Raw genomic sequence first — 72089 nt, 5'->3', positions numbered from 1 at the left:
CTGACAAGCACTAGATCTATCGTATTATCGTTGCGATGCATGGGTTCATTTATTATTTGTGTAAGACCACAGCTATCAATTATAGTCTGGAGCGCCACGCATGGAGGGTCCGATGGGGTATTCATATGGATATTAAAGTCCCCCATTATGATTATATTGTCGGCGTGCGTCACTAGATCAGCAACAAACTGAGAATTCACTGATGAAGTCCGAATAGGGCCCAGGGGGGCGGTAGATAACAGCCAGGTGGAGAGGCAGCGGTGTGACAAACCTCAAAGTGAGCACCTCAAACGAGTTATATTTATTATTTAGGTTAGGTGTAAAATTATAGTTTTCATTGTATATTAGTGCGACACCCCCTCCCCTTTTAAGAGGACGGGCAACATGTGCATTGGTATAGTTAGGAGGAGATGACTCATTTAGCGCAAAAAAATCGTCTGGTTTGAGCCAGGTCTCGGCGAGACCAACAACGTCAAGTTTGTTGTCTCTAATGACCTCATTAACTAATAACGTTTTGGAAGATAATGATCTTATGTTTAAAAAGCCCATATTATAGGTAGTGGGCTGTTTTGAGGATTGTTTGTTGAAATTATCCGAAGTAGCAATATTAATAATGTTGATGTAGGAGTGTAGGCAGAGAAACGACGGAGATTTATTCCTCTTTGGAGAGCCAAGTAACACTCCGTTTATTTTCAGAGAGAACAACACAACAACCAAACTGTCGCACAGGTAATTACGTCAGCACCACAGAGGTGTGTCTCAACACTTCAAAGTAAAAGCACCTATGCACCTATGCAAGTAAACATGGGCTAGAACGCAGTGAATTATAACCGTAATAATTAATAAGTGTCCTGTGTGTGTATATCCACCACACACGTCCCCCCAGAATTCACAAGAACTGGCCCAGTGAAACGACCAGGGACCCGAATGACCCGCCCAAAGCGATTCCGAAGCTCCTGGGCAGGTGGAGGGGGGTGAAGCGGGAGGGTGACAGCCGGCTGCTGACGGCGAGCAGACGTCGGTTGGCAGTGTGGGGGTCGACCGCGACGTGGTGCCTGAGCCACCTCAACTGAACGGCCCAAATCCAGGTGGGCTGGCTTCAGCCGGTCCACTGAGACGCGATCCAGTCTGCCCCCAATGTCAATGACAAATGTCTTATCCCCAGCCTCCACAACCCGATAAGGACCGTCGTATGGTGGTTGCAAGGGCCCCCTATGGGCATCGTGGCGGATGAACACGTACCCCGCTGCTCGCAGGTCAGGGGGAATGTGCACCTGGGGCAAGCAGTGGTGCGAGGTCGGGACTGGTAGGAAGGTACGGGCAGTGTCCATGAGGCTACGCCGCTGGTCAGAAGCAGACCAGGGGACTGTAGTGCGGGGTATAAATTCACCTGGGACTCTGAGGGTCTGGCCATAAACTAACTCCGCTGAGGAAGACAGGAGGTCCTCTTTAGGCGCAGTTCTAATCCCCAGCATCACCCACGGGAGCTTGTCGACCCAGCCGTCGTCTGTGAGAGAAGCCTTAAGGGCGGCCTTCATGTCCCTGTGAAAACGTTCACACATGCCGTTTGCTTGAGGGTGGTATGCTGTAGTGCGGTGGAGTGAGACACCCAACTGACAGGCAACAGTATTCCAGAGCTCGGAAGTAAACTGGGGGCCACGATCAGACGAAAGGTCAGATGGGGCACCATACCGGGCGACCCAGGTACCAATGAAGGCCCGGGCCACATCAGCTGATGTCGTTGCCGACAGTGGGACAACCTCCGGCCAACGGGTGGTCCGGTCCACCATAGTCAGAAGGTGAGTAAATCCCCTGGAGGGAGGAAGGGGTCCTACCAGGTCAACGTTGACGTGGTCAAAACGTCTTTCGGGAACTGCAAACTGCTCCAACGGGGCCTTAACATGGCGATGGATCTTAGCGCGTTGGCATGCCACACAGGTCCTGACCCAGTCGCGAATGTCCTTCTTGAGGCCATGCCAGACAAACTTTGCTGCCACGAGACGCTGTGACGGCTTGCTGCCTGGGTGCGAGAGGCCATGTATGGCGTCGAAAACTTGCCGTCTCCAGACCTGCGGCACCACAGGACGGGGCAGGTCCAGAGATACGTCGCAGAGCAGCGTTGTGCCGGCATCGCCGAACGGGACGTCCGCCAACTGGAGGCCAGTGACCGCTGTTCTGTACGCCTGAATGTCGGGGTCCGAAACTTGGTCCACAGCCATTCGGGCATAGTCTATTCCAAGGTGGACAGCACCAATGACCACACGGGAGAGGCAGTCAGCCACGGGATTGTCTTTTCCTGACACATGTTTAATGTCCGTGGTAAATTCAGAAATAAAAGCTAGGTGGCGCTGTTGCCTGGCAGACCATGGTTCCGACACCTTGGCCATGGCGAAGGTCAAAGGCTTGTGATCCACAAAGGCAGTGAACGGACGGGCTTCCAGCAGGAAACGGAAATGACGGATGGCTAAATACAGGGCGAGGAGTTCACGGTCAAAAGTGCTATATTTCTGCTCACTGGACCTAAGTTGGCGGCTGAAAAAAGCGAGAGGTTGCCAAACACTATTGACCAACTGCTGGAGAACAGCACCAACAGCATAGTCTGAGGCGTCCGTGGTCAGAGCAACAGGGGCGTCAGGCACCGGGTGAGCCAGCATAGTTGCGTCCGCGAGTGCATCCTTTGTAGCAGAGAAAGCTGCCAACATGTCCGTGGACCAAGAAAGGGCATGCTTAGAAGTTTTTTTACCCTTGAGAGCGCTGTATAGGGGGCGCATAAGGTCGGCAGCCCGAGGCACAAAACGGTGGTAAAAATTGACCATGCCGCAGAACTCTTGTAGAGCCTTGACAGTGTGAGGCTGCGGAAGCCCCAACACTGCCTCCACCTTTGACGGCAGAGGAATCGCCCCTGCTGTAGTGATGTGGTGGCCCAGGAAATCCATGGAAGACAGTCCAAACTGGCATTTCGCTGGGTTGATGATCAAGCCGTGCTGCTGGAGACGACTGAAGAGAAGACGCAGGTGTGATAGGTGCTCTGCCTCAGACGTGCTGGCCACTAGGATATCGTCCAGGTAGACAAAAACGAATGACAAGTCACGCAGCACCGTGTCCATCAATCGCTGAAAGGTCTGGGCAGCATTTTTTAGTCCGAATGGCATCCGTAGAAACTCAAAAAGCCCGAATGGGGTAATCACTGCTGTTTTGGGAATGTCCTGAGGCTGAACTGGTACCTGGTGATAGCCCCGGACGAGGTCCACTTTAGAAAAAAATAGACGCACCCGCCAGGTGGGCAGAAAAGTCATGGATGTGTGGAATAGGGTACCGGTCCGGCGTAGTGACAGCATTAAGGCGTCGGTAGTCGCCGCACGGGCGCCAACCACCATTGGGCTTTGGCACCAGGTGAAGGGGGGAGGCCCAGGGACTGTTCGACCGGCGGACGATGCCAAGGCGTTCCATGGCGTCGAACTCAGCTCTTGCGATACTGAGCTTGTGTGGGTCAAGGCGTCGGGCTTTGGCGTGCACAGGCGGGCCATTGGTGGAGATGTAGTGCGACACACCATGTTTGGCGGAGGCGGAGGAGAAGGTAGGTGCGGTGATGTCTGAGAACTCCTTGAGGAGGTGAGAAAAGTCATCAGCGGGCGAGAGGGCACTGGACAGCTTCGTCGGGGCAGTGTCACTGTGTTCACAGGGAAATGAGCCGAATGTTTCAGCGTGGACGAGACGGCGGTTCCTCACATCCACTAGAAGCTTGTTGGCAAACAAGAAATCAGCACCCAACAGGGGAGTGGACACCTTTGCTGACACAAAATCCCAGGTAAAACGCTGACCAGCAAAACTCACTGTCACAGTGCGTGTGCCAAAGGTGTGGATTGTGCTGCCATTTGCGGCCAGAAGGGGGGGGCCACACGGCCCTGCGCGAATGTCTGTGGCTGATGCTGGCAGCGCACTCATATGGGCACCTGTGTCACAAAGAAAGCGACGACCGGAGAGGGAGTCAGTAATAAACAGCAAGCCGCTGGTACGGCCGTCACCCACGGCTGCTAATAGGTGGCGGCCAGTGCGTTTCCCGACGCACTGAATGTACAGGGGGGAAGGCATTTCTTGGCTTTGTTGCCAAACTTGGCGTGGTAGAAACACAATCCTCCTGACTGCTTTGCACGTCGGGGCACAGTAGTGGTGGCAGAGATGGAGTATGGCTGGTGCATATGGTCATCACTGGTGGCAGTAGACGTGGAAGGGGGCGTGGCTGCAAAACATTTCTTCCCAGCTGAGAAAAATTTGTCCGCCTCCCTGGCCAACTGGCGAAAATCCGTAATAGATGAATTCGCAAGTGCCAAACGCACCTGTTCTGGAAGCTGCTGCAGGAATAGTTCTTTGAAAAGAAAACACGGCTGATGGTCTCCCAGCAGAGCCACCATGTGATCCATCAGCTCAGAAGGCTTACTGTCGCCGAGACCGGGAAGTGAGAGGAGTTGGCGCGCACGTTCGGATTCAGAAAGTCCAAAAGTCTCCAATAGATGCGCCTTCAGAGCGGCGTATTTGTTGCGTGCAGGAGGACGTTCTAGCAGACTCACCACTCTCCCCGCAGTCGAGCTTGTAAGGGACGCCACCACATGATAAAACTTTGTTTCGTCCGCCGTAATGTCTTTGATGGCGAATTGAGCCTCCGCCTGTGCGAACCACGCAATTGCGTTCCCTTCCCAAAAGTCGGGCAACTTTAGTGTAGCAGACATGTTCAGTAAACTCTGGAAACGTCCAAGAGTAAAAAGGGGTCACCAATGTAGGAGTGTAGGCAGAGAAACGACGGAGATTTATTCCTCTTTGGAGAGCCAAGTAACACTCCGTTTATTTTCAGAGAGAACAACACAACAACCAAACTGTCGCACAGGTAATTACGTCAGCACCACAGAGGTGTGTCTCAACACTTCAAAGTAAAAGCACCTATGCACCTATGCAAGTAAACATGGGCTAGAACGCAGTGAATTATAACCGTAATAATTAATAAGTGTCCTGTGTGTGTATATCCACCACATTGCGTTTATTATGCGTAGTGCACTTTAAATAGTTTCGACCATATCTAGGAATTGATACGACGGGAATTGTCCGATTGTTTGCTAGATGTTGCGATAAACTGAACGCATCATAGTTAGCCACCTCAGTAGATTGCATGTCTGCCTCTGACACGGTCACAAAAGAAAAAACATTATGTGAGTTGTGTTTTATTCTAAGAGAATTGCTATGTGTGCAGGGATTATCCAGCCTGGCGCCGGCTAGTTCTAGTTTGAATGGCTTCTTACCCGGACACTCCACGCTTCTTTGGTTAGCTTTTCCCTTTGTTGTTAGCCCTGCTCGGCATCCCCGCTTCTGCTTCCGCTCACACCGCTTACGTCGTCTCCATTGGCGGTCACCGCTAGCACTTGACTCCGCTGCTACAAAGGCTGCTCGATGTAGCCCGCGAAGTATTCCCATGCTAGCGAGGAGGTCCACCGTACATGCATCTTTCAGTCTATAACGACCTGATCCATCCACATCCAGAATTGTCTGTCGGTCGTATGTGATCACAGAGTGTTCACGCTTTGAGCCAGCCATGAAATTGACAGAAATGACGGGTGTTTTTTGCCAAATCGCTCTACACTCCCAAGAGCGTCTTCAAGCTGCTGCATAGCAATGCGCCGCCATCTTGCAATACTAAATAGTATCTAAATAGTAAATAGCTCTGACCGTAACTTAGGTACAAGGGTTCATTGGATTCCACACTTTCTCCTTTATCTATTGGGGATCACGAATTTGTATTTTAAACCACCTCGGATACTATATCCTCTTGAAAATGAGAGTCGAGAACGCGAAATGGACATTCACAGTGACTTTTATCTCCACTACAATACATCGGCGAAGCTTTTTAGCTACTGAGCTAACGTGATAGCATCGGGCTCAAATGCAGATAGAAACAAAATAAATAAATCCCTGACTGGAAGGATAGACAGAAGATCAACAATACTATTAAACCATCTTGCAATACTAAATAGTAAAGCGATTTGACAAACCATTTCAATAGGCAGAAAGAAGAAAAAGAATAGTGCAGACTTATAAGGGATGACAGTTGATAGACAGATAAGCGAGAGAAAGCACTCATAACCATGTATTTTACAATTACCTCTTTTATGCAATGTGAAAGCTAACTAGTAAGATTACTGACTGCCTTACTTAAGATTGTTAAGCACCCATAACCATATACAATTTACCTTCTTTATGAAGTCTGAAAGTTCATATAGAAGAGTAGATTTAAATACAAACAATAAATACAAATTTAAACTACAAACAATAAATACAAATTGAAAATACAAACAATCACAATCACACAGTTACTGCCACGCGGATTTGTAAACAGACAGTAAGCTCTTCTGTGTGTGCTTTTTCCTTACCTTGGTCATGAGAAGAAATCGATTCTTGTTTGGAATCTGCCATATCAGCCCATCATGCACAAAACCTGCTGTAAAATACTTGTAGGCATCCAGACTCTTGTATGCCTTAAGGTCCTTTCCAGTGTACGGAGATGGTGAATCGACGAGGTAATTATAAATGTCTGGATATGAGAGTTCAGGCAGGTCGGCTGTTGCAAAATGCTCAGGTGATTTTAGCATGCTTCTCGGTAAAAGGTACGGATCCGTTGTGCCAACAAGGTTCAACTTCTCTCGGTAACGTTTCTTGGACTCTTCATCCAAATGCACAACTTCATTGGATAGCAAATCAGCCATAATTCTGATGAAATCGGTGAAAATGTAGCGCAGAAATCAAACTGAATGTACGAACACGTAGGAACGAGCTGACCGGTTGACCGGCAAGATGGCGGCGTAACACAAAGTCACGTGATAAAACCATGTGACTGCAAAGCCCCTATAGGCTAATGTATATTACTTTATATAGATTCTACAAGAAACACAAAACTTAAAGGCCTACTGAAATGATTTTTATTTATTTAAACGGGGTTAGCAGATCCATTCTATGTGTCATACTTGATCATTTCGCAATATTGCCATATTTTTGATGAAAGGATTTAGTAGAGAACAACGACGATAAAGGTCGCAACTTTTGGTCGCTGATAAAAAAAAAGCCTTGCCTATATCGGAAGTAGCGTGACGTCATGCCTATACCGGAAGTAGCGTGACGTCACCGGAGGAAGGACTCCTCACATTTCCCCATTGTTTACAATGCAGCGAGAGAGATTCGGACCAAGAAAGCGACGATTACCCCATTAATTTGAGCGAGGATGAAAGATTCGTGGATGAGGAAAGTGAGAGTGAAGGACTACAGAGGCAGTGCAGGACGTATGTTTTTTCGCTCTGACCGTAACTTAGGTACAAGGGTTCATTGGATTCCACACTTTCTCCTTTATCTATTGTGGATCACGGATTTGTATTTTAAACCACCTCGGATACTATATCCTCTTGAAAATGAGAGTCGAGAACGCGAAATGGACATTCACAGTGACTTTTATCTCCACTACAATACATCGGCGAAGCTTTTTAGCTACTGAGCTGACGTGATAGCATCGGGCTCAAATGCAGATAGAAACAAAATAAATAAATCCCTGACTGGAAGGATAGACAGAAGATCAACAATACTATTAAACCATGTACATGTAACTACACGGTTAATAATTCCCAGCCTGGCAAAGCTTAACAATGCTGTTGCTAACGACGCCATTGAACCTAACTTAGCAATGGGACCTCACAGAGCTATGATAAAAACATTAGCGCGCCACTTACGCCAGCCCTCATCTGCTCATCAACACCCGTGCTCACCTGCGTTCCAGCGATCGACGGAAGGACGAAGGACTTCACCCGATCATCCGTGCGGTCGGCGGCTAGTGCGTCTGCTATCCAAGTAAGTCCTCCTGGTTGTGTTGCTACAGCCAGCCGCTAATACACCGATCCCACCTACAACTTTCTTCTTTGCAGTCTTCATTGTTCATTAAACAAATTGTAAAAGATTCACCAACACAGATGTCCAGAATACTGTGGAATTTTGAGATGAAAACAGAGCTTTTTTGTATTGGATTCAATGCGGGTACCAATAATTCCGGTTCAACAATTGACGTTACGCGCATACGTCATCATATATAGACGTTTTCAACCGGAAGTTTAGCGGGAAATTTAAAATTGCACTTTATAAGTTTACCCGGCTGTATTGGCATGTGTTGCAATGTTAAGATTAGTGGGTTTCAGTAGGCCTTTAAAAACTAAATTATTTACAATTGTAGACACAAGGTTCTTGTTCTGCAGTGCTGTACGCTAATGTGTTTCGTACACCTGCAGGACCGCAAGCAAGGTCGCAGAGAAAATGCGGACTGGATTTTGAGTGATGTGGGCATTTTCTGTATGAATAAGTCCAAGGACCGCAAGCAAGGTCGCAGAGAAAATGCGGACTGGATTTTGAGTGATGTGGGCATTTTCTATATGAACAAGTCCAAGGACCGCAAGCAAGGTCGCAGAGAAAATGTGGACTGGATTTTGAGTAATGTGGGCATTTTCTATATGAACAAGTGGAATGGATTGGATACCGACGCACTAAAGAGGCTCTCTACCTTACGCTATGAAGTGAGGGGAAACTGAGTGAATAATGACAGGTTATATGATTATTTATTTAAACTCATATTCGGGCCACTTTATAATGAATATGTCAGCATGTATTTGTAAAAAAAAAAACAAAAAAAAAAAAACATTGATTTTTCTTTTTTTCTTAACACCAAATTTTTTAGGGGGGCTTAAGAACATTTTAGGGGGGCTTGAGCCCCCCTAAAATAGGCCTAACAACGCCAATGATATTACGGAGCGTAGATGGTGAAATCCCTAAATTCCTTGCAATAGCTGGTTGAGAAATGTTGTTCTTAAACAATTTGCTCAGGCATTTGTTGACAAAGTGGTGACCTTCGCCCCATCCTTGTTTGTGAATGACTGAGCATTTCATGGAAGCTGCTTTTATACCCAATCATGGCACCCACCTGTTCCCAATTAGCCTGTTCACCTGTGGGATGTTCCAATTAAGTGTTTGATGAGCATTCATCAACTTTCTCAGTCTTTTTTGCCACTTGTGCCAGCTTTTTTGAAACATGTTGCAGGCATCAAATTCCGAATGAGCTAATATTTTCAAAAAATAAAGTTCCTCAGTTCGAAAGTTAAATATCTTGTCTTTGCAGTCTATTCAATTGAATATAAGTTGAAAAGGATTTGCAAATCATTGTATTCTCTTTTTATTTACCATTTACACAACGTGACAACTTCACTGATTTTGGGGGTTGTAGAACAAGAGGAACACTAAATGATTCAATACTATCTGCATTTAACTATAACAGATCATGAGTCGGTTCATTTTTGTTCTGCACTCCTGTTTCGTTTAGTGTTGTATTGAGCAGAATAATTATTCGAAAAGAGCTTTGCAAAAGTGAGGTCTGCTTGATTGTAGCATTAAATCAAATCAAAATGTATTTGTTTGGCACTTTTCATACGGGCAAGTGGCAAACACAAATATTTTAATAGAAAACAACACACACACACACACACACACACGAGAGAATTTGAGGAAAAATGCCACCTTTGAGGCATCCAGACTGGAGAAGAACTAAAATGTATGTCATTTAAAACAAATATAGTATAAAACATATGAAAAAATATAAGTACAAATGTAAAATATAAAACATTGCATTAAGTTGATAAAAACATAAAATTGAAAGAATAATAGCAGACTTCTTACTGGGGCGGTATAGCTCAGTTGGTAGGGTGGCCGTGCCATCAACTTGAGGGTTCCAGGTTCGACCCCCGCTTCCGCCATCCTAATCACTGCCGTTGTGTCCTTGGGCAAGACACTTTACCCACCTGCTCCCAGTCCCACCCATACTTTCAATGTAACTTAGATATTGGGTTTCACTATGTAAAAGCGCTTTGAGTCACTAGAGAAAAGCGCTATATAAATATAATTCACTTCATTAAGATAGAAAACAACAATAACAGATTATCAGTAAAAAAAAAAGCCTGATTAAAAAGATGTTAGCCTTTTTAAATAAAAAAAAAAAGTCAACACTCTCTGCATTACCACTTATTTAGACAGCAAAGTGGGCAGCGCGGTGGAAGAGGGGTTTGTGCGTCTGCCTCACAATACGAAGGTCCTGAGTAGTCGTGAGTTCAATCCCGGCCTCGGGATCTTTCTGTGTGGAGTTTGCATGTCCTCCCCGTGACTGCGTGGGTTCCCTCTGGGTACTCCGGCTTCCTCCCACCTCCAAAGACATGCACCTGGGGATAGGTTGATTGGCAACACTAAATTGGCCCTACTGTGTGAATGTGAATGTTGTCTGTCTATCTGTGTTGGCCCTGCGATGAGGTGGCGACTTGTCCAGGGTGTACCCTGCCTTCCGCCAATTGTAGCTGAGATAGGCTCCAGCGCCACCGCGACCCCGAAGGGAATAAGCGGTAGAAAATGGATGGATGGATAGACAGCAAAGTAGTTGTGATTAAAACTCTGCTGGTTGAAGTAAGACAAAATTAATAAAAAATACACAAATGACATCATTCCACAATGCTCATTTATCCTCCAAAAAATGTACGATTATTTGAATGAAATTATTGTTCCGTTGACTTTAAAACCTGCTTTTCGTGGTCAACAAAAGGAAGGCAGCACATGTGTGACACTTATACACCAGCATGACGCTCAGCAGGGTCCTTACCAGCTGCCGTCCGGGGTCCTTGTTGCAGGGGGGGGGGGGGGGGGGGGGGGGGGGGGGGGCTTGCAGACCACACCATGAGAACGTCTACAAGGGACAATTCTTAGCCGCTGTGTCTGAAGATGCGACTTGTGACTTACATCCCAGGAAGTCAACACAATCACAAATGATCATTTTCTTGTCCACACATTATTTGGAGTTGCGTTCTTAAATGTACTTTTACTGTAATGATGGACACAATGTCCCAGGCTCAATTTCCCCAACTGGTAAATGACTTGTTGACTTTATATTTGTATGGACGAAAATGGGACGTGACGATTTTCGGGAGAGGCACTGAAATTTGGGAGTCTCCCAGGTTTGGCAAGTATGAGAATTAGCGGTGAATGCGGGGTACCGCGGCACCGCCGCTGTATATAATCGGCGGGCCAGCTCTAGTGTTAATTTGAAAACACCTCAAGGGCCAAGTGAAAATACACGGCGGGCCAAATTTGGCCCGTGGGCCAGAGTTTGACACCCATGCGGTAGAGGGTCCAGTGTGTCTGGGATAGTCTTCTTGATGTGTGACATGACTATCCTCTCAAAGCACTTCATCACTATTGGGGTGAGTGCAACAGGGCGATAGTCATTCAGACAGGCCACAGTGTTTTCCTTTGGCAGGGGCACAATGGTGGTGGTCTTGAAGCAGGTGGGCACAACAGCTTGTGCTAGTGAAAAGTTGTATATGTCAGCAGGTACGTCAGCCAGCTCTGATGAACACACCCTAAGGGGCCTGGCCAGGGATGTTGTCTGGGCCGGCTGCCTTCCGTGGGTTTGTTCTCCTCAGAACTGTACGAACCTCTGCTGTTGTCAAGGTGAGTGGTGGGTCCTGCGTGCGCTCCGTGGTCAGAACCCCTCTCTGCTGGTTGGTGTTGAGGACCTCGAAGCAGGCGTACAACTCATTCAGCTCATCTGGCAGTGAGCGTTGGCTGTGTTTGACCCCCCTGCTTGTAGTCTGTGATGTGTTGCAGGCCTTGCCACATGCGCAGAGAATCTGTGGTGGAGTAGAATCCCTCCAGCTTTAGTCTGTATTGTCCCTTGGCCTCGCTGATGGGATTTACGCAGGTCATATCTGGCCTTCTTGTAGTCCTCAGCGTTGCCTGAGACAAATGCAGTAGAGCGGGCATGTAGCTTGGACCGAACATCAGTTAATCCAGGGTCTTTGGTTTGGGTATATTTTGTATTGTTTTGTGGGAACAATGTTTTCCACACATGTGCTGATGTAGCCAGTTACACTGGAAGCATATTCCTTTATGTCCACAGTACCGTCATCCCTCTGAGCAGCAGTTTTGAATATGTCCCAGTCTGTACTCCCAAAGCAGTCCTGAAGCACTAGTTCAGTGTCTTCATTCCACACTTTAACAGTTTTTCTCACTTGGGGGGCTTGCTTGAGGCACTGTCTGTATGCTGGATATAGAAAAGCTGAGATATGATCAGATAGTCCAAAGTGTGGTCTGGGTACAGCCTTGTAGGCTCCCCTAACATTGCAATATACCTGGTCCACAGTGTTTTTCTCCCTCATAGGAAAGTTCACAAACTGATGGTATTTCGGGAGGACACTCTTTAGGTTGCGGTGGTTAAAAAGTAGGGGGCAGATATACGTTTTAAACTTCTTTCGGCTCCTTTTCATTCATAATATATTTTATTTTTCTTAGATTTTTGTATGAATTAAATAACTGAAATGTAATCTTTCAAAAATAGATGGTAAATGAGTGTTGCAGGTCTGTGTGGAGAAAAACATTTCAGTCTGACTTCTGCCAATATTTTACTATTCAAAAAGCTAATACTCTTGATGACAATAAAACAAACTGAAGCAATTAAATCCTTATCTCCCAAAATTCAAACAGAATCCATTAATTTGGTGCATTCCAAAAATCACCACTCATTCATCCATCTTCTTCCGCTTATCCGAGGTGGGGTCACGGGGGCAGCAGCCTAAGCAGGGAAGCCCAGACTTCCCTCTCCCCAGCCACTTGGTCCAGCTCCTCCCAGGGAATCCTGAGGCGTTCCCAGGCCAGCCGGGAGACAGTCTTCCCAACGTGTCCTGGATCTTCCCTTTGGCCTCCTACCGGTCGGACGTGCCCTAAACACCTCCCTAGGGAGGCGTTCGGGTGGCATCCTGATCAAATGCCCGAACCACCTCATCTGGCTCCTCTCGGTGTGGAGGAGCAGCAGCTTTACTTTGAGCTCCTCTCGGATGACAGAACTTCTCACCCTATCTCTAAGGGAGAGCCCCACCATAGTTGGAACACACCTTCCGGTTCCCCTTCTTAAAGAGAGGAACCACCGCCCCCGATGTCCACACAATGTTGCAGAGTCTTGTCAACCAAGACAGCCCCACAGCATCCAGAGCCTTAAGGAACTCCGGGCGGATCTTCTTAACTACCCGGAAATAGGAGAGGCCGCCACAGATTCCCCAGGCACTCGTTCCTCATAGGAAGACATGTTGGTTGAATTGAGGAGGTCTGCGAAGTATTCCCTCCACCGATCCCAAAAATCATGCTTCACATATTTCATAGAAATATTAATGTAAATCTAATATACATATTTTAATGTTTTTCATCAACAATTAAGAATAAAATCATATTTAATATAAATATTATGAACCTAATGTACATTACAGGCCAAAAGTTTGGACACCTTCTCCCCAGTCAATGGGTTTTCCTTATTTTCATGACTATTTACATTGTAGATTGTCACATCAAAACTATGAATGAACACATGTGGAGTTATGTACTTGACAAAAAAAGGTGAAATACCTGAAAACATGTTTTATAGCAGTAATCAGAGTAAAGGGTGGCTATTTTGAAGAAACTCGAATATAAAATGTTTTCAGTTATTTCACCTTCTTTTTTGTTAAGTACATAACTCCACATGTGTTCATTCATAATTTTGATGTGACAATCTACAATGTAAATAGTCATGAAAATAAAGAAAACATTGAATGAGAAGGTGTGTTCAAACTTTTGGCCTGTACAGTATATATTTTAACTACAGCAAAAAAAAAAGAAGCAGATAATTATGTATTATACCTTTCAAATAGATCATTATTTGACAAATTCTTCCCGTTTCTCAGCTATTGCAATACATTTAATTCCACACGTTCTTCCAATGAACTGATTTTGCACCGGTCTGGTGTCCTGTGCTTTTTCAGAGCTCTTGCATTGAAGGTGCGACCAAACTCTTATAAATGAAACGTGTTGGGGAAAGGGAAACGTGTCATTGAGCTGACTGATGCCAGCATTTATCACTAGCCAAACAAACGACGGCAGAGAAATGTGTGGTATATTTAAACGACGCCCCTTTTATTGCAAGCAGGAAGGCCATGTCATGAAAACGTCCACGGTCATCATGCGAAGAAGAGAGCATGATTTGCAGACAGCAGGGGAGGATGGGGGAAAAGAGCCAAAAAGGAGAGCAGATAAGACTTTAATTGAAGCGATTCTTTTAGAAAGAGAGCCAAGTCTGTACAATGACTGGGGGAGAGCAATAATGGCACTTGAGTCGTGTGGCGCTCTTAAGTCACTGAGTCCTTTCAAAACATTTTGTTGCGACGTTATACACATGGCTGGAAAATGTTCCATAAGTTAGTTCCAGAATTAATAGTGAAAGTTAGTACTGGAAGACAAGATTCGTGCTTTCAATTCATAAAGGGTTAAAAGGACTTTCATGACTAATAAAAATGGCCGCATGTATGCAAATCACCGAGTGAAAGTGTTTTGTCGCGCTACATCAGCTCAGATCAATCCTCCCATCCACAAATGTACAAATTCACTTTCCCGACTTCTTTATTTATTATTACAATTTTTTCCATCACTTTTCCATGAGCCAGGTACTCATTTTTTCCCCGTTAATAACAAGTCCAATAGGTGACTATTGTGTAGAACCTGAAAAAGTCCTCGAGGAGAGGAAGGAAGGAGTGAAGGAAGGAAGGAAGGAAAGGTTTGGAGGAGGGAAAAGGGAGGGATGATTGTCCTCCCTGGGACCTCTTCCATATGAGGAGAATATAAGCTATGTGAAATGACTTGTCTGTTCATTTGCTCCTCTTCTTGGCGTCTTGTCTTCTCTACTCCACATCCCCAGCGTCGTCTCCATCCATTAGCAAAGCAGCGTATTTACTGGCTGAGCTGAACTTCTGGAAGAAAAACAAGCAACCAGAGACACTCAGCAAAACACTCCTGAATTAAATGGTGCCCGTGTACGGGCTTTTGGTACACCAACTGAAACTTCAAGGTGGAGGAGGAGCCCAAGACCTTTGGAGAACCCTAAACCAACTATGAGAACTGCTGAACTTGGTGCTCTGTGACGGACTTACAGGGGTCTGGGTTTCTTCATATTTCTTTGGCTCGGGTGCTGGTCTGGAGTCTCGGTCTCTTCTGTTATCCTTTCTACAGTCAGAATGAACCCGAAGGTTAACATTCATGGACAGGACTCACCAGTGGACAGACAACACTTGCCAATAATGCTGCAAAACTACAAACTAGAGATGTCCCGATTGTGGCCTCAGATCGGGCCGGTTTTTGCTTTTTTTTTTTTTTTTATCGATTATGAGCCTTGCCTATCGTTACCGCAGTTAGTGCTCACATGGATTTAAGGGGAACTGCACTTTTTGGGGAATTTTGCCTCTCGTTCACGATCATTATGAGACATGACAGATTTTTTTAATGCATTCTAAATATTAAATACATTCAATGAAAAGTCCGCTTACAATGGAGCCTATAGAAGCCGTTCAATTCTCCCTAAAAAAAAACATCCAAACACCTCCATTAGGGATTTATATACATGACGTATGTATTTACAGTTATGTTCATAATAATAGCAGTGTGTTTAAAAAGGTGTGTAAACCTCAAAATTCTTCAAATAAATTGTATTTTAAAGAACACAAATGCATTGGAGAGACTGCACATTCAATTTCAAAGCCAGAAAATTGGAAAAAAGTAATTCAATTTGACAATATTTTACAGAAAGTCAAGAAATATCAAACAAAAAAATAGCAGTGTTGACATCTTTCTTTATAAAACTCAAATGTACTGTATAAACTAAGAAAGGCTTGCAGATTCAACTTTCCTTAGAATTATTAACTATAATTTAGTTGCATAACCACAGTTTCTGATAAACTGCTTCACATCTGTGGCACATGGAGTCGACAGGTATTGCAGCCCAGGACAATTGTACTACGTTCCACAATTCCTCTGCATTTTTTGGTTTTGCCTCATGAACAGCATTCTTTATGTCAGCCCACAAGTTTTCAATGGGATTAAGGTTCAGGGATTGTGCTGGCCACTCCATTACTTGAACTCTGTTAGTCTGGAACCATGATTTTACTCGCTTGCTGGTGTGTTTGGGGTCATTGTCTTGTTGAAACACCCATTTCAAGGGCATTTCCTCTTCAGAATACGGCAACATGACTTCTTCCAGTATTCTGATGTACTAAAACTGATCCATGACCCCTGGTATGCGATAAATAGGACCAACACCATAGTACGAGAAACATCCCCATATCATGATGCTTGCACCACCATGCTTCAATGTCTTCACTGTGTACTTGGGCTTGAATTCAGTGTTTGCAGGACGTCTGACAAACTGTCTGTAGCCCTTAGACCCAAAAAGAACAATCTTACTCTCATCAGTCCCCAAATTTTACGCCATTTCTTTTTAGGCCAGTCAATGTGTTTTTTGGCAAATTGTAACCGCTTTTCAGGTGAGAGGCATGATTTATGATCTACAATAAACTTACAGGGAGCAGGGAAACGAGGAAGCAGCAGACCAGTCCATGATGTAAACATAGGGACACAGGAAGTGATTAGGTCGCTGCTATAAATAGTTTGTCAGTTTTAGCACGTATAACATTAATATCACTAATACTCGGTTAATATTTAAGTCACGAAATGTAAATGGAGTATTGTTGGCTCTTTTTGAATGGTTATTTATTGGATTTTATGGGCAAAATAGAGGTGCTCTCATTGGCTCTGCTGTAAGCGGACTTTTATTTAATATTTAGAATTCATTAAAAAAAATCCATCTGTTGTCATGTCTTTCATAATGAGGCACATTTTTTAAAAAAAAGTGCAGTTACCCTTTAAAGATTGTACTCATGTAAAAGATTCCTTCTAAAAGGAATGCACAATTATATTTCAGGATTCTTTATTAATCGCATGCGCGCATGCAGGGGTTGCATGAATTCCAGGAAGGTGCATTTCTGGCCAGACCACCGGCTAGAAGTTGTGAGCTGCAACAGACGCGGCGGCTCAGCGTGGTTAATGTCCATCTACAGTGCGAAGCCGCTTCTCGTGACTAATCAACACTGGCAAATAAACTGGGTTTCTTACAAGTACTGTTATCACTGCAGGCTAGGACAAGGAACGGATAAGCATGCTACACACCAGAACAGAGGTGCTCACTCTAAATATCAATATTGGTAAGGTATCTCGGGCTGAAGCTAGCAAATTTTTTAGTCATCTATCGATTAATTTGTTCGATACATTATAAACATTTAGTAGCCACAATGCAATCTTTTAGGAAAAATAGTTGAACAATTTTTCTGATTACCATAATCTTCATTCTTTTTTCCAATAAAGGCACATTTAATTTGAAATTGCACTTAACATGTGCAATTAAGTGCATTAATTGGGAAAAAAAAGGATAACATAAATTATGCGTGTGCTCTATTGCAGCGGCCGTGTGGGGAAAAAAGGCTGTATATTTTGTGTCATTTTAGGGACAAGCGGTAGAAAATGGATGGATGGATGGATGATTAGTTACACTCAGGAAGTGATCATCAAAGCAGCAGTCTACCAATCAAAGCGTTTATCTACTTGAATTAATCGTTGCAGCCCTAATAGTGTATCAGTGTATGATCGATAATGTCAATCATTTCTCGCTCTTATCACAAAAACTTTTTGGGTTTGTTTTTGTTATTGTTTACAAACTAAGGGAATGAAATCCAGGAGGGCTTTAGGGGCAAAAAACTGAATGGACTTTAATGGACACCAATTAAAATGTTCTGAAAAATATTGTTTGTTGCTTATAATACCATACATTTAGTGTCATAAGATTTACCTTGCTTATAACACCATACATTTAGTGTCATAAGATTTACCGTACAACAATACTAGCAAGTTATACATTTAATGACATCAGCTTTATAAAACTGTTTAATTTAGTTACTTACTAAAAACATGTTCAGTTCCACAATCTAGAACACTGTCAACGCATTGGATTGGGGCTGCAAATCGGATCGGATCTGAGGCCAAAACGCTGATCGGGACATCCCTACTAGCACCTGAACACTGGAGTAGCACAAACGATTCATGTTGATTATTTTCATCCACACGCAGAGTCAGGTGCTCATCATGTGCCAAGAAAATTCAGTGATAGTTAGAAATCCCTTTCTAGCTAATGTTATGTGGTTAACTGGTCTAGTGCCGGACTACCAATTAGGCATTGTCAGCATTTTGCCCAAGATTTGCACAACATTAGAGACAAGAGATGTTGTGTAGCTCTACATGGGCCATTCTTTGCAGATGCCCTCATGCCCTCCCTGTCTGTCTTTTCACAACTCAAACAGTTGCAAAGCTTGGGGTGGCTGACCTGTCTGCCTCCTTTCTTCGGTCTCTGTTGGGCCCCTCTCCTCGCTCCCGCCCTGCTCCAGGCCTACCTCGTGCCCGTGGGGGCCCCCGGTCTCCATGGGCACCATCAGCCTTGTTCTCATCTTAAAGGAGAAGCCAGAGAGTTGAGAGAATGGTTGGACTATAGACTGTCGACTACACTGGCAACACACTGCAGCAGCTTCAGTCAATGAGTGGCTGAAAATGTACATTTAGGTTGGAAAGTGCAGTTTGATTACTATATAATTGGGTCACTTCCGTTTCCAGTTTCAGGAATCCCGCATTATTCTTTGCGAAGGCAAGGTTGTCATGTTTCCAATGAGCCTTTATTCAAACATCCTTCGCGGACCGTCAATTACATTCCTTTTTTTTTTTTTTTAGAGCCAAACACAATCAAGGACTAGCAGCAATGTTTTAACATGTCTTCAGGGGCTTTTTAGCCATTTGAAATGACTGAAGAAAGTTTCATAACAACCAATAAGTTATGCCTAACAAGTTTTCTTTTTTCTCTTCATACATTTTTAATCAATTCATTCCAACCGCAATCGTTAGTCTGAGTTGATTAGGTGGCTCATTGTTGCATTCCCTCTATGTTCTCTTGTGATCCTGATGATTACATATTTCAAATGTCAAGCAGGCACTTGAAATATCATTAATCATCAATGATCATTAATCAACGCTGAGGTTTGCTGAAACCGCCCTGTAACAGATTCCCGTGTTCATGACTAAGTCTTACCCTTTTCAGATCCTCTCTCATCGGCAGAACTTGAGGAGCTACAACAAGAGATAAGCGTAGATACAATAAATGTGTATGTACATCATACTGGGGCTGGGCAATATGGCAAAAAAATTGATCACGTTTAATTTGTTCATATCATCCAATCTCGATTAGTATCGCAATTATTATATTTGAAATTAAAGCCGGATTGTCCCGTGCAGAATTATACTAAGTACTGTTGCATACCTACTGTTTACTACTGCAGTATCTTGTAACCGACATCCCCGTGCAGAATTATACTAAGTACTGTTGCATACCTACTGTTTACTACTGCAGTATCTTGTAACCAACATCCCTGTGCAGAATTATACTAAGTACTGTTGCATACCTATTGTTTACTACTGCAGTATCCTGTAACCGACATTTCCGCCAAGTTTGATCGAGGTAAAATACGCTCACAGCTGACAACCCTCATTTAGTTCATATATATCATTGTGCTTACGAGAGGTGCACACCACTCAAATGTACTGAATACTGCAAGACTTTTACTTCAAGTTAACATTTACTAAACAACACTTTTAAATGGTAAATTATTTATATTCCTGAATTACCGTATTTTCCGCACCATAAGCCGCACCTAAAAACCACAATTTTTCTCAAAAGCAGACAGTGCGGCTAATAACCCGGTGCGCCTTATATATGGATTAATATTCATATTTATTTTCATAAAGTTTAGGTCTCGCAACTACGGTAAACAGCCGCCATCTTTTTTCCCCGTAAAAGAGGAAGTGCTTCTTCTTCTACGGTAAGCAACCGCCCCCATAGAAGAGGAAGCGCTTCTTCTTCTACTGTAAGCAACCGCCAAGGTGAGCACCCGCCCCCGTAGAAGAAGAAGCTCGCGGATATTTAATTTCATTTGTTTTTCTGTAAAGACAACAAAATGTCTCCTACTAAGAGACACGCGTACAAGGTTCCACTGACTTTTGATATTCATGTGAACCGCACTGTGGATACAACGGGAACACGTACGGTGAATATTCGCACCACAGGGAATGAGAAGTCGTCCTACTGTGGTTGTAGCTTGCCATGCTAACGGCCAGAAACTTCCACCCACGGTGATATTCAAAAGGAAGACCTTGCCAAAAGAGAACTTTCCAGCCGGCGTCATCATAAAAGCTAACTCGAAGGGATGGATGGCTGAAGAAAAGATGAGCGAGTGGTTGATAGACGTTTACGCGAAGACACCGGGTGACTTTTTTCACGCAGCGCCGTTCCTGTTGATCTACGACTGCATGCGCGTCCACATCACAGATGGTGTCAAAAAACAAGTGAAGCACACCGAAGAAGAAGAATTCGAGGGATTTGTAGATGAGTAATAACTTCAGAAAGTGAGCTTTAAATGTTTATTTTGTGTGTTGCGTGACACTAACGTATGAGCAACGTTGAGTTATTGATGTTGCTATTGCTCTGCACTATTTTGAGTGTTACTATTTTTGTGATTGCACATTTGTACATTACATTTTGGGAGTGAACAGAGTTGTTAGAACGCTGGTTTGTAATATATTATTAAAGTTTGACTGACCTATCTGACTGTTTTGTTGACATTCCCTTTAGCGTAGCGTAGGTGCGGCTAATGGCACGGGGCGGCTAATAGGTAAACAAAGTTTTGAAATATTCCGTTCATTAAACGTGCGGCTAATAACACGGGGCGCCTTATGGTGCGGAAAATACGGTACTTGTATACATCAGTGTTTATCACCAGTGCTTTGGCAAGCACTGGAGTTTTTGAAAACTCAAATACTGTAGCATATATTAAATACAATTACATTGAAGTGCTGTAAAATAATGTGTACCGACACATAAAACAAGTTTAAGGATTCTTTCAGGAACAAAATGCTTTTTATCCTTAAACTCAACATTTATTTAAACACAAAATGTCTGTCTGCAGGGTTTTCTAGTACTTCTTATATCAGAGGAGTTGAATCTTTGCAGACACAAACAACAAGTCTGATTAAATAATACTTAGATATAAAAATGCCTTTTCTGATTAAATTAGTGAGTGTGTTGATTCTCCCAGTCGGGACTGATAAAGACTCCTGTGAGTGCCTGCAAGTCCGCATTCAGGGCAGGATTACTGGTGCGCTGCAGCAGATAGTGAAAGTTAAGCCTGTCATTTAAAGCTGCTGCTCCTTCTAAATGTTGTTTCAACTTCTGTGCTAGTGGCACAATGCTGATTGAACATTTGTTATAATGCGCAGGAAGACGCACACATACACGGACGCAAACATAAAAACACACACAAACACACACTCATTCACAGACACACACGGGATCATGGTCAGTAAGGCGGTTTACTATTGCAGTAACTTCAGACAGACAGTTACGCCATGTTTGATCGAGCAAATACGCTAACCGCTGATCACTGTGATCGAACTCAAATTAATGGCGATCAACGATCACAATCACATAATCGCCCAGCCCTACTTGATTCGCATCTAAAGTACACTTACCTGAACTTGGGCGGCGCTGAATCAACAGGGGAGACTGCGGATAGCCCATCGGCCTCGCTGGAGCCCACACTGGCTGCACTTCTCTTGGCCCAGGCGTTCTCTTTAGGTGGAGGTGCGGGCATCACCTTCAGAGATTCCTTGGAGGGGGGAGGCTGTGAGGAGGACCCAGGAGACGAGGGCTCATCTTCCCTCCCACTGAAAACCTCATTCTCTCCGGAGCGCTCCTCGTCTCGACACCTTGAGCCTTGCAGAAGATACATTTGTCGTTTAGCAAAAGCGTGTGTATTTTTTTAGGGGAAATTCACTGCAGTAGTTAACTGGGGGTTCAGCAGTTGAGCTGAACAGGTGGGACATGGTAGTAAATTGTGAAACATGGTTGGAGGGATGGCTTTTTAGACCATGATACCTTGGGATGGGAATCGAAAAGCGCTTCTTGTTCGGAACCAGTTCCCAGATTATCAATTACTTGAAATCGCCTGCCAATTTTTCAAACGATTCCCTTAAAAACGCCAGTGATTTGGGAATGACCTCTTTAACAAATGCTCTAAAGTTTGGATACATTTGACAAGAAAACTACTACTACTTGTAATAATTTCTATTTCATCAAGAGGAGGGCATACAACCAAAAACATTTGAACATACAGCATGCAATAACTAGAAATTAAATTCATGTTTTTGAACTGCGCCGATCTCATCCCAGCAGCAGTGACCACGTCATCTGCCGTTAATACAACAGGTACTAACTCACTGCCTATAATGTTAGCATTAATACTTGTTCAATTGAAATGAATGCCTTCTCATTTAGACGAGCTAGATGGAGCCAGTCGGGCAGTAAGTATTCGCTCCATTTCATGTTTCCTTTCATCGCGGCAGGGAAGAGTGCAATGTCTCAGGCCAGGAATGTTGAATGTCACCTTGCAATGACTAAGTTTGTGGTCAAAAGCTTGCACTCACTTGCCACAGTGCTCCTGATTTTTTGTAGGCTGGACTATTATGGCAAAAATAATAGTCACAATTATTTTGTTTGATATTGTAAATCACAAATAAATACACTATTATTCATTTATTTGAAAACATGAGTATTTATTGTACCACCACTTTAAATATATATATTTTTAAAAACTCAATATAAATTAGTAACAAAAAAACACTAGAAAAAAAATAATAGCAATAACAATTTTAAATACAGCATTGTAAAAACAATACAATCCAGTTTTTTACCTTTTACACTTATTTTAAAAAAAGTGTATTTTAAATTATTATAAAAATAATTATTTTAAAATTCAGTAAAATGTTTAATAAAATGCAAAAATCCTCATATGTATTGGTGCAATACATCTTTGGACAATTTTAACCAGTAATTTAGGTCGAAGCATTATTTATGTGTAAATGTATCAATAAGTGCTTCAGGTACATTATTCTTTTGCAAGGTACTTTTTTGAAACCTTTATTTTGTAAGCGCAGTCGGATAGGGTTTGACACACCGCGCTACTATTGTGAAGAGGGGAAGTGTGATATGCTGTTCTCACCTAGACAAGTAAAGAGGCGGCTGAATTGAGGCTGTAAAAAAAATAAAAATTTAAACAAAAGAGCGCCTCTCAAGTTGCGAGTCCATCCATCCATCCATCTTCAACCGCTTATCCGGAATCGGGTCGCGGGGACAACAGCTCCAGCAGAGAACTCCAGACTTCCCTCTCCAGAGCAACATTTGCGACTTCCTCCTGGGGAATCCCGAAGCGTTCCCAGGCCAGAGAGGAGATGTCACCCCCACCCCCATCTGGTCCTTGGCCTGCCGCGGGGTCTCCTCCCAGTGGGACGTGCAACGAGGACCTCCCTAGAGAGACGCTCGTGAGGCATCCGCACGAGATGCCCGAACCACCTAAGCTGGCTCCTTTCCAAGCGAAGGAGCAGCGGCTCTACTCCTAGTCTCTCTCGGGTGACTGAACTTCTCACCCTATTTCTAAGGGAGATGCCAGCCACCCTTCTGAGGAAACTCATTTCGACCACATGTATCCGCGATCTTATTCTTTCGGTCAATACCCACACTTCATGACCATAGGTGAGAGTAGGAATGTAGATAGCTCGGTAGACCGAGAGCTTTGCCTTCTGGCTCAGCTCTCGTTTCGTCACAACAGTGCGGCAGAGAGACTGCAATACTGCCCCAGCTGCTCCGATTCTCCGGCTGATTTCCTTCTCCATCTTTCCCTCACTCGTGAACTAGACCCCGAGATACTTAAACTCCTCCACCTGGGACAGAGTCTCGTCCCCTACCCGGACTGTACAAACCATCGGTTTCCTGCTGAAAACCATGGCCTCAGATTTGGAAATGCTGATCCTCATTCCAGCCGCTGAACACTCGGCTGCGAACCGATCCAGTGAGAGCTGAAGGTCACGAACCGAAGGTGCCATCAGGACCACATCATCTGCAAACAGCAGTGACGCAACCTTTAGCCCCCCGAAACGTATACCCTCTCCGCCATGGCCACGACTCTGCCTAGAAATCTTGTCCATGAAAATCACAAACAGGATAGGTGACAGAGCGCAGCCATGGCGGAGACCAACCCCCACCGGAAATGGATCCGACTTACATCCAAGCACCCGGACACAACTCTCGCTTTGGTTGTACAGAGATTGGATGGCCCTCAGCAGGGTTCCCCTCACTCTGTACTCCCTCAGCACCTCCCACAAGATCTCCCGGGGGACCCGGTCATACGCCTTCTCCAAATCCACAAAGCACATGTAGACTGGATAGGCATACTCCCAGGCCTTCTCCAGGATTCCCGCAAGAGTAAAGAGTTGGTCAGTTGTTCCACGACCAGGACGGAATCCACATTGCTCCTCTTGAATCTGAGGTTCGACTATCGGCCGGACCCTTATTTCCAGTACCTTGGCGTAAACTTTCCCAGGGAGGCTGAGTAGTGTGATACCCCTGTAATTAGCACACACCCTCTGGTCCCCCTTTTTGAAAAGGGGAACCACCACCCCAGTCTGCCACTCCCTCTGCACTGTCCCAGACTTCCACGTAATGTTGAAAAGGCGTATCAACCAAGACAGCCCATCAACACCCAGAGCCTTCAGCATTTCTGGACGGATCTCGTCAACCCCCGGAGCTTTGCCACTGTGGAGTTGTCTAACTACCTCAGTGACTTCACTCCGAGAGATCGACGTCGATCCCCCATCATCCTCAGGCCCTGCTCCTATCAGGGAGGGTGTGTCTGATGTATTTGGGTTCAGGAGTTCCTCAAAGTGCTCTTTCCAACGCCCTACGACTTCCTCACTTGAAGTCAGCAAAGTCCCATCCTTGCCGTACACAGCTTGGATGGTTCCCTGCTTCCCCCTCCTGAGGTGCCGTATGGTCTTCCAGAACAGCTTTGGTGCCGCCCGATAGTCCTTCTCCATGGATTCCCCGAACTGCTCCCACACCCTCTGCTTAGCCTCGTCCACAGCCACGGCCGCTGCCCTTCGGGCCCGTCGGTACCTTGCAACTGCCTCCGGAGTCCCCTGGGATAACATACCCCGGTAGGACTCCTTCTTCAGTCGGACGGCTTCCCTGACCACCACTGTCCACCAGGGTGTTCGAGGGTTACCGCCCCTTGAGGCACCTAAGACCTTCTGGCCAAAGCTCGCAGCTGCAGCTCTAGCAATAGAGGCTTTGAACATTGCCCATTCCTGTTCAATGTCCCCAACCTCCACAGGGATGGCAGAGAAGTCCCGCCGGAGGTGGGAGTTGAAGTCCTTCCGGACAGAGGACTCCTCCAAACGTTCCCAGTTCACCCGCACTACACGCTTGGGTTTGCCAGGTCTGTCCAGAGGTTTCCCCCGCCATCCAACCCAACTCACCACCAGATGGTGATCAGTTGACAGTTCAGCCCCTCTCTTCACCAGAGTGTCCAAAACATACGGCCTCAGATCAGCTGATGCGATTACAAAATCGATCATTGATCTTTGGCCTAGGGTGCTCTGGTACCAGGTACACCTATGAGCATCCTTATGCTTGAACATGGTGTTTGTTACCGCAAGTCCGTGACTAGCACAGGAGTCCAATAACAATCCACCACTCAGGTTCGGATCAGGGAGACCATTCCTCCCAATCACGCCAGTCCAAGTATCACTGTCATTGCCCACGTGCGCGTTGAAGTCCCCCAGCAAGACTATGGAATCCCCTGCCGGCGCCCCATACAGGACCCCATGCAAGGTATCCAAGAAGGCCGAATACTCTGAACTCTTGTTTAGTCCGTACGCACAAACAACAGTCAGAGTTTTCCCCCCTCCAACCCTAAGGCGAAGGGAGGCGACCCTCTTGTCCACCGGGGTGAACGCCAACGTAAAGGCACTGAGCCGGGGACTCGTGAGTATCCCCACACCCGCCTGTGCCCTCACACCCTGAACAACTCCAGAAGTGAACAAGGTCCATCCCTTGTCCAGGAGTGTGGTTTCAGAGCCCTTGCCATGCATAGAGGTAAGCCCCACCAGATCCAACCGGTAGCGCTCCACCTCCCGCACCAGCTAAGGCTCCTTCCCTACCAGCGTAGAGATGTTCCACGTCCCGAAAGTCAGCCTCTGCTGCCCCGAATTGGTCCGTCTGGAGCTTCCACTTTCACTGCCATCCACTTGGCAGCGCACCCGACCCCACTGGTTCTGACCGCGGGTGGTGGGCCCACGTGGCGGAGAAGATGGTGTGTCCACGTAGCTTCTTCGGGCTGTGCCCGGCCGGGCTCCGTGGCTAGCCCGGCCACCAGGCGCTCGCTGACGAGCCCTACCTCCGGGCATAGCTCCGGAGGAGGGCCCCGGGCTTCCTCTGGGCCGGGTAACGCATCCTCTTTTAGTTTGGTTCATGGGGGGTATCGTAACCCTGATGGGGGGGGGGCATTCGGGTGCTACACCTTGCCCAAGGGTGAACCGGAACTATGTAAGGCAGGGGCGTTCAACCCAGAGGCTTAATACAAGCCCACATACCATACCAAGTTGCGAGTGCTGTACATTAATTTTACATCCATGATGTCGTTCACAACAACACGAGCAGATGAGCTGTGTTGTGGGTGTATGGATTGTTCTCGTTAGCTTTAGCTTGGTAGTTTAGTTCCTGTTTCAAGTGATTGTCTCTACATTGTTTAGTTCAGGACGGGGCGGTTGAGTGTGTCGGGGATAAATGAGCAGTATCGGACACATTATTTTCCCAAACGAATGTTTCTTCTCATAAAAATGACAACATTTCACTCACATTTGTGTCAATTTCCCTGATACTATTTTGCGTTTATCAGCGGATTCCTCTTTGTTTTGCTCAATTATGTGACTAGGTTTGCGGTTATGTTATGAAATCATATTAACCTATTTTTTTGTTTAGTGATTATTGATCAGGCTTACTAGCGCTGTGTGAAATAAGTAGCAACCATGGTGACATCCCAAACCTCTTGTAAGCTCCGGAATTTGCATGCTTGTTGCGCGGCCCATGAATCTTTTTTTTTTCCCGACTATCTTTTCATAGTCGTGAGAAGCCATAACAGAAATTAAAATGTGTTTTAATTCTCCAGGCCTAATGATAGGTTTATGCATAAAATGAAATAAAACAAACAACAAATCTAGAAACACACATTTTTACAAAGGAGTTCAGTGTGCACAACGTGCCATTAACCAACTGCGAGCGGTGCACGGAACTCTAACTACAAAGATGATGGCAAAGTTGACTTATGTATTTGCATCTTACCGTTTCGCTATTTAATTTGTTAAGTTGATCATTTACAATTAAATAAGGTATTGGTACCCCTGAATTGCTATTGCGACATCCAGTGGAAACATTTAGAGAACAGTAGTTTATTTCATTAAAAAATTGCAACTCATTTTTATACTTAGTAAACTCATCTTGCAGGCCGGGTTAAACCTGTTCGCTGGCTTGATACGGCCCACACGTTTGACAGCCCTGCTCTAAACTAAACAAAATTGATGCTAATCAACCCTTTTTATTTTATTTTTTCCAAAATAAGAATAGATAAGGGAACCGATAAAAAAACATACTGTTAAGCATAATCGAAAGTGGAATCTGAACAGTAAAAATCTTATCAATTCCTATCCCTAGCGATAACTTTCAAAGGACAAGAAGATGAGAACTCACCTCTTCCAGAACCACTTCCTTGCTGGGAGGACTCACTTCCTGTGCGAGATCTCTCAGTATGAGGTTCCTCATTGCGCCAGCTTGGGTCTCTAAATATAGTTCATCAAATATTTAATGAAACATGTTTATGAACAAATATGCAGATGTGGACATGTGAAAAAAGAACATACATTTTCAATGCTAGGATATTTTTAGGCATCATAGGGCAAACTGACCTGTCTCTTATCTTTCTGTCAGTACCGCGGCCCTCCTCCAGCTGTCTCTGCAGCCTTTCTTCCTCCTTTTTCAGCCTCTCTTCTACCTCTCTTTCCTTGGCTGCTGTGTCTACTGGTTTAGCACCACCAAAGATGGAAGCCCTGCTGGAGGGTGGGGCAGCCGCTGGGGAAGTACCGCCACTGCTACCTTCCTCTTCCTTGGGAACACTGCGGGGCTTCAGATTCAATTTAGGCCTCTGCACGGTTCCTGGGGGGGGGCAAGGTTCAGATTTGTGAGGTGCAATTAATAAACACAATCAACAAACAAATTGTCATTAAATGTCACACTCACCTCTCTCCTCACGTTTATCATCCCGTCTTTCATATTTATCATCACCATAGCGATCGCGGTCCCCATAGCGATCCCTATCCCCGTAACGATCGTTGCTACCTCGACTATCATCATAATCCCGGCGGTAGCCACTGCCAAAAGCACGACGACCTCCCCCACCACCACGGGAGTCATAACCTAGAAAGCAGAACAAAAGGTGGGTTGAGAGTACAGGACTAGCAGATGGATTGGCCAGTCAAACACATCCCAGTGAATACAGATACAGCTGAATTACCTCCTCTATCGTAATCTCTCCGGTCTCTGTCATCATATCGCTCCCGGTAGCGGTCCCTTCCACTGTCAAAACGGTCATTGTCCCGTCGCGGACCATCTCTGTAACGATCTGACTCATAGCGATCTCGTGATCCTGCAAGAAAGCAAAAATATTCAATGTAAAAAGTTGAATAGATCACCATTTTGCTTTTACAAGACATTAGGGTTGTCCCGATACCAATATTTTGGTATCCGTACCAAAATGTATTTCGATACTTTTCTAAATAAAGGGGACCACAAAAAATGGCGTTATTGGCTTTATTTTAACAAAAAATCTTACCGTACATTAAATATATGTATCTTATTGCAATCTAAGAACAATTTAGTCCTTAAATAAAATAGTAAACATACTAGACAACTTGTGTTTTAGTAGTAAGTAAACAAACAAAGACTCCTAATTAGTCTGCTGACATATGCAGTAACATATTGTGTCATTTATCTAGAGCTGCAGTTGTAGATCCACCCGTGGCATTTGTTTACATTCAGGTGCACTAGCTTTTGTTAGCGGTGAGCTATTGTATCCTCCTACGGTGTGTAGTGAAGCATGTTTAGCTATCGTCCTCCAGTGATAATGTTACATGTAAGAAACTTACTTTATTCGTCGCCATGGAGACGAGGATTAGTGATTTAGGAGTAGCTAAAACTCTGCTGACTGTGGATGGATGTTAGCTGCTAGCTAGTTAGCCATGTCTTAAGCACCTCTTCCTGAGGGTGTTTCAGTGTTATAACTTCACCTTTATCGTTACTTTTTAGACCAAAATTCATCCATTCTCCCTTTTCTGTCTACACACTGTGTCTGCTTGTAAGTACTACGTGTGTGTGCGCGCTGCCGAACATGCTTCTCTGCTCGTAAAACCATGACTTGACATTGCCGGGAACCGGTACTTTTCAAACAGAGTAAGTACCGTTTTTGATTCATTAGTACCGCGATACTATACGAGTACCGGTATACCGTACAACCCTCCAAGACAAGTAGTGGTAGGGCTGAACGACTATTGGTATTAATAATAACCCGCAGTAAAATTCCAGAGCATTAGTATTCTCACTTCAAACTAGCAATGCAGGGAATTTTTTTGTTCGAAAACTGCCCAAAGTTGCATTTAGGGCTTTTCTGGAGTGGAGGCAACATGTCTGCGGGCGTACATCAGAGAAAAACAGCGATCTGCAAAATGTGCAATGTGGAAGTATTAAGAGGGGGGATCTTCTGCGATGTCGGGTTTAATCACCTGAAATTCAACACTCCCATTATGTCAACAACATCACATAAAAAAGGAAAGTACCTCGAGCGTGTTGGCGCTATCAGGGTTTCCCCTTAATGTAACGGAATGTGGCACACAGTCACAGTAAATTCATAGCCGCCACACATTGAAAATATGTTTGAACTTTTATCACCAATCTTATGCTACCTGGCAAAATTCCAACAGGTTTTACCTCCCGTGTAAACTGCAAACACTTTCGTCTTCATGAGACACTGCCAATTCACTCAGGCACGGACGGGGTGTTTGTGATCATCGCAAAAATTAACATCAAATCAAAACCACACAAACATAAAACATTACCACCAGCAGACCATTACACGATGAATGGATAGATGGCCTATTATGTGTGCACTATTGACATACACTCAGCCACCAAAAAAAGGCTGACCACCAAAACAGCGCTGCCGAAACCAGATGTAAACAAGATGCACGCGGTTGTCTGGAGCGCAGTCAGCATGTCGGCGATGTGGACGTAACTTTAATGTATCCCAGACATACCTGCAGACAGTGATCTACAAAATGTGCAGATATTAAGGAGCTATAAAGTCCAACTGGAGCAGCAGCGCCAAGAAAGTGTGACATCATGCACGTTGCAGGTTGCTTTTAGTCAGAGACATCACGGTATAGAAATAGAGTCTCTGAAGACAAGTACATTATATAATATTAGAAAAGGATGCTAGATTTGTTGCGGGTGTTTTTAAGAAAAAAGTCACTAAAAGTCTCAAGACACTTGCAAAATAATCAACAAAGTACATTGTACATGAAGCAGCAACAATTGAAAATATGGCAAAACAGTATAAAAAATATGTTAACACTAATTATTAACAGGTTTGTTTTTTAAATGTGTGTAAACATATTTTGAGCATTTATAAAGAAAATAATTTGATGACATCATGGTGTCCACGCCCCCATCACTACAGTTATTTTGGCAATCTTGGGGAAATGCTGCGCCATGTAGTATTCGGTCTGTAGACTTGTATCTATTACTAATGTAATACCAGTGGTAAATCATATTTTCATAATTGTATGCTTTGTTCTTTGAAGGGTAAATATGAATTTGTGCAACTGATTTTATTGACGTTGGTTAAAGGGATGCAAAGATAAACGGCATCATCGTAACCACGTTAAAATTCCAGACGGTTAGTTTTACCGTTTTGAATTAAATGATTAAAAGATACGTGATCAATAACTGCACTTTGACGAACACACGGACTGACTGGTGCTGCTACCTTGCTAGCTTAAATGCTAACATGAATACAAAAGATGTCATTCCCCAGTAAGAAACGTCATTCCCAAATCTAAACTTATGTCAACACATTGCTGTCTGGGCAACAAATATATTCCATTGTGCACATTGAACTTAGAAGCTGTGCTCTCTTAAAACACAGTAATCCAGCGATACGGTGGTGTTTTTAAGGTGCCAGAACACCATCAGTGAAGCATAAAGACAAAACATGCAACATAGTGGGCTTTCTAACAGTGTCTATTTATTTTAGTTATAAAAAAAGTACTTTTTGAGCACATTTAACAATGCTGCGGTAATGATAACTGTGACATGAAATGTTCATATTGTTCCAGCCAGAGTTGGTACACAGGCATACCCATAAATGCAATGGTAGTAATAATTGCCATGATAATGTATTTGTGTTTCGAGTTTTGGCCAAGAATTTTGATTTTAGTGCATTATCGTAAAACCATGATTGATTACCGCACTTCGATAAACTCAATGATACTGCTCGTTTCCTGGAGGTGCAGCGAGCGCACTGACCGCTAGCTGGTAACAAGCGCGCTAGTCGCGATTTATCCTAAATACTAACATGAATACAATACACATTAACATCTTACCTCATATCCCAATCATCATACCCAACGCCAATACAATTTTTTGTTGTTACAGCCCTATAATGCAATGTATTACTACACCATACTGTAATGCACATTTTCGACTGCGCAGTAACGACTTGGCTCTATTCTCTTTTGTATGCAAGACTCTGTTTTCCACTTCAAAATAGTACATCTTCAGTAGTCACTGTAACCTACTAGCTACGGACAAGATTTGGAAATTAGCTATAAACTCTCTGTACAGCATATCAGTTGCATTCATTGTTTTGGAACTACGTTGAACTGTATCGTCCCTATTCAAATAAAATCATATTCTATTCTACTCATGTCTCGTGCACTGCTGCATTCACAATATTCATAAAAAACTAAAGGCATATGCCCTTTACAATGAAATTGGATGAGAGATATTACATCAATTAATAAGGCTTTAGCTGCATGCTTGAAACCTTGGTTTAACCAGTGATGGAAATGGTAATTGTGTTACTGGTTTTGCCAGGGAGAAGTGGCACGATTACACTTCCAATCTTAAATTAAATTTGAGGAACTAAAGTGTACAGTTACAATGTAAGGTACTGGCTGTACATTTTTTGTAGCAAGTGACAACTATTTCAACATGAAAGAAGAAAAAGAAAGACCTGACTTACTCTCTCCAAAGGCATCATCTCTCCTGGGAGGTTCATCATCAGCGTCTGCAGTGGGCCGAGCCCTCCAGTCACTGTCCGTCTTGTCGGGCCCCATGTCCGACATTCTCCCACCTCGATCGCGACCTCCCATAAGTCCACTGTCTCTCTCTAATAAACACCATGTTGGTACATTATAGAATAGGATTTGATGTGACAATTGAAAGATACTTTAACACCACAGTAAAAAACTAGTTTACAAAAAATCACTTTGTACCTTTGTCATTCGATGGGTCTGCTATATCCACACGTATCCTTCGGTTTCCCAGGTTCTGCATTTATTACAGATTGCCAGGATTATGGTTAAAAACTGTGATTATATGACATTTGGCCAAAATTCATTGCATTGCCTTACCTCCTCATGGAGACTTAAGGCCCTCAGGAGAGAATCAACATCGTCAAACTCAGCATACCCAAAACCCTTCAACCTCTCAGGGTTGCTTGGTTCCCGAGGCAAACGCACCGCACTGATCTAGAAACAAGTACCACACAAAAATTTGGATCACTATAACAAGCAACAACACCTTGGTCCAACTGTGTGAAAATAAACTCAAGTCAAGACCAGCAAAACCACAAAATCTCCTGGGATGAAACGGAAAGGCCAACTCTGCTAACGTTTATCGTATTTACTTACTGCCAATCCGCGGAAGAAGTCTTTAATGGATTCTTCAGAGACATCATAGGGCAGGTTGCCAAGGAAGGCGGTGTAGGGCGGGTTGCGGGGTAGTCGAGAGCGGTCAATATCGGGCTCACGAGCTGACCGGGGTGCCGTGGGCAGGATGGACCGGTCAATGGGTGGTGCCCGGAACGAATCATCTTCTGTGTGCCATGAAGTAGAAACTGGAAAGTTGGGAGAGGAAAATGGAACAATTGTAACATTTGAAGTTGCCTTCAGTCACAGAACAACCCATTCATATATTTGTATTCCAGAAAAGCAAATAACCCAACCTAACAGTTTCACATCAGGCTATTTGCTTTCTTTCAACTTGAAATGTAAAAGAGCAAACAAAGACTGAAATTCAGCAAGCATTCCATCTTGCTTGTTTAGCCCCTAACCAGAGTGGTTTGTACAGACAAATGACCTTTTATCTTCTTAACTTTTATCAGAACTGCATCAATTTTTCAGTAGTCCTTTTCGCCACTGGTGGATAACATCATTGGGATGGCCACAGTTATTCAAGCTATAAAAATAACATTATTGACAGGTGTGTACTTACTACTTATTTAACTTAAGTACAAGCACAGACATAAACAAAAACAGTTGGAGGCAGTTACTTTTAAGATTTTCTCTCTCATGATTCAAACATGTCTTTCAATTGGCTGTGCAAGTATTTTCACATATTGTCAAATTAGATATCACTCATTTGTCTCAAGAATTTGCATTTTTCAGAATGTGGCAACAGCGTGGTCAATAGACGGTAGTTTTGAATGTACCTACCAGCCAATTCACTTGTGGCAATTTAAGTCAAAAACAGGAGATGCTTATACAACTCTGTTCTCTCGGTCAGCTGTCAAATAGCATTTTATCTTCAGAGCAAATAAAACCTCGGAAGGACGGATAATCACAGCACTAGATAAAAAGTACAGTAGCCTAGACAGAATAGAGACTCATTATGGGCTTACCATCGCCATCCAAATCATCGGTTTCATCAGCCCAACTAGTTGTTTTGACGGGGTGACTGGGGGCCACACCACCGCCGCCACCACTGTCGTCTGCCAAGAAGTCCGTCAGAGTGAGGGTCTTCCCCTTCTTGTTCTTCTTCTTAGCTAAACGGTAAAAAAGAAGCTTGCCTTTAGAGATTGAAAATGCATACTATCATGGAAATAGCTACGAATGTGGATGTTCATTGAGAAGGTTGGGATTAGCTACAAATGTTTGGAACAACAAAGCTACGGAACATTAATTACACATTCAATATTATTTGTGTTAAAAATGATTACATTGTTACTAGGTATAAAATCTTCACAACAATGCTGTGATGTATCAAACGAAAACTTGTTGTGTAGTTTTTTTCTGCCGCTTTTGTGTTGAATGGTCTGAAAATAATACATCTCTGCGGACTACCAGCCCAGCTGATCACCGCACACCTGCGTATCTTGCCATGACTCGCTCTAATTTGTACTAACGTAAGTATGTCCAAAGCCTTCGCCTTTTATGTTAAGCGTCCCTTTTAGAGTAGACCACGACACAGGGACCGTAACAGACAAACCGTGGAGAAAACATAACCTCTTTGGTGCAGGTAACTGAGCACAACGTTCGCCTTGAGCATTCCCAGCCAAATGTAACTCAGTGACGGCAACTTTTGAAGCTTAAACATCAAAGTATGAGTTATTCTAATTATTAAAATGTAAACTGTGCACCAACGTTTCTTAGAAACTGCATTTTCCAAATGGATATAAGAACATGTCCACTGCAGATGACACTGCTCCTCAGAAAGTCAAAGTTTAAAAGACACTAAACTGAACATTGTTTTATACACTGGATGTTGACATTGTCACTTTAAAGACACTCACCGAAGTCATTTTAATATTTGCTTGTGACATTGGATGCTCCTTCAATATTCCCTGCACTCAAAAATACACTTTTATAGAAATATGATTAGAACATTTGTTCAATTAGTGTTTATCCTAAAAATTTGTGGCAATTCATTGTACATACTATTTATTTATTTTTTTACATATACCACAGTAATATTGTACCGTGGCCTTATCACCGTGACAATACCATACTGTGACATTTTGATATTGTTACATAAACTGGTAGGATGTGGAATATGATGTTGGGGAGTTACAGCATCGTCCTTTTTCACCCCCCAAAAAAACGATCGATGGACGTCATCTTTCACATGAGTAGACCATTTATAAATCAGATTTTAAAAAGGGCTTCCAGTAATTCAACACGAGCAGGTAAAACTTATCAAACGCGACATGTTCAGATAGCATCAATGAGTTGTTGTGGAATATTCTCTATTGTCTGAGAGCCAAAGTGTTGTGAGACCATGTTTGTTTTTGGTCCAAAGCAGAAAATAGTGGAACACAGCTCACTGGGATCTTTAGTGTAAATTTTTTTTTTTTTTTAATCCACAGCAGTCATGACCTTTACATAAACATGCACAACAAACCGCTCACTCTGCGTTGACTGAATAACAACGCGTGTTTACATATCTAATATACAGATCTGCTTGTGTTTATGCCAACAAACCACACAAATGACAGTTGCGGCATGAAAGCGAGTCAATGGTAACTCAAGTGCAAACTTTGTATGAACCTGACACCGCTAGTAACAGTCCAATACATGATAACTGCATTCACTGTGTGTGTATATATATATATATATATATATATATATATATATATTGAAATTTTCATGGTAGGTGCATGTCCACTGTATGAGAGATAACCTAAAAAGAAAAATCCAGAAATCACAATCTATTATTTTTTAACAATTTATTTGTGTGATAAAGCTGAAAATAAGTCATTGAACACCAACATTAATATTTGGTAGAGTAGCCTTTGTTTGCAATTACAGAGGTCAAACATTTCCTGTAGTTCTTCACCAGGTTTGCACAGACTGCAGGAGGGATTTTCGCCCACTCCTCCACACAGATCTTCTCTAGATCAGTCAGGTTTCTGGGCTGTCGCTGAGTAACACAGACTTTCAGCTCCCTCCAAAGATTTTCAATTGGATTTAGGTCTGGAGACTGGCTAGGCCACTCCAGAACCTTGATATGGTTCTTACGAAGCCACTTCTTGGTTTTCCTGGCTGTGTGCTTTGGTTCATTGTCATGTTGGAAGATCCAGCCACGACTCATCTTCAATGATCTGACTGAGGGAAGGCTGTTTTTGGTTAAAATCTCACAATACATGGCTGCAGTCATCCTCTCCTTAATACAGTACAGTCGTCCTGTCCCATGAGCAGAAAAACACGCCCAAAGCATGATGCTACCACCCCCATGCTTCACAGTAGGGATGGTACCCATCATTCTTCTTCCTCCAAACACGCATAGTGGAATTATGACCAAAAAGGTCAATTTTGGTCTCATCTGTCCACAAAACTTTCTCCCATGACTCCTCTGGATCATCCAAATGGTCATTGGCAAACTTAAGACGGGCCTTAACATGTGCTGGTTTAAGCAAGGAAACCTTCCGTGCCATGCATGATTTCAAACCATGACGTCTTAGTGTATTACCAACAGTGACCATGGAAACAGTGGTCCCAGCTCTTTTCAGGTCATTGACCAAGTCCTGCCGTGTAGTCCTGGGCTGATTCCTCACCATTCTTAGTATCATTGAGACCCCACGAGGTGATATCTCGCATGGGGCTCCACTCCGATTGAGATTGACCGTCATGTTTAGCTTCTTCCATTTTCTAATGATTGCTCCAACAGTGGACCCCTTTTTCACCAAGCTGCTTGGCAATTTCTCCGTAGCCCTTTCCATCCTTGTGGAGTTGTACAATTTTGTCTCTGGTGTCTTTGGACAGCTCTTTGCTCTTAGCCATGCTGAATGTTTGGGTCTTACTGATTGTATGGGGTGGACAGGTGTCTTTATGCAGCTAACGACCTCACACAGGTGCATCTGATTCAGGATAATACAGTGGGGTGGAGGAGGACTTTTAAAGGCGGACTAACAGGTCTTTGAGGGTCAGAATTCTAGCTGATAGACAGGTGTCCAAATACTTATTTTCAGCTGTATCACACGAATAAATTGTTAAAAAAATCATAGATTGTGATTTCTGGATTTTTCTTTTTAGGTTATCTCTCATACAGTGGACATGCACCTACCGTGAAAATTTCAGACCCCTCCATGAGTTCTAAGTGGGAGAACTTGCAAAATAGCAGGGTGTTCAAATACTTATTTTCTTGACTGTAATATATATATATATATGTATATATATATATATATATATATATGTATATACACACACACACACACACACACAAACATATATACATACATACACACACACGGACATATACATATACACACAGACAGATGTGTATATATATATATATACATATACACACACAGATGTATACATATACACACACAGATATATACATATACACACACAGCTATATACATATGTACACACACAGATATACACGTATGTACACACACAGATATACACATATGTACACACACATATATATATACATATGTACACACACAGATATATACATATATATATACACAGATATATACATATATATACACAGATATATACATATATATACACAGATATATACATATATATACACAGATATATACATATATACACATTTATATATATATACATATACACAGATATATACACATATATATATATATACACACTACCGTTCAAAAGTTTGGGGTCACATTGAAATGTCCTTATTTTTGAAGGAAAAGCACCGTACTTTTCAATGAAGATAACTTTAAACTAGTCTTAACTTTAAAGAAATACACTTTATACATTGCTAATGTGGTAAATGACTATTCTAGCTGCAAATGTCTGTTTTTTGGTGCAATATCTACATAGGTGTATAGAGGCCCATTTCTAGCAACTATCACTCCAGTGTTCTAATGGTACAATGTGTTTGCTCATTGGCTCAGAAGGCTAATTGATGATTAGAAAACCCTTGTGCAATCATGTTCACACATCTGAAAACAGTTTAGCTCGTTACAGAAGCCACAAAACTGACCTTCCTTTGAGCAGATTGAGTTTCTGGAGCATCACATTTGTGGGGTCAATTAAACGCTCAAAATGGCCAGAAAAAGAGAGCTTTCATCTGACAGTCTATTCTTGTTCTTAGAAATGAAGGCTATTCCACAAAATTGTTTGGGTGACCCCAAACTTTTGAACGGTAGTGTATATACATATACACAGATATATACATATATATACACAGATATAAACATATACACATATATACATACATATATATACACAGATATATACATATGTACACAGATATATACATACACATATATATACATATATACACACATACATACAAATGCTGACGTACATATACACATATATATATATATATATACACACATATACATATATACATACATATATATATATATATATATATATATATATATACATATATATATATATATATATATATATATATATATATATGACTTAGTCAGCAGAAGGCGTGCTGACGATGAGTGTGTGCTGAGCTGGCTAGCTTTTACGGCCTAGCGCACGTCGCGGCGCCACGACACAAGTGCGCAGCCTTTGCAGCAGCAGCAGCATTTACCCGAGAAGACGTCCCAGGACGCTCAGTCGACGAAAGGCGACCGCAGACAGTGTCTCGGCTGGGACAAAGGCGACGCCACTCGCAGTTACTGACCAGGCTCAGGCAGTCGAACGCGCGGCCGCACACGTGGGGAGGCTGCTCGGCCCGACCCTCCCCGGTACCCGGTGCTCCGCGGCCAGCTAAAGTGCGCCGTGTTGCTAAGACGTCATATAGCGTGTATTATTCTAGACCCCATGGCATGTGCTCTTATATGAAGTATACACAGTGGCCATGCTAACACGTCAAAGCAGACATTTATACAATGTGGCGAAAGTGCTGGAAAGAAATATGCTAGCCGTTGCTTCGTGCGTTTGCCCTCCTTCGGCACTGGCGTATTTAGCGGCTCCATAACAACCGCAGATCGTCCCTGCGCGTGAGACGACGTGATCGAGAACAGTCTATACAAATCAGCAACTCGAACCGCTCCATTATTCGCCTTTAAAAGTGCCCGGAATTCACCGCAAGCGACCATGACGGTTCCCCGACATAAACCTCACCTGACGCCGCCATGTTGAAGAGCGGGTTCGTTGTAGTTCCCGGATGTAGGCGTCAGCGGGAGCGCGCGTCGGCGTTCACGAGCTTAGCGTCCCCTCCCTTGACCCTCTTCTGCTCCGTTCATGACTGCTACCATTAACGTACTTTTTCACCGCTGCTCTTACCATAATGGATGCCTTTATTCGGCACACTCAATAAAAGACAATAAATATTTCATTCATTTTTTTTATTGACTCAACACACGAACGGGATGTTTGAATGTGTCATCTACTATTTAGTTATATGCCCTCTAGCGGCCAAATGAAGGCACAGGGAAGAGTTGCCACCGTGGCTCTTTTCGCTCGGTATTGGCGATTACCGATTACATTATATAAAACATGTTAGATATTGTTATAAAGGTGTCTGTTACTACATTATATATATACTCGCAGTGTGTGTATTGTACATATTAAATATTGTTATGAAGGTGTCTGTTACTACATTATATATATATATATATATATATATATATATATATATATATATATATATATATATATATATATATATATATATATATATATATATATATATATATATATATATATATATATATGCGGTCAAGCTTAGAGTCCCGCCGGTACCTTGATGGAAGGAGAGATGAAGAGAGCGAGGCCACAGGCTCACAGATGGTGCAGGGGCGAGTACCTGTAGTATTTTGCATATATATATATATATATATATATATATATATATATATATATATATATATATATATATATATATATATATATATATATATATATATATATATATATGTATGTATATATATATATATATATATATATATATATATATATATATATATATATATATGTATGTATATATATATATACTTGGAAGTTATGAAAAGCAACAAAACACTGGTTTATTATTAGGCTATTTATTGTTAAAGATAAACACTTTAATATTGAACATTGAACAGTGCAACATGAACTTTGAAAAAAAATACAAAAATAAATACCCAAATGGAAAAAACTTCAATGTGAAAATCTGTCCTTCTTCCCTTAACTTGATGAAAACACCATCAAGTTGTAACTTATGGTCTTTCTCACTTAATGCTCAGACTAAACAACTGAAACGCAATACAGGGCCAAAAATATGGACCAGGGGCCAGTAGAGGGCTGTAGGATGGAGGCCACCCATACCCAAATATGCTCCTCAATGTAAATTCAGGCATTGTGCTGCAAGCATAACTTAGACTTAGACTTAGACTTCCTTTTTTATTGTCATTCAAATTTGAACTTTACAGCACAGATAAGAACAACATTTTGTTACATAAGCTAATGGTATAGTGCAGGATAAATAAAAAAAGCAATAAGGTGCATATATAAATAAATAAATATATATAAATAATATATATATAATATATATAAAATAAATAAATATATATAAATAGATTACTGTACAGATAAATATATTGCACTTTTTCACATGCGTCCACATTTATGGATGTATGTTATATTGTGAACATGAATCAAGTTTAAATACAGATGGTAATATTCCTAACCGATAACCTACATCTTATATCCCCAGAATGCTGAAATTATTATTATTAATAATAACAATAATAATAATAATTATTGTTATTATTATCATTATTATTATTCTTATTATTGTTATTACGACGGCGTGGCGAAGTTGGTAGAGTGGCCGTGCCAGCAATCGGAGGGTTGTTGGTTACTGGGGTTCAATCCCCACCTTCTACCATCCTAGTTACGTCCGTTGTGTCCTTGGGCAAGACACTTCACCCTTGCTCCTGATGGCTGCTGGTTAGCGCCTTGCATGGCAACTCCCGCCGTGAATGGGTGAATGTGGAAATACTGTCAAGGCGCTTTGAGTACCTTGAAGGTAGAAAAGCGCTATACAAGTATAACCCATTTATCATTTATTTATTTATTATTATCATTATTATTATTTTGTAAACCCACACAGTAATAGCAAAGTCACAATAAACTTTATATCTAAAAGTGAGAGAAATGTGATCTGCCGTAAACACAGTGCATTTTATTTTGAAAATTAACCCGGTGTTTTATTCTGTATTTTGTACACTACTTCCTGTCCCGCACGATCCGCTCTGCTCTGTGCGGAAATGATGTGCCGTGCTCAATTGATGCGCCGTGCTCCGACGTCCGGCAAAAACAGAAGCTGACACATTGAATAATAAAATAATACAGCGTTTTTCTGAAATATTACCCATATTAGATGCTGAATAAGTGGACGGCGACTAGACCATAACTCACAGGTTCAAGTTGCTCCACTGTCACGTCTCCTCAGGGGCGCAGTTGGCTCTCTCTCCTCTCACTTACTCACTCACTCGCCCTCTCTCTCTCTTTCTGGCGGAAGTGGCAGGCTCAAACAACCCGGTATTACAAGAAAACGTGGAGTTTTTGTACCGCTGTTTTTTTTTAATTTTTTTTTTTACATCCCTGACAGGAACTTATTAATGTTGTTTAAAGAAAAAAAAAACCGAAAAAAAAAACCACACACACAGGCAGAGGGCACTTTTTAAGACGAGGCAAAAAAGGGCAGGGGCTCAATCACCCATAGGGCCCTATGTGTGCACGTGCCTGTGTTGCAGGTCCCAGGTAGCCAGGACAAGCAGTCAGATAATAATGTCCTGTTATACAGGAGGAAAAATCACACAGAACGTTTCAGATGTTTACAGACTGGTCGCTCTCATCAGAATTTATTAACAGAAATTACAAATCCACAATTCACTTCATTTCCCATATATTTTGTCACTTTGTATTATCATGTCAATGTATTTTACTTTATCTTCACCTCTATGTTCATCAAAACACTCAATAAACTATCATTAAACAGTTACTGTATCACTGGAGTAATAATTACCATAACAATACTGTATGCCTTTACCATATATTTTTTACATATCCACATCACTCCAAAACATACAATATAGTGCCCAATTAGACATTATTTCACTGTCTTATCTTTCTCAGGAATATTCACTTTTAACTTAATGCACAATTTAGCAACATTCATTTAAATACTTTACTTTTCTTCATATTCTTCTTCTTATAATAGCAGCTTTAAGTTACTGTACTTGAAATGTTCATTGACCATTCCTGAGAGCTTAACTTATATAACTATGTCTAAACACAACAAAATAGCATGTAAAACCTCTTTCAGAACACACACATTACACAAATATACATTATAAAATCAATAAGAAAATGGGAGCTCTAATTTGGGAGTCTGAATTAGGATCAGAAGTTCCTATACAAACATTGCACACTCACGTCCCCATTTTGTATTGATTACTGCAGCTGTGCACTGGATTCATTCACAAATACAAACTACAACTCACAAACACTTCAGAGTTAGGCTCCACCATCAGAATGTGTACTTAAACTTATAAAGATCACATGGATATTATTCAGTGAGTTGATTCACCAAAACTAACCTGTTATACAGGAGGAAAAATCACACAGAACGTTTCAGATGTTTACAGACTGGTCGCTCTCATCAGAATGACGAGAAGCTTCCGGTCTGCAGGTGATCGCATTCAATTGGGAAGAAACGCCCTACTGCCCCCTACTGACCAATGCGAATAGTAATTAATGTGGAATGACAGCTCCAAAAACGAATTCAAACCATAAAATAAAATAAATAAATCAACACAAAAATGTGACACATTATGGGTGGGTCACACGCTCCCCGACACAGAAAATGACTCCCGGCATTCAAAACAAAATACTCTTTTGAATATACTTTTTTTCAAATCAAAACTTGTATGTTAGTATGCAAAGGAAGGGACAATGTATGGCATCATGACAGTGTATGGCAGTGTTGGGTTTAGTGTGGGATAGGGTGTGTAATGTGGTGTTGGGCCTGTCTGTATTCCCCATGCTGGCAATGTCTGTGGCCCACAAAGTCCAATATTGTTGACTGACCCAATTGACTGGTAAGATGGCTGACCAAGAGACTCGTAAGTCAGTGTCCTGGGTGGTCTCCTGTCTCGCACTGGTCTCCTGACTGAACCACACTGAGGGGAAGAAGGACTGTCCTGGTTGGTGTCATACCTGGCTTGGCAATGTTCATTTTCAGCATTCTGTTCATATTCGTGTTCACTGGATTGTTCTCGCTCCATCAGTTCAGGTTCCTCTGCTGTGAAGCTAGGAGGTTGTCCGTGCTCTCCTGCTTGTGTGGTCAGCCTTGCTTGTTCATGTAAGGATGGAGAAGTAACATGGTTTCTTTGAGGCACATGGGTGGTTGTTATATTTGACCTTTGTGACTCGGCTGGCCTTGATACTCTGAGCCAGTACTGTGGTCTTGGGCCATCTTCATCAGAGTCAGATGAAGCACTGCTTTGGAATGTCTCTCTCTCTGCATTCCTTTCAACCTGACTCCTATTCCTTTGTCTCTCTTTAGTCGGTGCTTGGTTCTTTGACTGTTCAGCCACACTCACAGGTAAGTCATTTACAAGGTGGAGGAGATTCCTATGTAGAGTACGGACTTTGCCACCACCTGTCTCTGGAGACACTTTATAAACAGGGCTGTCATTTATTTGTTCCTTAACAATGTTTACCGTTTGTTCCCAGTAGGACCTGAGCTTTCCTGGGCCTCCTCTCTCACTCATGTTGCGAACTAAAACCCTGTCACCAGGCTGTAGAACAATCCCCTTCACATGAAGGTCATATCGTCTCTTGCCTCGTGCACTGGACTGCAGACTGTTCTCAGATGCAATGCGGTAGGCCTCTTTCATTCTCACAGCCCATTTGTCGGCGTACCCTTGGGGTGTTTCACCCTCCTCTTCAGAGGACAGACCAAAGAGCAGATCAACAGGGAGGCGGGGGTGGCACCCAAACATGAGGTAGTGGGGTGAGAAACCTGTGGCCTCGTGTCTAGTGCAGTTGTATGCGTGCACCACCTGTGGTAAATGATCCTTCCAGTTGCTCTTCTTCTCCTCTTGCAGTGTTCTCAACATCTGAAGCAACGTCCGATTGAATCTCTCGGCAGGGTTTCCCTGTGGATGGTACGGGGTTGTCCTGGAGTGTCCCACCCCAGACAGTTGCTGAAGGGTCTTAAACAGGGAGTTATCGAACTCTCTGCCTTGATCATGGTGCAATTTGGATAAAAAAACAAACCGAGGGATGAAGTCATTAAATATTTTCTCTGCAGCTGTTCTGCCTGACTTGTTTCGTGTTGGATATGCTTGGGCAAATCTGGTGAAGTGGTCTATGACTACTAAGATGTATTCGTATCCACCCTTGCTTTGCTCCAAGTGCATGTAATCGATAGACACAAGCTCAAAAGGTGCACTGGTCGTGATACTGCCCATTGGTGCTCTATCATGGACCACAGGTTTCTTTTTCTTGATACAGGGGCACTGTTTTGTGACATAAACCTCAATGTCCTTTTTCATGAAGGGCCAATAGAAACGATCTCTTGCCAGCCCAATGACTCTCTCTGATCCTAGATGAGCCATGTCATCATGGAGATGTTTCAATACAAGAGGCCGATATTCAGAAGGTAGGACAAGCTGCTGTCGTCCCCCTGCACTCCTGTACAGAAGGCCACATTCCATATACAGTTTACCCCACTCATGCATGAGTCTTTTCACAGGGCCACCTGCTTTCTTCCTGTCCTCATTTGTCAGTGCTGTCTTTGTCTGTTTCAGCTTGATTATCTCACTGATGGCTGCATCCTGCCTCTGAGATCTGATTAGTTCACTTTGGCTGATGGTCGGTACTGGGGACTTAACTTGAGACTCTGAACTTTGGGCCAGGTTAAGAGAAGCAACATAGGCGATGTCATACCTTTTTGCAGCCTCACTTCCTTCCCAAGTAGCACGTATTGCATCTCTGTCGAGCTCTTTAGTACACTCCTCAACGTAACTGTTTATGTCCAGTGGGAGACGAGACAGTGTGTCAGCATCCACATTGACTTTTCCTGGCCTATACTTTAGGTTGAATCTGAAGTCAGCAAGCTCTCCAACCCATCTGTAGCCTGTGGCGTTCAGCTTTGCAGTACTCATCACACATGTTAGTGGATTATTGTCTGTATACACTGTGAAGGATGGGGCGTAAAACAGATAATCCCTGAATTTTTGACATACCGCCCACTTTAAGTCTAAGAATTCCAGCTTTCCAGAGTGAAAGTTATAGTTATTTTCAGCGGGGGTCAATGTCCTTGAACCATATGCGATGACTTTCAGCTTTCCACTCTGTCGCTGGTACAAGACTGCACCGAGTCCCTGCTGACAGGCGTCTGTGTGTAGCGTGAAGGGCAGTTCAAAGTCAGGGTACGCTAGTGTAGGTGGGTGTGACAGGACGTTAATGAGCTGCTCGAGGATGGTTTGGTGACAATCAGTCCACTGTATGGGGGTCTTTGAAGGCAACTGTGCTCCTTTACCTTTCTTTATCTTCCCCTGTGTTGCATCAGGATTTCCTTTCACTTGTAGCAGCCCATATATTGGCTTAGCGATGCGGGAGAAATCTTGAATGTACATCCTATAGTAACTCAGAAAACCTAACAGTTTACGGACATTCCCCACTGTAGTGGGTCTTTTCTCCCTCAGTGACATTACAGCCTCAATGTCTTTTGGGTCTATTCTCACCCCATTAGCTGACACTAACCTCCCCACATACCTGACCTCTGGCTTGAACAACTCACATTTTGTGGGTCGCAGCTTGACTCCATGACGTTGCAGGGCTCTCAGGACATGACGCACTGCATCGACATGATCAGCAAAGGACTTGGAGTAGCAGAGGATGTCGTCAAGGTAAGGAATACAGCAGTCATTACGCAAGGCGACAAGCATCTCCTCCGTGCTGCGTTGGAAAGCAGCAGGGGCATTGCTGAGACCAAACGGTATTCTCACCCACTCATATAGACCCCAAGGCGATATGAAGGCTGTCATGTGGCGGGATCCTTCAGCTATGTAGCCCTGATGATAGGCTTTGCCTTAGTCAAGAATGGTGAACCAGCTGTGGCCGCCCAGGGTGTCCAAGAGATCCTGGATGCGAGGCAGTGGGTGGCGATCTGGCACTGTTTTCTGGTTCAACTGCCTATAATCAATACACAGTCTTAGAGATCCATCACGTTTTCTGACACAGACAACAGGTGCTGCAAAGGGTGATTTTGACTTGACAATCCAGCCTTTTGCAAGCAGCTCTTGGATGTACTGTTTGACCTCTTGATAGAGTGGTTTGGGAATGGATGCATATGTTTTTTGGACTGGAATGTCATCTTTCAGACTGATGGTCATATGGAGGCTTGGGATGTCCCCAATGTCACCATCATTGCGAGCAAAAGCTCCTGATTCCTCCATCAACATTTGTTTCACCTCCTCTTGTTGATCATCTGTCAGATGACTGACATCCACTGGTGGGTGCCACAGGTCTGCAGTGGGTGGGACCTGATTAGAATTGGGGGGAGGTGAGGAGTCAACAGTGTTAACATGAATACTCTTATGGTCACTGTGGGGACTGTCTGTCTCTATGACTTTGTCAATGGGCTCAATGCTGCCTAGGACTGTGAAGCTTGGCAAGGTCACATCCATTTGGGAGTGGTTTGACACTGGCACTTTAATGAAACACCTGTCTGTCTGGTGAATCTCCATTAAGCCTGCTCCAATGCTCAATGACTCCAGCTGTACACTGTCAAGGTTGGGTTCAAACAACACAAATGACTCTGAGGGGTTAATATTGGCTGGAACCCTGCACTTAACGTGAACTACCTGACCTGAACAAATTGTGACCTCTTTGAAACCCACTTTTACAGCAGCATGTTCCTCTTTTGGGGAGTTCTGAGTCCGAATAAAACTCACTATGGCTCCAGCACTAACACCATCAATCTCCATGGCACCCGCAAGGAGGTTAGACAGAATGGACATAAGTTTAGGCCGGCCTTCATTACTCTTAATGAGTTCTTGGATTACATTAAAACCAACTAATGGTCTATCTAGTTTCAGGCAACTCACTAGGAAGGGTACACGGATGGATAAGTCTGGATCATCATTGCCTTGCAGGTTTACCACCACTTCAACCCATCCGTCGTAAGGCACTTCATCACTCGTGACTGCCGAAACATTCAGCTCATTGTCCAGTAGCTCACAGAGAGGTCGAATATCTTGGCTAGGCAGATACTTGTTCTTCCACGTGCGGTCAATTAGGCTCACATTGGCTCCTGTGTCCAGCAGGACAGTGACAGCGTAGCCACCCATACTACATTTCAGCAGGGATTTGCGGCCAATGAGTGGGGCTACTAGCTTGCATGGCTGTGATGTATTGTGAGATTGTATTGTGTTGGCATCACTGATCTTAGCTGGCTTTTGTTTTGGGCCTGTTTGGGGTTGGGACAGGGGTGCAGGAGCGGTCAAAAGTTGTCCCTCTGTCTTGACCGCACTCCGTTTCCCGACGGTTTCTGTTTCTTCAAGCACCCAACTGCACGATGGCCTTCTTCTCCGCATGCGAAGCAGTGGTTGCAATTTGGATTTGACTGGGTGACACATTGTGTGCAGCCATAGGGTCTCTGTGTCTTTCTCTCAGTTCTGGGCTTTTCAGGGTCACCGTAAGAGGTTGGTGCACAGCGCTGATCTGGTGCATGAGCCTGTGTGACCAGCTGTTTCAGGGTCTCCATTGCTTGGGTCAATGCTTCAACCTGGGAGCTAAGTCTCTGTATTGTGTCATCTTTATTGACAGTGTTGACTTTTACCTCACTCTTAACTTTCTCCTCAGGTTCAGCCTGGGTGCTATGGGCCTGACTTACTTTACGGGCAGAGCTGCGACCAAATCTGCGCTTTCTCTCACTTTCCTCTGTGGTGGTCTTTATCACCTGTCGCAGCAAAGCTTCATCAGATACTGTTGGGTCAGCAAGGAGAGGCTTGAGCTCACGCCTGACATCATCATACTTCTCTCCTATTCCCTGACATATTGTGTTCAAGAATATGCACTGTATTGTGGAGGTATCATACTTAACTACTGAGCTTGTTTGTTTAGTAATGAACATAATCTTTTGTTTGAGGCCAATCATTCTATACAAGAATCGCTGTGGTGTCTCATTTTCATGTTGCTTGGCACACATCAAGTCCTGAAAGAGCTCTGTGCATCCCTTTTCACCTAGGTGTGACTGGAGGAAGCTTTTGAGTTCTGTGACAGTCAGTTCGCCTTTGTTTGTCAACATATCTCTGAAGTTGCCAGGTTTGATTGTACGGAGCACCCCTCTAATGACCTCACCCTCAGTGTGTTTCTCTCTGAGACCTTCATCTATTTGTTTGCATAAGCTGTTGTAGCTTAGATCAGATGTAGTGTCACTTATTTGGCCCCCGTGTATCCTGAACTCTTTTCGCTGGAGATAAGCAAGATCTTGTAGAGAGACCAACCTATCTGGGGTTTAGTGTGGTGTGGGTTCGATATCACTATGGTGACGTGGCTGGCTGCCACCTTGTGCTGGGGTTCTTTGAGTCATTAGGGGGTCATTTGCATCATGGTTGTTCAGGTGTGGGTCAGTTGCGGTTGTCAGGCCAGAAGATGTGGTGGGAGTCACACATTCCTGTAACTTCCTGCCTAGTTCTTCATACATGGGTTGTAGTTGCTTCATATCTGGTGTGCTTGTGTGGGTGTGTGTACTGGGGTTAGTGTGTGGATATGTAGTATCACCTGAGTGTGTGTGTGGTGCATTTGAACAAGATGGCTCATCATTTGAAACAAAAACAGGTAATTCAAAACAATCACGTTTTTTGATAACCTTCAATATTACATCATTCAATATCATCAAACGACCAATACCCTCATCATTAGAATTACACAGATCATCAGATTGCATAAAGGAAAGGATATGGTCGATGCAGCTTTCTTCATCGGTTGAGTTCAGCTCGTCTGTGCCTGGATGATCAATTCCGATGGACATCGCAACCTCATAGGCTTCGGTGCCTGAGAGATGGTATAGTTGCTTTTTGATGCTCCATAAGAGTTCTTTGCGTCCTTCAGACATGGCCTTAGCTGCAGTGATGACACCTTGCTCCTGTCGTCACTCTGCAGCCACTTCACCTCGCCTCTGTAGTCGCACTGAGTCACTGCAGTTGCACTGCAGTCTCTCTAGTCGCACTGCAGTCTCTCTAGTCGCACTGCAGTTGCTGTAGTTTCTTTGGCTCTATGGTCGCACGTCACCTCTGTACTGAAGTCGCACTGCAGTCACGCCACCTCTGCACTGTAGTTGTCCTGCAGTCGCGCCACCTCTTCTCTGTAGCCGCACTGTAGACACACCACCTCTGCTCTGTAGCCGCACCGCAGACACGTCACCTCACTTCGGTAACGTGCAGTCACTCTGGTCTTCTGGTTCATATATATCACTGGATCAGCAATCGTCAAACCACCAATGGCGTTGCCGATCCCGGACGAGCCCCCAAATATCTGTTGCAGGTCCCAGGTAGCCAGGACAAGCAGTCAGATAATAATGTCCTGTTATACAGGAGGAAAAATCACACAGAACGTTTCAGATGTTTACAGACTGGTCGCTCTCATCAGAATTTATTAACAGCAATTACAAATCCACAATTCACTTCATTTCCCATATATTTTGTCACCTTGTATTATCATGTCAATGTATTTTACTTTATCTTCACCTCTATGTTCATCAAAACACTCAATAAACTATCATTAAACAGTTACTGTATCACTGGAGTAATAATTACCATAACAATACTGTATGCCTTTACCATATATTTTTTACATATCCACATCACTCCAAAACATACAATATAGTGCCCAATTAGACATTATTTCACTGTCTTATCTTTCTCAGGAATATTCACCTTTAACTTAATGCACAATTTAGCAACATTCATTTAAATACTTTACTTTTCTTCATATTCTTCTTCTTATAATAGCAGCTTTAAGTTACTGTACTTGAAATGTTCATTGACCATTCCTGAGAGCTTAACTTATATAACCATGTCTAAACACAACAAAATAGCATGTAAAACCTCTTTCAGAACACACACATTACACAAATATACATTATAAAATCAATAAGAAAATGGGAGCTCTAATTTGGGAGTCTGAATTAGGATCAGAAGTTCCTATACAAACATTGCACACTCACGTCGCCATTTTGTATTGATTACTGCAGCTGTGCACTGGATTCATTCACAAATACAAACTACAACTCACAAACACTTCAGAGTTAGGCTCCACCATCAGAATGTGTACTTAAACTTATAAAGATCACATGGATATTATTCAGTGAGTTGATTCACCAAAACTAACCTGTTATACAGGAGGAAAAATCACACAGAACGTTTCAGATGTTTACAGACTGGTCGCTCTCATCAGAATGACGAGAAGCTTCCGGTCTGCAGGTGATCGCATTCAATTGGGAAGAAACGCCCTACTGCCCCCTACTGACCAATGCGAATAGTAATTAATGTGGAATGACAGTTCCAAAAACGAATTCAAACCATAAAATAAAATAAATAAATCAACACAAAAATGTGACACATTATGGGTGGGTCACACCTGTATATATATATATATACAGTATACATATATATACTTGCAGTGTGTATATTGTACATATTACATATTGTTATGAAGGTGTCCGTTAGTACATTATATATATAATTGCAGTGTGTATATTGTACATATTACATATTGTTATGAAGGTGTCTGTAAATGGTAAATGGGTTATACTTGAATAGCGCTTTTCTACTATCAAAAGTACCCAAAGTGCTTTGACACTATTTCCACATTCACCCATTCACACACACATTCACACACTGATGGCAGGAGCTGCCATGCAAGGCCCTAACCTTGACCCATCAGGAGCAAGGGTGAAGTGTCTTACTCAAAGACACAACGGACGTGACGAGGTTGGTAGAAGGTGGGGATTGAACCAGGAACCCTCAGGTTGCTGGCACGGCCACTCTCCAAACTTCGCCACGCCGTCCCCATGAAGGTGTCTGTTACTACATTATACATTATACATACTTGCAGTGTGTATACTGTACATATTACATATTGTTATAAAGGTGTCTGTTACTACATTATATATATATATATATATATATATATATATATATATATATATATATATATATATATATATATATATATATATATATATATATATATATATATATATATATATATATATATATATATATATATATATATATATAATGTAGTAACAGACACCTTTATATATATATACTTGCAGTGTGTATATTGTACATATTACTTATTGTTATGAAGCTGTCTGTTACTACATTATATATATACTTGCAGTGTGTATATAAAACATATTACATAATGTTATGAAGGTGTCTGTTACTACATTATATATATACTTGCAGTGTGTATATTGTACATATTACATATTGTTATGAAGGTGTCTGTTACTACATTTTATATATATACTTGCAGTGTGTATATTGTACATATTACATATTGTTATGAAGGTGTCTGTTACCACATTATAGATATACTTGCAGTGTGTATATTGTACATATTCCATTTTGTTATAAAGGTTTCTGTTACTACATTATTTATACTGTATATACTTGCAGTGTGTATATTGTACATATTACATATTGTTATGAAGGTGTCTGTTCATACATTATATATATATATATATATATATATATATATATATATATATATATATATATATATATATATATATATATATATATATATATATATATATATATATATATATATATATATATATTTACTTGCAGTGTGTATATTGCACATATGACACATTCTTAGGAAGGTGTCTGTTGCTACATTATATATATACTTGCAGTCTGTATATTCCACATATTACATAATGTTATTGTGGAGGGGGCGTGGTTGGCGCGGCTCCTGCGGGAAGGGCGTGTGCATGGGCCGGCTACGAAGCAGCTGACAGGTGAGTGGATTCCCCAGCTGAAGCGGTTTATCTAATCACCTGTCTCCTTTATTAGCGGCGTCCGAGGCCATGAGGGGGAGAGAGAGCAGGCAGGCGAGCGAGCAGGAGGCCGCAAGCGAAAGCCAATCCTTTGATGCCCGCAAAACAAAAATAAAACTTATATTGCATTCTGAAATACGGGTCCCGCCATATATCCACCACAGAGAGCCCACACCAACAAAGGCTGTTACAGTCATGAAGGTGTCTGTTACTACATTATATATATACTTGCAGTGTGTATATTGTACATATTACATATTGTTATGAAGCTATTTGTTAATACATTATATATATATTTGCAGTGTGTACATAAATCATATTACATATTAATATGAAAGTGTCTGTTACTACATTATATATATACTTGCACTGTGTATATAAAACATATTACATATTGTTATGAAGGTGTCTTTTACTACATTATACATATTCTTACAGTGTGTATATTGTACCTTATACATATTGTTATGAAGGTGTCTGTTACTACATTATACATATACTTGCAGTGTGTATATTGTACATATTACATATTGTTATAAGGGTGTCTTTTACTACATCATATACACTTGCAGTGTGTATTTTGTACATATTACATATTGTTATGAATGTGTCTGTTTGAGTTTGAGTTTATTTCGAACATGCAAGCATACAACATGATACATCACAATTTCCAGTTTCTCTTTTCAACATGTTCGAAAAGGAGTAGGAAGAAGCAGAGTTTATTTAATCCTACCCCTTTTCTTTACATAACAGTTGCAAAACTTTTTGTTCACTTCCTGTTCACAATTTATTCACAATAAACTCCATAAGTAATCATGTAGTAGAATTTCTGACCTTTTGACCTATATTTCTTGTCTTTTAAGAATGTCCGCTCATTTTCAATACTCTTGTATTTTTGTGCCATTGAATGGACCAGTTGTGGGACAAAAGTGAATATTAAGTCGTGCCAACCTGTCTATAGAATGTGTTGACTGTCTAAAGGATTCGAGTTGTTATGGAACAGATAGGAAAAGCAAAACAAGACATTTGACGCACTCGATAAGGAACGATGACGCACAACAGACATATAAAAAATGGCAGAAGACTGGAACTCGGGGGTGATTTTGGCTTGTGTGTGTCTTGTGTGCTCTGGAGTACATTGTGTCTGCTTGCACGGACAACTTAATTCAACCTGCACTTCTGATAATGGGTAAATAAATTTGTTGTACTAAACTACTTTTGTTGCCTGCTTAAGCTTCGGACAATCCACTACAATCACAATAAAAATAAATAAATAAATAATAGTAAGAATTCGATAATAATAATTGGTGAAGTAAGCCATATTTCATATGATGAGATAAGTAAGCATACTTTAAGAATGAATGAATGGATGGATGAAATAAATTGAGAATGTTTATCATGGTTCTTCTTCTTTGTACTTTGTAAACACTTCAAGTTTGAAGAGTTTCTTGAAGTGGATCATATTAGTACATTGTTTGATTGCTTTGCTTAATCCATTCCATAATTTAATTCCACATTCTGATATACTGAAGGTCTTAAGTGTTGTACGTGCAAACAAATGTTTTAAATTACGTTTTTCTCTAAGATTATATTTCTCCTCTTTTTTTGAGAAGAATTGTTGTATATTCTTGGGTAGCAGGTTATAGTTTGCTTTGTGCATAATTTTAGCTGTTTGCAAATTCACTATGTCGTGGAATTTCAGTATTTTTGATTCAATAAATAAAGGGTTTGTATGTTCTCTATATCCAACATTATGTATTATTCTAACTGATCTTTTTTGTAACAACGTTAATGAATGAAGTGTACTTTTGTAATTATTTCCCCATATTTCTACACAGTAACTCAGATATGGTAACACTAGTGAGCAGTAGAGAATATGAAGGGATTTTTGGTCTAGAACATGTTTTGCTTTATTAATTATTGACGTGTTTCTTGCTACTTTATGTTGTATATTTTTTACGTGAGATTTCCAGTTCAATTTATCATCAATCATTATACCTAGAAATTTGGTTTCATTTACTCTTTCAATTTCTATTCCGTCTATTTGTATTTGTGTTTGACTTTCTCTTCTACTGTTACCAAATAGCATTATTTTAGTTTTACTAAGATTCAACGATAGTCTGTTTTTGTCAAACCATCTTTTTAATTTGTTAATTTCTTCTGTTATTATTTGTATTATCTCCTGTGTGTTCTCTCCTGAACAAAACGCTGTTGTATCATCCGCAAATAATACTAACTTTAAATCTTTTGTAACTTTACAAATGTCATTTATATAGAGATTGAACAATTTAGGTCCTAGTATTGATCCCTGAGGTACACCACAGGATATATTTAGCGTTGTAGACGTGTGTTCGCCTAGCTTCACGTATTGTTTCCTGTTCGTTAGATAACTTCTTATCCAGTTTAAGACTAACCCTCTGATGCCATATCGTTCTAGTTATTTGATTAAAATATTGTGATTAATTGTGTCAAATGCTTTAGTTAGATCCATAAAAACCGCTGCCGCACATTTTTTACTATCTATTGCATTGGTAATTTCTTCTGTATTTTCAATTAAAGCCATATTGAGTCTCTTCAAGTATTCTATTTTTATTTATGAAACTTTCTAATCTGTTATATATATATATATATATATATATATATATATATATATATATATATATATATATATATATATATATATATATATATATATATATATATATATATATATATATATATATATATATATATATATATATATATATATATAATGTAGTAACAGACACCTCCATAACAATATGCAATCTGTACAATATACACACTGCAAGTATATATATATATATATATATATATATATATATATATATATATATATATATATATATATATATATATATATATATATATATATATATATATATATATATACTTGCAGTGTGTATATTGTACAGATTACATATTGTTATGGAGGTGTCTGTTACTACATTATATATATATACTTGCAGTGTGTATATTGTACATATTACTTATTGTTATGAAGGTGTCTGTTACTACATTATATATATATACTTGCAGTTTGTATAGAAAACATTTTAAATATTGTTATGAAGCTGTCTGTTACTACATTATATATATACTTGCAGTGTGTATATTGTACATATTACATATTGTTATGAAAGTGTCTGTTACTATAATATATATATATATACTTGCAGTGTGTATTGTACATATTACATATTGTTATGAAGGTTTCTGTTACTATAATATATATATATATATATATATATATATATATATATATATATATATATATATATATACTTTCTGTGTGTACATTGCACATATTACATATTGATATGAAGGTGTCTGTTACTACATTTAATTTATACTTGCAGTGTGTATATTGTACATATTAGATATTGTTATGAAGGTGTCTGTTACTACATTGTATATATACTTGCAGTGTGTATATTGTGCATATTACATATTGTTATGAAGGTGTCTGTTACTACATTTTATATATACTTGCAGTGTGTATAGAAAATGTTGATGGAAGATTTTGAAGTTGTTTTAGAGGCTCGGAAGGTTACAAAGGTGACTACCATTAGCCGCATCTTGCAAGCGGTTTTTAAGATGTTTAAAATCCTAAAAAAAAACAACATATGTGTTCTTGTCTCTCATAATGATTGTGAACGACAGGCAAAAGTCAGAAAAAATTGCTGTTCCTCTGAAGGCAATTTAAATTATTAATCTAATTAAAACTATTAATATGTATATATATATAATATATAATGCAGATATATAATGTATAATGCATATGTTCCTTTTGACTGTACATGTACTATAAATGTATAATGTATTTATATTATGACTGCGTGGGTTCCCTCCGGGTACTCCGGCTTCCTCCCACCTTTAAAAACATGCACCTGGGGATAGGTTGATTGGCAACACTAAATTGGCCCTAGTGTGTGAATGTGAGCGTGAATGTTGTCTGTCTATCTGTGTTGGCCCTGTGATGAGGTGGCGACTTGTCCAGGGTGTACCCCACCTTCCGCCCGATTGTAGCTGAGATAGGCTCCAGCACCCCCCGCGACCCCGAAAGGGATAAGCGGTAGAAAATGGATGGATGGATGGATTATTTACATGTGAATAATGCTGTATAATAGACTGTTTTTGTGTTATTCACATGTAAAAAATACCTAAGTGTTCATTGTCTATTGTGAGCGAACTGTGGTGCTGAATTTCCCCCCAGGGATCAATAAAGTACTTTCTATTCTATTCTATTCTATTCTATTCTAATATTTGACAGCACTTTAGATATGAGTATATACAGTATGTCGACTATCCCGAACTGGAATCTTTTGCTAGTATCAAGTCGAACAACTGTGTAACAATTAGTTAGCTTGTTACTTATAAATAATATAAATATGTATATGTGCTTTGCTATGGAGGTTTTTTTCCCACTCCAGACTGGGCCTCCTCAGGAGCCCAGTCTAGATTGTATTTTTTTACTCATCCTTCCCAGCGTTTTACCTTTTTCCCATCTTTTACGGGGCGCCTTGTGGCGACACATCAGCGTTCCTGTTCTGTAACCGTGTACACTGTTTGTTTGTCTAATCTTGAACGGGTTTGTGCTGAAAACAAAGTTTTGTTGTACTTGTGCAATGACAATAAAGACCTACCGTATTTTTCGGATTATAAATCACAGTTTTTTTCATAGTTTGGCCAGGGGTGCGACATATACTCCGGAGCGACTTATGTGTGAAATTATTAAAACATTACCGTAAAATATCAAATAATATTATTTATGTCATTCGCGTAAAGACGAAGCAAATGTCCGCAATCGTCACACACACGTCAGTAATCGTCACACACGTCAACCAATAAGAATTCGGCGGAGGCGGGTCATGGCAGAAGTGCATTGTGCGTCATGGCAGAAGTGCATTGTGGGTCATGGGATGCTAACTGCTGCTACATCCGTAGCAATTAAAATGGATTATTTCAACATTGGCGGTAACTTATAAAAACTGAGAAGGGCTGAACTAAAATGGCACGAAAAGGAAATGATATACTGCAGATTACAAGCTGGACGTAGTGAAATATGCAGCAGAAAACAGCGCTCGAGCAGCAGAAAGAAAGGAAACGGCGCATACCAGAGGCGACACCGGGGAGGAAGATTTCATTGGATTTAGCGATCGGGAGTGACAGATTGTTTGGTAAACGTATAGCATGTTCTATATGTTATAGTTATTTTAATGACTCTTGCCATGATGTGTTACGTTAACATACCAGGCACGTTCTCAGTTGGTTATTTATGCGTCATATAACGTACACTTATTCAGCCTGTTGTTCACTATTCTTTATTTATTTTAAATTGCCTTTCAAATGTCTATTGTTGGTGTTGGATTTTATCAAATAAATGTCCCCCAAAAATGCGACTTATACTCCAGTGCGACGTATATATGTTTTTTTCCTTCTTTATTGTGCATTTTCGGCCGGTGCGACATATACTCCGGAGCGACTTATAGTCCGAAAAATACGGTATCTATCCATCTATCTATCTATCTATCTATCTATCTATCTATCTATCTATCTATCTATCTATCTATCTATCTATCTATCTATCTATCTATCTATCTATCTATCTATCTATCTATCTATCTATCTATCTATCTATCTATCTATCTATCTATCTATCTATCTATCTATCTATCTATCTATCTATCTATCTATCTATCTATCTATCTATCCATCCATCCATCCATCCATCCATCCATCCATCCATCCATCCATCCATCCATCCATCCATCCATCCATCCATCCATCCATCCATCCATCCATCCATCCATCCATCCATCCATCCATCCATCCATCCATCCATCCATCCATCCATCCATCTATCTATCTATCTATCTATCTATCTATCTATCTATCTATCTATCTATCTATCTATCTATCTATCTATCTACTTACACTCTCAATTACAGCTTTGCCTTCGCAATTATTTTATTTCTTGTGTAAAAGTTTTATTTTATATATATATATTTTTTTATTTCGTTTTATTTCTTTGATGCGCCTGAAATAGTGGAAGAACATCACAGTAGCTCCTTTGATTTCTTTCATTTTACTTTATTTTTGGTATTCTTCTCAACTTTTCCTGGTTGTTTTTTATCACTTATCTTTTCCATAAACCACTAATTATGGTTCTTGGGCGTTTTTGTGTGTTTTCGATACTTTTCTTTTTCTTTTCGGGCCGTTTTTGTGTTTGGCTTTGATCAGTTGAGCAGCCGGCCCTTTGTCTACACACGCGAAGAGATGTTTGCGCTCTCCTTGGCAGCGCTTTGGGAATCGCGGCCTGACATTCCCGTGGAACTACGGAAAAAGCGCCGGGGATGCCGTGCAGGCACAAAGATGAAGGAGTGGAGAAGGAAATTTAGCCTGCAACTCCCTCTGTCCTCATGGGGAACGTGCGGTCTTTGGCGAATATAATGGACAAATTGTTCGGGCTCGTCCGAACTCAAAAGGAGTACGCCGTGTGCAGTATCATGTGAGACTTGGCTACAAACGGACTTACCGGACCATAGCGCGTCTCTATGCGGCTTCACAACCTCACTTTCTGATAGAGACACACTCCTGAGCGGTATGAAGAAAGGCGGTGTGGGATTGCCATTTTGGTGAACAAGAGGTAGTGTAATCCTGGACATATTATTGTAAAGGAGTGTGTTTTTATGCCGGACATCCAACTTCTGGGTGTTGGAATTCGGAGTTTAGTTCTGTAATCTTCATCGGAGTGTACATCCCTCTTTATCCTTTCCATCCTTTGTAACTGAGCTACTGTGTGGAACAATCTCCCTTGTGGAAGAATAAAGTTTGTCTAAATCTAAATCTAAGTCTAGGAGAGCCCTAATCCTAACATACAGCACCCTCTGGTGGTGAGAAGGTATGACAACCAACCTCGTTTCTCCCCAAAACAAACGACACATCAATAGTCAAGCTGATGGTTGAATTATTTTATTGCCGCCAGGTCACACACTAGTTGATGGCTTGATTCACTCTGTCAGATGTGGTGCAACTATGTTTGGAAAATGAGCATGTATACTAATTTGGTATGCTTAATTTAGCCGTGGAGCCTCTTCCCCGGGGACTGTGGCAGCTCATTGAAGTGCATCTTGGAGCCTGTGAAGAAAGGAAAATGTGGTTCCGCTACGTAACCATTGCACATTGATCTTTCCCTCCTCTCATGGACTTAACTCTTACTTGAAATCGCCACCGTCCAGCAGGCTCTTGTAGGTCTCAATCTCAGCTTCCAGTTTCATCTTGAGGTTGAGCAGCGCCTCGTACTCCTGAGTCTGCTGGTTGATGTTTGCGCGCAGATGTCCGAGCTCTTCCTCCAGACGTAGAAGAATGGTATTGTACTTCTCCATTTCCATGTTGTTACGTAGCTCTGTGTTGCGCAGTGTGTCCTCAAGAGAGGCTTTCTGATGGTGCATCAAACAGGACTTGTTATTCCAGCTACTTGTGGACAGATAAGAAACATATTTGATGTGCGCTTACCAAACTCTGTTGAGACGCGAGCTCTATTTCCAGAGTCTGTATCTGTCTGGTTAAGTCACTCCTCTCCATCTGTGCGCCCTGGAGTGCCTCTGTGTTCTGTGATACCTGCGCCTGAACATCTTCTGTCTAATGACCAGGGAATGAAAGACAGCATCGAATTAGAACACTTCCAACTTGATGCGTGATGAACCTTTTGTAGCGTGTCCTCACCTGAGTTTCATGCCACCGTTTCAGATCCGCTGCATTCTTTAGCGCAATCTTCTCATAGTTCCCCCTCATGTCCTCCATGATCTGGGACAAGTCCTGACCTTTGGGAGCATCAACGTCTACTTGCACTCCTGACTGGGAGATCTGGTTCCTCAGCTCCATCACCTCCTGCACGGCACACAAACAAGAACATCAATGCATAGTATAATGTTTATAAGTAACGTATGTTAGGTCACTACCTATTAGTGCTGTAGTGAGTAATGAACAAGTTCACTTGGAACTTGGAAAATTATAGTTTGATTGTCCAAGGTGAGTGGAGTGTGTGGACGTTGGAACGGTTCGAATCGGTTGAGAAATGTGGGATATGGAGAGGTTTGTGTATTGCCCATTCATTGAAAAAATTCCTGGAAAACAGGGAATTTTGGGAAAAAGAAAACATGTTTTGCGTTCCATATATGGGAAGAGTAGTGTGGATGGATGGTCGAAAGGTCGGGATCGGGTTTACAAATTTGAGAGTTTGGACACTGCAGAACTATGAATACGTCCGTTCATTTGAATGGGAATTTCCTGGAAATTTTGGAATTTCGAAAAATCTGGATGTTTTGAAAATTATGATACTAGCACAATTGTCCTAGATGATATGAATGGGTTGGTGTGGACATTTTTGGAATAGGTTGAAAAATGTTGACATAGTAACAGTGTGAATTGAGAATGGGTATTTTGAAGTTCCTGGAATTTGGGGAAAAGTGGAAAAAATAGGAGCATTTGTTTTCCCAACGAAGAGGAATATTTTGAAGGTGGAATGGTCAAAAACGGTTGAAGATTGTGGACTGTGAAAACTTTCCAGGAAGCGGTGAAAATAGGGCTTTGGAAAAAAAAAATTTAACTTAGGGTCCAAGGTGAGTGGAGTGTGTGGATGGTGGAACGGTTCAAATCGGTCGAGAAATGTGGCATATGGAGACGTTTGTTTTGATTTTACATGGGAGGAGATTCCTGGTAATTCCGGGTAATCAGGGAAGTTTTCCAAACCGGAAAACATGCAGGATTGAATGTCCAGGGTGAGTGGAGTGTGTGGATGTTGGAACGGTTCAAATTGGATGAGGAATGTGGGATAAGCACTAAATTTTAAATTTTTCCATTCATTGTCAGTTGGGAGAACATTCCTGGAAATTCTGGGAAAACCGGGAATTTTGAAGGAGAAAATATGTTTTGCGTTCGGTATATCAGAAGAGTAGTGTGTGTGGATGGTTGAAAGGTTGGAATCAAGTAAAACGATGAACTAGAACTAGAACTATGAATATGTCCATTAATTTGAATGTGAATCTCCTGGAAATTTAGGAATTTTATGAAAATTGGGAATTTTTTGACAATATTGATTCCAGCACAACTGTTCGAGAAGATATGAATGAGTTGGTTTTGGAATGTTTTCATTTGGTTGAAAAATGTTGACGTAGTAACAGTTTGAATTGAGAAAGGGTATTCGGGAATTTCGGGAAAACCAAGAATTTGTATGGAAAAAAATTAGGAGCATAGCTTGTTCCAATTAAGTGGCAAATTTTGAAGATGGAATGGTTGGAATTTATTGGAAACGTGGTCCGTGAAAGCTTTGTAGAACCAGGAACTCTGGGAATTCCTGGGATTCTGAACTTGGTAGTTTGATTGTCCAAGGTTTTGAATCGGGTGAGAAATGTGGGAAATGCAGTAAATGTTACATTCCTCATTCTGGTTCAAACTGAAGAAAAGAGCTATACAAATAACTGAATGAATATATTTGATCTGGCCTCAGCCCTGATCGTAAACCATCGAGTTTGTCTTCATTTTCAAAATATTACAACAAATAATAACAGCACTCCCCATGTTAGCATGAAAACACAAATGATAATTCCCAAATAACGTTGCTGGAGTCTCTTTTCTGTCGATAAATGATGACAACATTGTGTTATTTAGGTTGAAAAAAGTCACACTTAAGACCCTTGGGTCTAAAACTGGTCACTGCCGAAAAAATCATATCAATTAATATTTTATAATATTATATTTTTAAAAAAAAAATATTCGCTTCAACCCTAATTAGGACTTTTAAAGTTTAGATTTTTCAAAATATAACATTTATCTCTCCACACTCGGCCCCAACATTTGTGGTAAAATGTGTTATGTGCAAAACTGAAGGACGACCTTGAAGTACACTGATTAAAGTGTACTGCACACTCACGTTCTCATGGTTCCTCTTCAGGAATGCGAGCTCCTCCTTCACAGCCTCAATCTCACTCTCAATGTTCATCCGGCTCATGTTGGTGTCATCAATCACTTTCTTCAGCCCGGCAATGTCGGCCTCCACCGACTGGCGTATTGCCAGCTCCGTGTCAAACCTGTAACACCGACAAACACTTCACTGTATCACACACATTAATCAAAGTCCTTAAATGACAACACTGGCAGTCAAAGAAGTTACATCCCGCTACTTTTTCCCCCAGGTTTAAACCCTGCGGCTTATAAAATTGTGCAGCTAATTAACAATTTTTTTTCTGCTGTATGCAATAGTTTCCGTAAAACACCAACAGAGACACTGAAAAGGTGTGTTATTGTTTGTGCTAAGGCGCCATCTTTTGGACGAGTTCGCTCACTGCAGGTGCTGCGGGTTGAAAATGCGCTTCCTGTTTCGGCCCGTTCATAGCATTCTGCTCGAAAGGATTCTTCATTCATCACTCCAAGCGACGTTTTGTAAGTTTTACAATATAACCAAAACAATTCATACTTACTAAACCGACCCATCTGTGAGGAGTATTTTCATGCATATTTGTACGTGCTATCGTAATGTAATCAAGCTAGCTTCGGTAGCTTTGACAACTATGCTAACATGTTCCCAAGTGTCTATGTGTCTACCTTACAATGGAATTTTTTTTCTGTTGTTTCAGTTTGGTAAAATCCCCAAGACATCACCGTGGAGTTATTGAGTGTGTTTAGCTGATTGGAGAGCAGCTAGTGGGTCCATGACCATGACTTCTGTTTTGTTTGATCGGCCGTTTTACTGCCGTGTTACAGGCACCGTTTGGAAACAATGCATGGAAATAAACATTTACAAAATATATCTGCTAATTTATGTAGACATATTGATTTAGGGCAAATAAACAAGAGAATGAAGTGAAAAGGACATACTTCACTTTGAAGTCATCCGCAGCCAGACGGGAGTTGTCAATCTGCAGCACCACGCGAGCATTTTCCGCTATCTTGTCAAAGATCTGGAAAGGAACAAAGGGACAAGTTTTAGTTGATGTAGTCTTGGTGCTCCGTTGACGTTTCTTGAGGACTCTGCTCCTAAAATGATGTGCAACTAGATGAAGTCATTCCTGAAGGAAGTGCGTGTGAATGCTCCAATGCTGAAGTTGAAGTGAAATGCTGACAGAATATAAGAATAGTTTAAATGTTGGATTGGTTTCAATGTTGAAGAGTTTCAATTTCCAGGAAAATCGGAATTTGGTTTGGAACTTGGGAACGTGTTAGTTTGAATGTCCATGATGAGTGGAATGTGTTGATGTTGGAATGGTTTAAATAGGTTGAAAAATGTGGGAATTGTGCAACTTGGAAAAATGACCCATTCATTTCAATGGGAACTTCCTGGAAATTTTGGGAAAAGCAGGATTTTTTTTGTAAATGATTAAGAGCATGAATGTCCTGAATGAGCTGAATTTGTTGGTGTTGGAATTGTTTAAATCCATCAAGAAATGTTGAAGTAGGAACAGTTTTTTGATCGAGAAATGGTATTACAGATTTTCGAGAAAACCGGGAATTTTTCAAGTTCTTAAACCAACTTGTTTTTTTTTGTCCTGACTAAGAGGAATGTTTTGACAGAAAAATGTGGGAATTGTGCAACTTGGAAAAATGTCCCATTCATTTCAATGAGAACTTCCTGGAAATTTTGGGAAAAGCTGTATTTTTTAGGAAATGATTAGGAGCATGAATGTCCTGAATGAGCTGAATTGGTTGGTGTTGGAATTGTTTAAATCGGTCAAGAAATGTTGAAGTAGTAACAGTTTTTTTATTTATAAATGGTATTACAGAATTTCGGGAAAACTGGGAATTTTTCAAGTTCTTTAACCTACTTGTTTTTTTTCCCTGACTTAGAAGAATGTTTTGACAGTGGAACGGTTGAAATGGGTTGAAAAATGGGAAAGGAGTCATCGCACTAAAAAATAAAATAAGGTTAGAAAAAACAGGAATTCCTGGAAATTTGTTGAACGTGGAACAATGGTTGTCTGAATTTCCAGGATGAATTGAATGTGTTGAAGGTGGAATGGTTTGAATCGGTTGAAAAATGTGGAAATGGTGGAAGTTTGAAAAATGGCCAATTCATTTTAAATGGGAAAAATGTCCCGGAAAACTGGGAATTCTGGGAATTCTGGGATTTTTTGGAATTTGTCAAGGGAAAGACTGCAATTACCAAATAGGCTGAACAGTTTGAAGTTAGAACTGTTTGAATATCCAGGATGAATTAATTGTGTTGAAGGTGGAATGGTTTGAATCGGTTGAAAAATTTGGAAATTGTGGAAGTTTGAAAAATGGATCATTCATTTTGAATGGGGAAAATGTCCCTAAAGACTGGGAATTCTAGGAAATCCGGGATATATTTTTTTGGAATTGTTGAAAGGAAACACACAATTCCTGAATAGGCTGAATATTTTGAAATTGAAACGGTTTGAATCAGAAAAAAATTTTGGAAGTTGTGGTACTTTGAAAAATATCCCATTCTTTTCAATGGAAATTTCATGGAAATTTGGGAATTTTGGGAAAAGCGTGAATTTTTGGGAAAATGCTAAAAAAAAAAAGTCATGTTCTGAATGAGTTGGTGTTGAAATTTTTTAAATCAGTCGAGAAATGTTGAAGTAGTAACATTTTTAATTGAGAAATGGTATTATAGAATTCTTGGAATTTCGGAAAAACTGGGAATTTTTTCAGTTAAAAAAACAACTTCCTTTTTTGTCCTGATTAAGAAAAATGTTTTGATGGTGGAACGGTTGAAGTGGGTTGAAAAATGTAGAAGGCGTAGTCAACAGAAAAAAGGGTGAATATAGGGTTCGAAAAACTGGGAATTCTGTCAATTCCTGGAATTATTTTGAAATTGCAAAAATTATAGTGTGAATGTCCAGGATGAGTTGAATGTGTTGAAGGTGGAATGGTTTGAATTGGATAAAAAATGTAGGAGTTGTGGAACTTTGAAAAATGTCCCATTCTTTTCAATGAGAATTTCATCGGAATTTGGGAATTTCGGGAAAAGCGGGACATTTTTTGAAAATACTAAAACATGTAAATGAGTTGAAATGGTTGGTGTTGTAAATTTTCAAACCAGTCGGGACATGTTGAAGTAGTAACATTTTTAATTGAGAAATAGTATTATAAAATTCTTGGAATATCGGAAAAACTGGGAATTTTTTCAGTTACAAAAAAAAACTTTGTTTTTTATCCTAATTAAGAAAAATGATTTGACAGTGGAACTGTTGAAGTGGGTTAAAAAATGTGGAAGGAGTATTCGCCAGAAAAAAGGGTGAAAAACGGGATGCGAAAAACCGGGAATTCTGGGGATTTCTGGAATTTGTTTGACATTGAAAAAATTATAGTATCAATTTCCAGGATGAGTTGAATGTGTTGAAGGTAGAATGGTTTGAATCGGATAAAAAATGTGTGAGTTGTAGAACTTTGAAAAATGTCCCATTCTTTTCAATTGGAATTTCATGGGAATTTGGGGATTTCGGGAAAAGCGGGAATTTTTTTGAAAATGCATACAATGATAAATGTTCTGAATGAGTTGAAATGGTTGATGTTAAATACTTTTAAATCAGTCGAGACATGTTGAAGTAGTAACATTTTTAATTGAGAAATGGTATTATGGAATTCCTGGAATTTCAGAAAAACTGGGAATTTTTCCTGTTCAAAAAACAACTTCGTTTTTTGTCCTGATTGAGAGAAATGTTTTGACGGTGGAACGGTTGAAGTGGGTTGAAAAATGTGGAAGGAGTAGTCGCCAGAAAAAAGGGTATGCGAAGAACTGGGAATTCTGGGGATTCCTGGAATTTTTTTGAAATTGAAAAAAATGGTCGTGTGAATTTCCAGAATGAGTGGAATGTGTTGAAGGTAGAATGGTTTGAATCGGTTGAAAAATGTGGAAATGGTGGAAGTTTGAAAAATGGCCAATTCATTTTGAATGGGAAAAATGTCCCGGGAAACCTGAAAATCTGGGAAATAAATGAATTTTGGTGTAGAAAACCATATGTGTGAATGCTTTGGGAGCATTCACACAATGAGAAAGCCATGTGCAGATGTCTACATGTGTGTGAGGACCCAGGAGTCAGATTACACAAAGGGGGCCATCCTGGAACCCTGGGAAAGAGTCAACCCGCGTAAATTCCAGTCTTCCTCATTTCTTTATGCGCATGTGTTTGTGTGGGCGCAATTCTTGGTGGTTTTATGCGATTTTTTTTCTTCAATGTCCGGCAGGACAGGGAAAACACACACCACCCATTTATGAGTGGAGAAGAAACATGTGGCATTAGAGACGCTGGGAGAGAGAGTGGGACAAATATGTGACTTGTGAAGCTGATTGTTACGCTCACACACACCACATGCTCACACACACATAGTCACTCACACACATACTCACACACTCACATGATCACACACACACATAGTCTCACACACACATGCTCACACACACACATAGTCACACACACACACATGCTCACACACACATTGTCACACACACACATGCTCACACACACATAGTCACACACACACACACACACACACTCACACACATGCTCACAAACACACAAGGTCACACACACACACGCTCACACACACGCATGCTCACAAACACACATGCTTACACACTCACATGCTCACACACACACACACACACACACACACACACACACACACACACACACACACACACACACACACACACACACACACACACACACACACACACACACACACACACACACACACACACACACACACACACACACACACATAGTGGAGCACAAGATCCTTGGTGCCACACATCTGTTTGACATTGAGGCCCAGGGGGGAGTGGTGCAGAATGTGGAAGTTGGCCCCCTGCTGGTGACTCATCAGGGGGAAGTTCTGACCAACTTCTGCTATGAAACACAGATTGATGGTGGGGGAGGGGAAGCGCGGGGCCGCCACACCCTTCATTCAGATGCAGGAAACTCGATAACTTTTTGAGGGCCTCTTCTTTACATAAGTATTATCAGTGGCGGGCTGTGCCTTCAGTGATGTTCTACGTAGCCCAACTTTAATGGACACCGCATACACTTGATGTCCCCACATAAGAACTAGTAGACAGAAACACACTTGCACACTACTGGCCATTGAAACACATCAATAGTGGACAAAACAGGCTGATTTCCGGCGCATTTAAAAATGATTCCAATCGAATGGCCTTGCAAGTATATATCTGTAAATGAATCTTCTTCAGCCAATGTGTGGTAAAAAAAGCGAGTCTATATCAAATGTCTCTGCTCGCCAAGTTACTTAGACTTTGATTTAGACTTAGACAAACTTTAATGATCCACAAAGGATTTTTGGTCGTTTTTACCATGCATTACTGTAAAAATGGGACAATTATAATTTGAAATTATGGTGACTGAGCTGGAATTTTATTATTTTTTTCCACATATTTTTTTACAGGGCATTACTGTAAATTGAAAAATTATACTACTGTTATTTTTTACAGTACAATTCTGGCAACTGAGCTGCTTTTTTATTTATTTATTTATTTTTACCGTAAAATCTATGGTCATTGTTTTTTTTGTTTTTTTTGGTAAAATTCTGGTGACTGAGCTGGAAAAGGTTATTTTTTCACTTATTTTTTATAGGGCATTAATGTAAATTGAAAAATGATACTACAGTTACTTTTTACGGTACAATTCTGGCAACTGAGCTGCTTTTTTTTTTTTTACCGTAAAATCTATGGTCATTGTTTTTTTTAATCGAATAATTATACTTATGTCTTTGGTTTTTGGTTTTGGGGTTTTTTTTGACCGTAAATTTTTTTACCGTGCAGTAATGGAACAATTATAATGGTAAAATTCTGGCGACTGAGCTGGCAATTTTTTTTTTTCTTAATTTATTGTTTTACAGGGCATTACTGTAAATTGAAAACATTATACCACTGTTATTTTTAAGGTAAACATATTTTTTAACATGCGGTTCTGTTGATTTGCAGAGCACTTCCTGCTTTGGCAAGTCCCAACTAGTGCCCACAGGAGGTGTTCAACATGTGGCAACCTAGTGAGGCGTACTGACAACAACTCGTCACCTGATTGGCTGTGGCAAATGTCTATCAACTGTATGCCAACTTACACTGCACAGACCGCCGCTTTTTTTATTCAGAAGGCCTCCGGCAGATTTCATGCAACAAGCTGGTTGGATTAAAGCTCTATCTAATGTAAAAATGAAAAATAAAGTTCACTTTGATCAATTTATGATCATGATTTAGGTGAGGCCAGCAGAGGCCTTGCTGCCCCCCACTAAACAATATTAATTTTCACACCAATGTCAACCACGTTTTTAACTTCGGGAACCTGTTTCCATATCTCTATTCGGACCTTTTTGCCGCACCCACCTGTTGACGCAGGTCTTCAATGATGGGTTCGTACTTGCTGTAGTCTCTCAGGTCGGGCCCTCCCGCCTTCAAGGCCGCCCTGATCTTCATCTCCAGCTCCTGGTTGGCCTGCTCCAGGTTCCTCACCGTCTCGATGTAGTTGGCCAGGCGGTCGTTGAGGTTCTGCATGGCTCCCTTCTCGTTGCCGGTGATCCCCGCTCCCTGGCCGCCACCCGCGGCCACCGAGCCCCCGAAACCCGAACCCATCCCGCTGCTCACCCTGAAGGCGCTGGAAGAGGAGATGACGGGAGCTCCGGAGCGCAGGGAGGATGAGGACACGGAGGAGATGCGGGCATCCCGGCCGCCGGCGCCGCCGTAGATGCTGGCGGACTGGTACCGGGGCGAGATGTGCGAAGCAGAGACCTGCTGGAAGTTGGACCTCCTGTAGCTCATGGTGAATCAGTTTCTGCGTGACAGAGGAAGGGAAGTAGAGGCTGTTGCTTGGTCGGCTTGAAAAGAGGCGATGGCAGCAGGAAGTGGGGAACTTATACTCCTCCCTCAATCATGGCCCCCTTCTAGATCCTGCCCACCGCAACGTCGCCCCATTTCTTATTTCCCTCCCCTCTCTCTCTCTCTCTCTCTCTCACTGCCCACATGTTTCCTTTTGTCACCTCGTGTATCTTTCATCGCCATGGAAACATAGCCGTACGAACCAAACACGGGAACTATGCAAATGCATCCATTTGCTTCAGAGACTTGAGATGAGAGGCAAATGAGGCACGAGCTCGAACTGAAGCACAACTTTAGGCTGGAATGTTATCAGAGGAGGAATGGCGCCTGCTAGTTTGCTGCAGACTCCCAAGTTTGGTCAAACTGACACAAAACTAAACACAAAAGGAGATAAAGGAGCAAGGTCAGCTTTTCTTTCTGTGCTCAGTGAAAAAAAGCATGTTTTTTGTTTTTTAAACCAGAGTATCAGATTTACAAAGTTAACTGGATGACCGCGCCTGCAATTGTACTGTGTTCACTTTTCAACAGCCAGGACAATGACTGTTTACAAAGACACCTTCATTATAACACGTATATAACACTTTTAAAGTCATTTTAATAGTAGGCTAATATGGTAAATGTTAAATAGGTTGTACTTGTATAGCGCTTTTCTACCTTTTTAAGGAACTCAAAGCGCTTTGACACTATTTCCACATTCACCCATTCACACACACACATTCACACATTCACACACTGATGGCAATATAGACCCTTACATCATGTGTTGCCTTCATTATAACACTAGTATAAGACTTGTACAGTCATTTTGATAGTAGGCTAATATAACTAATATAGACACTTACATCATGTGTTGTCTTAATTATAACTCTTATATAAGACTTTTATAGTCCTTTTGATAGTAGGCTAATATAACTAATATAGACACTTACATCATGTGTTGTCTTCATTATGACACTTATATAAGACTTTTAAAGTCATTTTGATAGTAGGCTTTTATAGACACTTACATCATGTGTTGTCTTCATTACAACACTTATATAAGACTTTAAAAGTCATTTTGATAGTAGGCTAATATAACTAATATAGACACTTATATAATGTGTTGTTTTCATTATAACACCTATGTAAGACTTTAAAATAATTTTTGATAGTAGGCTAATATAGCTAATATAGACACTTACATCATGTGTTGTCTTCATGATAACACTTATATAAGACTTTTAAAGTCCTTTTGATAGTAGGATAATGCAGCTAATATAGACACTTACATCATGTGTTGCCTTCATAATAACACTTATATAAGACTTTTAAAGTCATTTTGATAGTAGGCTAAAATAACTAATATAGACACTTATATCATGTGTTGTCTTCATTATAACACTTATGTAAGACTTTTAAAGTCCTTTTGATAGTAGGCTGATATAGCTAATATAGACACTTACATCATGCGTTGCCTTCATTATAAAACTTATATAAGACTTTTAAAGTAATTTTGACAGTAGGCTAAAATAACTAATATAGACACTTACATCATGTGTTGTCTTCATTATAACACTTATATAAGACTTTTAAAGTCATTTTGATAGTAGGCTAATATAGACACTTACATCATGTGTTGCCTTCATTAAAACACACATATATAAGACTTTTAAAGCCATTTTGATAGTAGGCTAATATAGCTAATATAGACACTTACATCATGTGTTGTCTTCAATACAACACTTATACAAGACTTTTAAAGTAATTTTGATAGTAGAATAATATAGCTAATAAAGACACTTACATCATGTGTTGTCTTCATTATAACACTTATAGAATACTATTAAAGTCATTTTGATAGTAGGCTAATATAGACACTTACATCATGTGTTGTCTTCATTATAACACTTATATAAGACTTTTACAGTCATTTTGATAGTAGGCTAATATAACTGATATAGACACTTACATCATGTGTTGCCTTCATTATGACACTTACATAAGACTGTTAAAGTCATTTTGATAGCAGGCTAATATAACTAATATAGACACTTACATCATGTGTTGTCTTCATTATATTACTTATATAAGACTTTTAAAGTCAATCAATCAATCAATCAATGTTTATTTATATGTCATTTTGATAGTAGGCTTATATAGACACTTACATCATGTGTTGTCTTCATTATAGCACTTACAAATTTCACCACATCTAGTGTGTGTGTGACAATCATTGGTACTTTAATCTTAATCTTAATCTTTAATATAGGACTTTAAAAGTAATTTTGATGGTAAGCTATTATAACTAATATAGACACTTACATCATGTGTTGTCTTCATTATAACACTTATATAAGACTTTTAAAGTCATTTTGATAGTAGGATAATATAACTAATATAGACGCTTACATCATTTGTTGTCTTCATTATAACACTTATATAATACTTTTAAAGTCCTTTTAATAGTAGCGCTAATATAACTTATACATACACTTACATCATGTGTTGTCTTCATTATATCACGTATATAAGACTTTTAAAGTCATTTAGATAGTAGTCTAATATAGCTAATATAGACACTTACATCATGTGTTGTCTTCATTATAACACTTATATAAGACATTTAAAGTCATTTGATAGTAGGCTGATAGTAGGCTAATATAGCTAATATAGACACATCATGTGCTGTCTTCACTATAACACTTATATAGGACTTTTAAAGTCATGTTGATAGTAGGCTAATATAACTAATATAGACACTTACATCATGTGTTGTCATAATTATTACCCTTATATAAGACTTTTAAAGTCATTTTGATAGTAGGCTAAATTAATTAATATAGACACATCATCTGTTGTCTTCATTTTTACACTTATATAAGACTTTTAAAGTCATTTTGATAGTAGGCTATTATAGCTAATATAGACACTTACATCATGTGTTGTCTTAATTATAAAACTTATAGAAGACTTTTAAATTAATTTTGATAGTAAACTAATATAGACACTTACATAATGTGTTGTCTTTATTACAACACATATATACGACTTTTAACGTCAGTTTGATAGTAGGCTAATATAGCTAATATAGACAATTACATAGTGGGTTGTCTTCATTATAACATTTATATAAGACTATTAAAGTCATTTTGATAGAAGGCT

The 72089-nt window shown here is 41.1% G+C and overlaps 2 protein-coding genes across 6 annotated transcripts; both read right to left on the bottom strand.

The window, feature by feature from the left end:
- Positions 1–14038: 14038 nt before the first annotated feature.
- Positions 14039–39276, bottom strand: LOC133655421 (eukaryotic translation initiation factor 4B-like). Of its 4 annotated transcripts, XM_062055576.1 has the most exons (15): positions 39121–39276; positions 33951–34094; positions 32962–33167; positions 32683–32799; positions 32545–32599; positions 32292–32438; positions 28509–28640; positions 28235–28411; positions 27904–28150; positions 27689–27777; positions 21580–21823; positions 19088–19125; positions 18335–18455; positions 15060–15132; positions 14039–14879 (listed from the first exon to the last, which is right to left on the bottom strand). In XM_062055576.1, the coding sequence occupies exons 1-15, from the start codon at positions 39131–39133 to the stop codon at positions 14811–14813; spliced, it is 1872 nt and encodes a 623-aa protein (XP_061911560.1). In that variant the 5' UTR covers positions 39134–39276; the 3' UTR covers positions 14039–14810. The 4 variants fall into 4 exon arrangements, with proteins under 4 accessions (XP_061911560.1, XP_061911570.1, XP_061911578.1 ...); XM_062055586.1 differs by lacking the exon at positions 15060–15132; XM_062055594.1 differs by lacking the exon at positions 15060–15132 and having other exon boundaries at positions 18402–18455.
- A 19783-nt stretch (positions 39277–59059) lies between these two features.
- Positions 59060–68975, bottom strand: LOC133655414 (keratin, type I cytoskeletal 18-like). 2 transcript variants are annotated; one of them, XM_062055551.1, is made up of 7 exons: positions 68460–68975; positions 62972–63054; positions 62028–62184; positions 59822–59986; positions 59612–59737; positions 59315–59535; positions 59060–59233 (listed from the first exon to the last, which is right to left on the bottom strand). In XM_062055551.1, the coding sequence occupies exons 1-7, from the start codon at positions 68889–68891 to the stop codon at positions 59212–59214; spliced, it is 1206 nt and encodes a 401-aa protein (XP_061911535.1). In that variant the 5' UTR covers positions 68892–68975; the 3' UTR covers positions 59060–59211. The 2 variants fall into 2 exon arrangements, with proteins under 2 accessions (XP_061911535.1, XP_061911544.1); XM_062055560.1 differs by having other exon boundaries at positions 59067–59233; positions 59309–59535.
- Between the last annotated feature and the right edge of the window lie 3114 nt (positions 68976–72089).

Source organism: Entelurus aequoreus, linkage group LG01 (genome assembly GCF_033978785.1).
Source record: "Entelurus aequoreus isolate RoL-2023_Sb linkage group LG01, RoL_Eaeq_v1.1, whole genome shotgun sequence".
NCBI classification, from domain to species: Eukaryota; Metazoa; Chordata; class Actinopteri; order Syngnathiformes; family Syngnathidae; genus Entelurus; species Entelurus aequoreus.
This window is presented reverse-complemented; position numbering and strand designations above follow the sequence as displayed.

Excerpts from the sequence above, each read along its gene's own strand:
- LOC133655421 (XM_062055576.1), bottom strand. Across the intron at positions 33,168-33,950 it reads CGATGATTTGGATGGCGATG|TTTCTACTTCATGGCACACA; the intron begins GTAAGCCCATAA and ends CCAACTTTCCAG. Across the intron at positions 32,600-32,682 it reads CCTTAAGTCTCCATGAGGAG|AACCTGGGAAACCGAAGGAT; the intron begins GTAAGGCAATGC and ends TAATAAATGCAG.
- LOC133655414 (XM_062055551.1), bottom strand. The coding sequence starts at position 68,891 with ATGAGCTACAGGAGGTCCAACTTCCAGCAGGTCTCTGCTTCGCACATC. Across the intron at positions 59,987-62,027 it reads TGAAGAGGAACCATGAGAAC|GAGGTGATGGAGCTGAGGAA; the intron begins GTGAGTGTGCAG and ends TGTGCCGTGCAG. Across the intron at positions 59,536-59,611 it reads TCGCGTCTCAACAGAGTTTG|AAAGCCTCTCTTGAGGACAC; the intron begins GTAAGCGCACAT and ends ATGCACCATCAG.